Here is a 72,089-nt window from a genome sequence, read left to right on the forward strand (position 1 = left end):
AATACATATTTTTGCCATTCTATTTATATTAGTTTTTAGGATTGTTTATTCTTGCCTATCATGCTTTATTGGAAACTCATTGATACCATGAATGTAGCAAGACGGTGGAACATCCTATGGAAAGGTTGGTTTTTCGAAGATTCTTTTGTATTTATCTTGCCAATCAATACTGAATGAAAATGAATATGTTTTTAGGCTTCCATTCTATTTGTAAAGTTTTTAGGATTGTTTATTTTTGCCTATCATGCTTTATTGGAAACTCATTGATACCATGAATGTAGCAAGACGGTGGAACATCCTATGGAAAGGTTGGTTTTTCGAAGATTCCTTTGTATTTATCTTGCCAATCACATATACTGAATGAAATTGAATATTTTTAGGCTTTCATTCTATTTTAAAGTTTTTAGGATTGTTTATTCTTGCCTATCATGCTTTAACTGGAAAACTCATTGATACCATGAATGTAGCAAGACGGTGGAACATCCTATGGAAAGGTTTTTTTTCGAAGATTCCTTTGTATTTATCTTGCCAATCATATACTGAATGAAAAAATTGAATATTTTTAGGCTTCCATTCTATTTGTAAAGTTTTTTAGGATTGTTTATTCTTGCCTATGCTTTATTGGAAACTCATTGATACCCATGAATGTAGCAAGACGGTGGAACATCCTATGGAAAGGTTGGTTTTTCGAAGATTCCTTTGTATTTACCTTGCCAATGCATATACTGAATGAAAATTGAATATGTTTTTAGGCTTCCATTCTATTTGTATAGTTTTAGGATTGTTTATTCTTGCCTATCATGCTTTACTGGAAAACTCATTGATACCATGAATGTTGCAAGACAGTGCAACATCCTAAGGAAGGTTGTTTTTTCGAAGATTCCTTTGTATTTATCTTGCCAATCGACATACTGAACGAAAAAAAAACATATTTATAGGCTTCCATTCTATTTGTAAAGTTTTTAGGATTGTTTATTCTTGCCTATCATGCTTTATTGGAAAACTCATTGATACCATGAATGTAGCAAGACGGTGGAACATCCTATGGAAAGGTTGGTTTTTCGAAGATTCCTTTGTATTTATCTTGCCAATGCATATACTGAATGAAAATTGAATATGTTTTTAGAGGCTTCCATTCTATTTGTAAAGTTTTTAGGATTGTTTATTCTTGCCTATCATGCTTTATTGGAAAACTCATTGATACCATGAATGTAGCAAGACGGTGGAACATCCTATGGAAAGGTTGGTTTTTCGAAGATTCCTTTGTATTTATCTTGCCAATCATATACTGAATGAAATAAAAATATTTTTAGGCTTTCATTCTATTTGTAAAGTTTTAGGATTGTTTATTCTTGCCTATCATGCTTTATTGGAAGACTCATTGATACCATGAATGTAGCAAGACGGTGGAACATCCTATGGAAAGGTTGGTTTTTCGAAGATTCCTTTGTATTTATCTTTGCCAATCATATACTGAATGAAAATTGAATATCTTTTTAGGCTTTCATTCTATTTGTAAAGTTTTTAGGATTGTTTATTCTTGCCTATCATGCTTTAACTGGAAAACTCATTGATACCATGAATGTAGCAAGACGGTGGAACATCCTATGGAAAGGTTGGTTTTTCGAAGACTCCTTTGTATTTATCTTGCCAATCCATATACTGAATGAAAATTGAATATCTTTTTAGGCTTTCATTCTATTTGTAAAGTTTTTAGGATTGTTTATTCTTGCCTATCATGCTTTATGGAAACTCATTGATACCATGAATGTAGCAAGACGGTCGAACATCCTATGGAAAGGTTGGTTTTTCGAAGATTCCTTTGTATTTATCTTGCCAATCAATATACTGAATGAGGTTCCATTCTATTTGTAGTTTTTAGGATTGTTTTATTCTTGCCTATCATGCTTTTGGAAACTCAATGACAATGAATGTACAAGACAGTGGAACTCCTATAAAAAGGTTGCTTTTTTCGAAGATTTTTTTTTTTCTTGCAATTTTTAATAGGTTTTTTTTTTAGGATTGTTTATTCTTGCCTAGCATGTTTAATGGACAAATAAGACACATGAATGTTCAAGCAGTGCAACATCCTTAAAGGCGCTTTTGAATTCTTTTTTTATCTTGCCAATCGACATAAACAAAAAAAGAATATGTTTAGGCTTACATTCTATTTATTAGTTTTAGGATTGTTATTCTTCCCATATGCTTACTAAAAAAGATCTTCGAAAAAGCAACCTTTATTAAGGGGTTTGCACTGTCTTGCAACATTCATGGTGTCAAGAGTTTCCATAAAGCAAATAAAATATCCAAGAATAAACAATCCTAAAAACTTTACAAATAGAATGAAAGCCTAAAAAGATATTCAATTTTCATTCAGTATATGCATTGGCAAGGTAAACACAAAGGAATCTTCGAAAAACCAACCTTTCCATAGGATGTTCCACCGTCTTGCTACATTCGTGGTATCAATGAGTCTTCCAATAAAGCATGATAGGCAAGAATAAACAATCCTAAAAACTTTACAAATAGAATGAAAGCCTAAAAAGATATTCAATTTTCTTTCAGAATATGGATTGGCAAGATAAATACAAAGGAGTCTTCGAAAAACCAACCTTTACATAGGATGTTCCAATCTTGCAACATTCGGTATCAATGAGTTTTCCAATAAAGCATGATAGGCAAGAATAAACAATCCTAAAAACTTTACAAATAGAATGGAAGCCTAAAAACATATTCAATTTTCACTCAGTATATGGATTGGCAAGATAAATACAAAGGACTCTTCGAAAAACCAACCTTCCTTATGAATTTGACTGTTTTCACTTATGGTGTCATTGAGTTTTCCAGTAAAGCAGTGGCATATCGGCTTTACTGACAACAATGACCTGAATGTTGCAAGACGGCAAATTCATTAGGAAGGTTTTTCGCGCAGATTCCTTTGTATTTACCTTGCCAATCGACATACTGAACGAAAAAATAATATGGTTATAGGCTTCCATTCTATTTGTAAAGTTTTTAGGATTGTTTATTCTTGCCTATCATGCTTTATTGGACAACTCATTGATACCATGAATGTTGCAAGACAGTGCAACATCCTTAAGGAAGGTTGCTTTTTCGAAGATTCCTTTGTATTTATCTTGCCAATCGACATACTGAACGAAATAAAAATATATTTATAGGCTTCCATTATATTTTATTAGTTTTTAGGATTGTTTATTCTTGCCTATCATGCTTTAATGGACAACTCAATGACACCATGAATGTTGCAAGACAGTGAAACATCCTTTAGGAAGGTTGCTTTTTCGAAGATCCTTTTGTATTTATCTTGCCAATCGACATTAAAAGTCTGTTTGTTTCGTCGGTCAGTTGTTTTGATTTGTCAGTCAGTTATCTTGTATTGTCGGTCAGTCAGTCACAATCAGTTGCTTTGTAAGTGGATATGGTAAAAAGGTAATTAACACCAAGGATCTTAGAACAACCTCTAATTCCGTTTTCAAAAGTTGGTATCACCACTCTCACCCCCTCTAAGTAAAGAGTGCTATAACACTGCAGGGGGTCACGTAGCTAGTATATGAACATTATGGTATCACTTAGTACGGTGCTGGTATACTGACTGAAACAGTTGGTCCAATCGGGATAACCTGAAGTACTAAAGACGCTAAAACCAGTATGCAGTAATTTTGGTGGAGTAAATTCTTGTACATTTCAATCTTTTTGGATTCAAAAGCTTTAACAAAAAATGATTTTTCTCAGCCAAAAAGGCCAAGGAAAATCACAATCACAAAACTGGCTTCAGACCGAAATATTATCCGTTTTAAGGGGTAGTACCCCATTTTGTGTCCTGAAAACAGTTACTCCAGGGTGGAATAAGTGCATACAGGGGTCTAACAGAAAAAGTGTCAAAATGACAGTTAATCACCATAGTGTTTTGGAACAACTCCGTTAAACACCCCTGGGTACTGTGTGAATAAGGAGAAATAAATAAAACGGTAGCAAAATGTTGATTTATTCGCCACTTGAATAACATCCACTTCGGAATTTTATTTTAAGGATGATCAAGAGTCATGAAGCAGATTATTGTTTCCACAACACTGCCATTTTATTGAAGCAATTTAGTAAAGTAAAATTCAAACAGACATTTAAAAATTAAAAATGCTTAAAATACAATTAAGTGAAAATTTAAGTAAATTTGTTCAATACGTATCACTACCAGATCACACGATAAAGTATGCTTGTTTTGGTGAAGTTCACATCCTAAGTTTCACATAAAACAGGAAGTTAAGTATTTGTAAACAGAACAGAATAGAAATCTATTGATCTGTCAAAATTAATTTCTCACCATACATCTGAGAAAAGAACGGAACGGTATGTCGTTTCAAGTCTATCATGATACATTTAAGTAAGACTCTGTTGCTTTTATAAGATTCGAAATTAAAAAGCCTTTGGAGAAAAAATGGTGCATGAAATTCAGCATTTCAGCCTCTACTTGGATAAAGAAACAAATGTTTACCTTCCATTGATGGTTTGGATAAGGGCTGGTTTGGTTGTTTTCCCAGACTTGTGATTTTGAGTGTTCGAGAAGTGACTGGTTCTAAAAATGAAAATTAGTCTTCTTGAATGAGAGTTTTCCCTACAATGTATACAAACCTTTCCAGGACACATTTTACTATTAGCAAAAATTTCAAAGAAAGATCGGTTTGTGTAAACCGCAGGTTACAGGTCACAGGTTACAGGTTACAGGTCACAGGTCAGTGATGACAGGTTGACTCTAATCAATGTCATTGCAGAGGAAAATGTTTGGAAAACACAAAGAATTGTCAAAAACATTATTCTCAAGCAATTTCATCCATATAGAACCATTTCAAACATCAAAATTTAACCATGTGCTTTTATCGATCGTTCGCAGTTTGCGCCGTGTATAACGCAGACCAGAAAATATTTGAAACCATATTATACGTATAACAGGTATATTACATATTGTAATGTTTGTAATGTTATATGATGGTTACATATAATAAAACACATCGCTCTAAAACTACCTTCTCAGAGAACTCGCGAGCTCCTGATTGGTGTAATTTTATATCCAGCCATATTGTTATCATCACATTCGGTATGCTAAATATTTTTGGTGTTTTTCTCTTGTAAGACATGATATTTTGTGATTCTGTCAATATTTTTGTCAAAAATTGTCATTAAGTCATTAAAATAACAATTGAATGATTAATTAGTTTCATCCTTCTAAAACCACTCTCTTAGGGACCTCACAAGCTTCTGATTGGTGCCGTTTTATATCCATTCAAACCATCCACATCACATTTTGTATAATAAATATTTTTCGTGCTTTTGTCTTGTTAGGCATCATATTTTATGATTTTGTCATTATTTTTGTAAGTAAGTGTCACTAGGTTGTTATTCTATTCAATTGTCATTTTATAATATCTAAATAACATGTACTACTTTTTTGTAATTTAATGCGTTATGTATTGATGTTTTGTTATGTATATGTTATGATCTTATTATCTTTTTTCCGGTCTGCACTTTGTTGACCTGTAACCTGTGACCTATAACCTGTAACCTGCGACCTGCGGTTTACATAAACCGAAGAAGGATCAATATGAAACAATTTCAATCTGTAACAGGCATTGACAAATCGAATATTCCAGGATCAGAAAAAGATTGATGTAAATATAAAGCTAGCACTGATAATCAATTGCCTAGCCCACCCACAATCCATAGCTTAACATGTTTAGTAAACAATTTTCAGTTTAATATCTATTACTGTAATTTGCCATTGATCTATTAATTAGCAAATGAGTTAAGAGATTCCAGATTGATGTGGCTTTTCAGAGTTGCTGATGCCATCTTATTTTGAAGGCAAAATGGTGGAGACAATGGTGTATGCATAATGGTGTAATATACCTAGCTAACAGTGTAACCAGATAAAACCACAGCAAACTTCTATTTCTTATCCAATACACGTAGTATAAAATATGGAGGCAATACACATAGTATAGAAAATGGAGGTTTGAAAAGTATCTATCATAGCTGATCCAAAACAGTCACACTCAACAGTCCAAAACAGTCACACTCAACAGTCCAAAACAGTCACACTCAGTACAATCGATATACTTTTTCCTGATTGATGACCCATTGTAAACAATCAAGGATAGATTGCTTTTATAATCGATAAACAAACAGTACTGAGGATTACTTAGATGCTTGATCATCTATTGACTTATCAATTTTGTTACTGACTTGTCATCGATTAGGAAAAAAATATCCATTGTATCGAGTGTGGACGATCATATTTTTTTCAAAAGATCCATCTTTATTCTACAAATCAAAAAACTTGCCATGGCTTTATTAAAATGACCTATTTTGAAGTGCTATTAATAAAAAGGCTCCGGGTAAACAATGTAATACAGAAATCTTAGTGTAATTTAGTCAGTTCCGACAAGCATACTTACCGGCTTATCATATCTTATCTGACGAATAACTGGACAATTGCTCAAATTATCTCAAAATCTAATTCGCAAGTTGTCCTGTAAATTATTAAGAGATCATAAGGAAAACTTTCACTTTCAAGTTCGATGACTGTTCGATTAAAAATAGTTTGATAAAATTCAATCGACTCGTAGTTCGATGAATCCGATTGAGGTTCGATGAATCCGATTAAGGTTCGATCAGTTCAATTAAGATTGATTAGTTCGATTTATACCTTGCCACCCAATTTGTTATTTATATTCGAAGGGCGTGTGTCATCTTTATTACTTCATTACTTCAGCTATCGTTCGATTGTGTTCAATAAAGTTTGATGGTTAGATTACGAAAATTTCAATCAAATTTCACATATTTTTTTGATTGGGTTGGATTACCGTTTGATTGATTTGGTTGATCGAACGTTGATCGAAGCTGATCGAATGCTAATCGAAGCTCGTTGAAGCCAATTGAAGCTTGGCGAAGCCAATTGAAGCTTGGCGAAGCCAATCGAAACCAATCGAGTTTCACATGTTTTTAGGATTCAATTAGAATTCGATCGATAGTTGATTGATTTGGCTAATCGAATTCCAGTCATTCGATTGGATTTGATTAAATTTGATTTATCCGATTGGTTCAATTGGCAATCGAACGTTGATTGACATCCCCTGCATGCCCTGCCCTGGTTTTTATGGGATAAAATAATACCCAACGGCCTGCTAAGAAGCCGTTATTGGGTGCTGTCTGTTTTTGGTGTTTTAGAAGAATTAGAAAATTTTGCACGCAACAATTGAGGTCCCATCAGCCAACTGTTTGGGTGCATCATAATCATATCAAGTGCCAGCCACAAGGCTAGGGCACCTGGAACTGGCCAGACGATCTCGATCAAACGGAATCGACGATCGAACTAGTCGAACCAAATCGAACGCAATCAACAGATTGAAATTCGATTGTTGAACGCAATCGAATCTCAATCGAATATTACCGCAATTTTCAGATTCGATTGATATTCGATTGCGTTTGATTGATGTTCGATTGTGTTCGATCGTCGATTCATTGACCCCCGGATTGTTCATCGCATAATTTCTATGGGAAATTGAAAGTAATTTCATTCGGCTTGTGATATTAGAGAACTTGGATGTTGGGAAGCTGCGAGAATAAAGCCAGACGATCTCAATCGAACAGAATCGACAATCGAACCAGTCGAACAGCAATCGAACCAATCGAATATTACCCAGAATTTTGACGTTCGATTGAGATTCGATTGCGTTCGTCAATTGAATTTCAATCGGTCGATTGCTTTCGATTTGGTTTGACTGGTTCGATCGTCGATTCCGTTCGATTGAGATTGTCTGGAACTGGACAAGAATAGTGAGTTGTTGGTTACTGAGTAGTAATAAAAAATTAGTCAAACCTGCTGAGAAGGGGGGTAATAATACATTAATATAGCCCCTTTATACTACATGCCCCCTAGCTGGGGAGTGTCTAGGCCTCAGTCTATGCCTCAAAATGTACTGCATTTAGCCATAACCAAGCCAACAGATATGGATGGAGCTGTTGACGGTATATTATTGTACTAGTCAGTGAGGCTGGAACTTCGGTTTTTGAGGATTAAGATTTTATTTCATAAAATCGAATTAGAACAAATACTGAATTCTCCCAACTTTAACGACGAGGTTAAAAATGGTAACCGAAGTTGTTACGGCCTCTTTCAACTTTGTAAGCGAAGAAAAGTGGCTGTGACTAGCCGTATTGTATAAGGGTTGCGAAGCGATCCGGACCCCACCTCAGTTCGCAAGTTGCTAGCAAAATAAGAGACACTCTAAAAATCCCTCTAATAAAGCCGCTATAGAGACAGGGTGGTCGTAAGCAATGAAGTATAATCCCGAAGGGCTAGAAGTCAATCTCTTTGGTAGGATTTGAAGCCAACAAATCCTACCAAAGTTGCGCGGCCTTGAGCGACCCGCCTGGTTTTTACACAAATGACAGATTGAAACTAAAATTTACCGCTTAATTTTGAAAAATATATCACTGGAAAACAAAGGAATTGCTAGATTCAATCCGTCATCAAAAATACGGCGCATATTTTAAGGCTTCAATTTTTCTTGCCTGAGAAAGGTTAGAGATTGACCTCTAGCCCTTCGGGCTTGAAACTCAATGGTCGTCAGAGCCTTAATACCCCAAACACACCACATAATCCACGGAGGCACAACACCCGCCGCCGCCCTCCGCGCATCGTTCTTTTTTTTCCTTCTAGTTATTCTAGTGTAAATGGTGCCTTAATAAAATCAAACGATATTAGTCGAACGATGGAACATTTTTATTCGAATCACGAATCGTCTGTCGAAATCATCAAAACATAAAAACAAAACAAAAACAAAAATGTACAAAGATGGCTTGTTGGTTCTTGGGCATTTTTGATTTATTTCTTGACAAATTCGACAAATTTGATTACCTCCGTACTTCTTTATCATAGAATATTCACTTGGTTATTGCAAGGTAGGTTTCGTTCATTAAAAGAGCACTCCTCCTGCCCGCCCGCGCGACTTGGAAAAGCTCTCATTAATTGACCTTATTTGATACTTGATACTTGCTGTTAAAAGTCAAGGGATAATGAAGATTCTTTTTGTCAACGTTCAAACTAATTTTTTTTCCATTTAACAGCAAAATAAACATTTAAAACCAAAGAACCACTGCTTAGATTGCTTAGATGCGGGCCGCCCGCGCGGCAATTTGATCAACTTCAGATTCTGAAGTCCGTGTTTCGGCTTCCGGTAATTTTGTTGCTGTTCACTGTTAGGGTACACCATTTTAAAACGGTATTTTTCGCAGTCCTAGCTACCAAACCGAGAAAGTTTTCGTGGCTTCAACCCAAACCATTCAAGGTCATTTTGATAAAATCATCGGTTTGAAGATGTGATTTATATAGCAAATTTTATAGCAAATTTTCGCTTGGGATAGAAGTTAAAGGTACGTGCACAATATAGCAAAACTGCTTCGCTCATAAATTCGCTTCGCAAAAAGTTTTTCACAGTGTGATTAATATCTGTTATAATCTTTGCAATGGCTGGAGATTCCTCTGGAAGAGAGGATGGGGAGATCACTGATGGGTCTACCTCAAGCCAGTCCAGCTCATTTACTTACAACTCTTCGGATGAGGAAATTCCAAGAAGAGGAAAGAAGAGACAATTTGATGAGTCTCAGAAAGATGAAGATTCTTTCTCTGCTGATGATGCCTCCAGAACAGATGAGAAGGCAAATCCAAAATCCATTGATGAACCTAAGAAGAGGTTTCGAATTACCCCAAGAGGGGAGGAATTCAGATGGACATTACCAGAAGAAATGCTGGAATACCTAACAGATCATATAGATACTTTTTATCCTGAGAAAGATTTACAGGAGAAAGTGTTATCTGAACACCCCGTTCCCACAAAACTTCCAGAAATACGGAAGCTACATGAGTTCCTGGAGCAATTTCTCAATATCAGAGATGAACAGTTGGACAAATCTTTCTGTAAAATTCAATCTCGTATCAGAGATACACTTGGTCCCTTGACAAAACTTTGGGTACAAATTGAGAATTTGAGCGAAACACCAGTTGAGGGTGATGTGGAGCTAGATGTTAGGGATCTCTTGGACAAGGTCTTCAAGTCCATCATTCTACTTTCGCAGGCTATAAATACAACCTCATATCAAAGAAGGTTTTATATCTTATCAGCTATATGCAAAGACACTTCAAAAGCCAAATCTCAGTTGAAGGAGAAGGCGGATCTATTCAAAGGTCATAAATACCTTTTTGGTTCGGACTATCGGAAGAAAGTATTGGCTTTATCTAAAGAGAGGGAGAAAGCTGGTAATATTGCTCGAGCCATGGGCCTCAAAAAGAGAGCAAAACAACCACAAAGCCGTCGGCCCTTTCAGAAGGACTCTCATCCAGAAGGTGGTTCCAGAGATGAGGGCAACAACACGAGAACCGTTAGAATCAAACGAACGGATGCTTGAGATGGCAGCAACAGAAGGACCAACGATCAAGGTAAATTGTTCGTTACCAAAAGGTCTGATGGGAAGCATTACTTGTCCAGATCTCCTTTCAGAGAGAAATTTTCCAGAGGTGCACCCTTCTATAAAAAGCCTGTTCTTGTTAGAAATTCCACAAGTAGGGTTAGCAGGAAGGTTAAGATACTTTATTCAAAATTGGGAAAAAGTAACATCCGATCAAACTATTTTAGAGTATGTAAAAGGGTATCAAGTACCCTTTACTCACACTCCAAGGCAGGGAAGAGTGATGGAAAATCTTGTGAAAGGGAAGGAGATCTTGGTCGAGGAAGAAATCCAAGCCATGTTAGCCAAGGGGGCTGTAAAGAAAGTTCACCATATGAAGATCCAATTTCTGAGTAATCTATTCTTAGTAGACAAGAAGGATGGGGGCAATCGCCCAGTAATAAATTTGAAATCCTTGAAAACAGAAATCCCTTACGAGCACTTCAAGATGGAGGGCCTTCATATGGTGAAAGATCTCTTACAGAAGGGGGATTATATGTGCAAGCTCGACCTTCGAGATGCATATTTTTCTGCTCCAATGCACGAGGAGTCCAAGCCCTTTCTTCGATTTCAGTGGGGAAGGGATTTATACGAGTTCCAATGCTTGTGCTTTGGCCTTGGTCCGGCACCTCGAGTATTCACCGAGTTGATGAAGGTCTCTGTAGCTCTCTTGAGACAGTTGCATGTGTTTCTCATAATTTATCTGGACGACATTCTTCTGATTGCTCGGTCCATTTCAGAGTTGATCTAATCAAGGGACACTTTGATCTTTCTGCTACAAAACCTGGGCCTAGTTATAAACTTGAAAAAGTCTGTCCTGACCCCAACTCAGAGCATCGAGTTTTTAGGGATGGTGGTGGACTCTGTGAGAATGGAGCTTACCATACGCGCAGCGCGTATCTCGTTTGGTAAAATGTGCGCGCGATATACTAAATTGGTCCGTATATGGCTAAACTTTTTTGAAAATTCAGTGTTTCGAGTATGACTACATGAAACCAAAATCTCGTGTTTCCTCAGATCGCTCCGTTTCGGCACTAAATCCTCATATTGCTGCAAGAGAACTGCTATGATTGGTTTGTTTTCCCGCGCTACTAGCAAACTGGCAAACATTGTTTTTTGATTGGTCGATTTATCTGAGCCTGATTGGTTGATTTTCTTGAAGCTGTTGCTATTGCCTACCCGCAAAAGCTTTTTCTGTCTGCTGTGGATCTGTCACTGGTTTGATTGATTGTTTCATTTTTTTTGAAATTTTTTAACAAATTTTGAGAAAAAGAAGAGGATCTGATTTATTATAGTCTGTTAGTATCTAATCAACACATAATTCGTATATCTTATCAACATATTATTTTGCACAATTGTTTTTGTGTTTGGATTATCTGCTCTTGCAAGACTTCTTGTTGTTCATATTACTGTTGTGGCTGTGTTTGGCTCACCACTGCTGTTGGTTTCCATCATCAATTTTTTCCAGCTAGCTAGGGAAGTATATTTACTTTTTTGTTTTTAACTTTGCACATTTTCTGTAGTAGAAACTGTAGTAAAGGTTTTCACTCCAACAGAGTTGTGATAATACTCCTACAGTAACACCATCTAAATAATTAATTGTCACTTTACATTCACAAAGATGAATATTTTGTAAACATCCCAGGCAATTTTACCAGGTCGGCTCAATCAGCGATACCTCCAGTATCAGCAAATTCAGGAGTCCAGAAAAGGGAATTACAAGGCCTCAGTGAAGTTAAATACAAACAGTTTGGCAGAACTGGACTGGTGGGTTCAAAACCTTACCCTCTCCAATGGGAAAAGTCTAAACTTACCTGCAGAGCTCCTAGTAACAACAGATGCATCCCCAAAGGGTTGGAGGGTATCTTGGGGGAAACAGAGGACAGGAGGTCAGTGGTCAGCAGAGGAGTCTGGCCTTCACATAAATGTTTTGGAACTGAAGGCGGTTCTATTGACACTTCAAACAATCAGAAAATTTCAAAGCCCAAAGAGCATTCACTTGAAGATGGACAATACATCAGCTCTGTCATACATTGTCAAAATAGGGGGTACCCAGAACCTAGACATAATAGGTTTGGCCAAGGAAATCTGGGATATTTTGATCGCCTCGCAGACCACAATTACTGTAATATGTCTTGGAGGCCAGATCCAGGGAGCAGGGCAGTGGATGCTCTGCGCCAGTCATGGAGGACCTTCATGGGTTATGCCTTCCCTCCGTTCTGCCTAATAGGGAAGGTTTTGGCAAAAGTGAGGACCGAAAGGTGCAAATTAGTCCTAGTTACCCCAGTGTGGAGAGCTCAACACTGGTACTCCATGCTTCTAGAGATGTGCATAATGAACCCAATCCTTCTGCCATCAAACAGGTTAGATTTGTTGAAGAACCCGAAGGGGGAGAGACACCCACTTGTGCTAAACCGGACGCTTCAGTTAGTGGCTTGGGTAGTTTCAGGCAACATCTCTTTTCAGAGGGAATATCAAACGAGGCTTCAGAGCTCATCTCAAAATCGAGAAGGGCAGGAACACTATCAAATTATGAGTCAGCCTGGCGCAAGTGGATTGGCTGGTGTCGTGAAAGGAATTTCGATCCCGTTCGATCATCTCTAAATTCTATTCTAGATTATTTGGCGTCGTTGTATAAGTCAGGTCTACAATACAGGACTATTAATTCTCATCGATCTGCTATTTCAGCACATCATGCAACAATTGAAGGTTATGCGGTAGGGAAACATCCTAAGGTTTGCACCCTTTTGAAGGGAGTATTTAATTGTAGAACCCCTCAACCGAAGTACTCTGTCATTTGGGATGTTGAGGTTGTCTTGAGATTTTTGAAGACCCTTACTGGAAGGCCTTCTGATAAACGGCTCACATGTAAACTTGCTATGTTATTGGCATTGTGTTGTACTCAAGGTGTCATGAGTTGAAGTATTTAGATATTAGATTCATGTCCCGCTCGGACGGTGTGGTAAAATTTGACTTCGGGGAACTGACTAAAAGTAGGAAGGTTGGGGATCTTCCACTCTTTCTCACATTTGAGAGCTATCCACATGATATTGACTTATACCCAGTTGCTACTTTAGATTTGTATCTTGAAAGGTCAAAACTTTGCCGAAGCAAGGGTCAGTCTCAGTTGCTTCTGGGGTTTCAAAATCCTCATGGTGAAGTCACGTCACCGACTATTGCTAGATGGATCAAAACTGTCCTCAAGGATTCTGGCATAGATACAAAGGTTTTCCAAGCTCACTCAAGTAGAAGTGCCTCCACCTCAAAGGTCAACGCCGGCCTTGGACTTAACGGTCTGTCTCTCAATCAAAGATATTTTGTCAAGAGGAAATTGGTCAAGTGAAAACACATGGCAAAAGTTTTACAATAGGTCCTTAGAAGGGAATGTCCCTTCTTTTACTAGCGCTGTTTTAGGATAGGCACTGCCTATTTATAATTGGCTTTAAACAGAGGCTGTAACAACTTCGGTTACCATTTTTAACCTCGTCGTTAAGGTTGGGAGAATTCAGTATTTGATCTAATTCGATTTTATGAAATAAAATTGAAGAATTATGCAAGGGCGCTAGCGCCCTGAAGCATAATTCAGATTTTATGAATAAAATCGAATTAGATCTAATACTGACCGCCCAACCCACCCTGTATGAACAGTCTATTAGAAGGATTTGGTTCTATTCCAGATCGTGGCTCTAACCATCGTGGCCGTCGCGGTAGAGGAAGATAGACGTGGTACGACAAGAATCGTGATATCGTGAACCAATGTCTGGTGTCTATCAGTTTACTGTTATTACAACTTCTGTAAATTTGTTCTATATATTTTATTTAGCAAGAGATAAAAACGAAAGCTAGCAAACATAATTGCTGATTGTGTCAGATTTTCTTTCTCAACATTTCAATTAATATTAATATGGTTTATTAATTTCATAAAATCTGAATTATGCTTCAGGGCGCTAGCGCCCTTGCATAATTCTTCAATTTTACCAGTTTTTTAGCGATTTTTGCCTTGCTAACCCAAATCTATGGCGCGCCAAAAGGCTTTTCAAGACCAACTTTTTTTTTTGATACCAACTTTTTTTTTTTTGATGCCAACTTTTTTTTTTGATACCAACTTTTTTTTTAAACCAACTTTTTTTTTTTGATACAACTTTTTTTTTTTTGATACCAACTTTTTTTCGAGCTTTTTTTTACCAACTTTTTTTTTGATATCAATGTTTCGTACAATACTAAATTTTCCCTTGATGTTTAATTGTTTAAATTTTTTTCCGGGGAAATAAAGTCGGACGAAACTTGATAACTGGAATAAGTTAAGCCAAGACACGGGAGAAGATAGACTAGGTATTAGTCGGTTTTTATAAAATACAGCTAGGAAGATAACCACGGATCGAAAATCGTTAAATTTTCTTCCTTCGCCCGTACTCTCCACAAAAACCACAACAACAAGATCACATTACATTCCAACCACAGGACAACCATATATAACAGGTAGGAAAACTAGGAAGAAAGGATGAACCTTTGAAAGCAGCGAACGTGGATTTTTTGCGCATGCGCGCATTATTAAAGCCCCATCTACATCACACAAAAGAAAATAGGAGTAAACGAGACAATAATGTCGATGTTATAAAACAAGGTTAGTATTACGTCAATATAACGCCAGTACTATGTCGATATTACGTCGATATAATGTCGGTATTATAAAAATAAATTGGCATTGTAAAAAAAGTTGCTATCAAAAATAAAAAAAGTTGGTATTAAAAAAAAAAGTTGGTATCAAAAAAAAAGTTGGTATCAAATAAAAAGGTGTTATCAAAAAAAAAAAATGGTATCAAAAGAAAAAGTTGGTATTAAAAAGCCTTTTGGCGCGCCATACAAATCTCGCAACCTCTTTACCTTAAGGTAGATCGAAATTAGAGTTTTTCAGTGTTCCGAAAAAAACGCATAGCAGAATTTTTTTCATCTTCACAGGATTGATTCTCAACAACAAAATACATCATTTGGTCTTTGGGTTTGTTTCTGATGTTTTTCCTTCAAAGAATATCGATCACTTTCTTTTTCCCCTTGAGCACGCGAGAAAAAAATGATTAGCTCATGTTTCGCGCGGGCGAATAAAGACGAGGCGGCAATCTTGCTGAGGGTGCTACTTAGTTTCCGCCCTATTTTGCGCCCACGATAGAATGGTCTAAACACGGGGGTATTCCAAATGATAAACTATGTCGTTCTGTAAGTGTTATCTTCTGGGAGGTACAAATAGTATATTGAATATTATTAACTTATTTATTAAGTATTTTTGAGCGCGAATTTAAATATATGGTTATATAAAAAACAAATGATAACAATTCTGTTTATTCCTCAAACCCCCAGGAAAAGTTTTTTTGCCAACTTAGCTATTTTATAAATCTCGGAAAAGAACTCCCATAGGAATTCCGATACCTAACCCGATTGGTTAATTTCGGAACGGATTCAAGAAAGTCATAATGGCAGATAATTTTGAAAGTTTCTGAGGAAACTGTGTAGTAATTTATCGGTGTTGATGGCTTGTTGATTCTTTATAGAAAAAAGATAACAGAATCCTGGAATATCGAGGTTCCAGCTACACTGCTAGTGCTCTCTGTTTTATATACAAGTTATAAATGTTTAGAAAATGAGTTGGGTTCTGTGATAAGATCCATTTCTGTTAGGGCTGTAAGTAGGCTGTAAGGTGAGCTGATGCGAGCAGAGAACAACAGCCAACAAAATTCCAAAGTGTGAGAAATTGCACAGCTCGGGTTACCATCTTGATAATATCACATTTTGTCAGTGAAGCGAGCGGAAGCGAACGACGCTAAACAAATGATAATCGTCGATTTAAGAGAATTGCAAAAACGATGATAATCATTCTTTTAACGGGCGATAAAGGGTTGGATAATAAATAAATTCTCCTATCTGGCTTATTCCAAACCCCCATTTATTTAGGTACCCAAGAGTAGTTAGAGCCTTTTATGGACCTTATTTTATTAAAAGTTTTCAATTTTCTTTTAAACAAAGATACTATCCAGTGTATAAGTTTTTTTTATTCTAAAAATTGTTGTTAATCATATTGTTTTGAAAAGATAGAATCAATGTTTGGGTCAAAGACTGATAATTGAATTGAAAAATTAAAGAATTTTTTTTCACTCAATTTTCAATATTTTGATCCAAACTTTTGAGGAGATTCTGACATAAAATTTTAACAAGCCTCCTGTTATTTTTAATGCCTGTTTGATCATTTCACTTTTTCATGACACCTTTTGATAAAAATTACAGTACCATAAAAATGTGAAAAATTTAATGAAAAATGATGGGATTGTTTTGACTCATCACTTCCTATTTAGAAAATAAGTACCTTTAAGGGAACTAATTTTGCTCACTCGCCAAAATTAAATTTTTTGTTTCCTTGCCTAAATAACCCTAAAATTCATCAAAATTGCTCAAAATAAGACAAAATAGAAAAGATTTACGCTGTCATTCGCCAAAATTAAAAAAATTCACTATTTGCCAAAATAAGTTCCCACCAAAATTTAAAAGATTTAGGATATTTTCTGCCTGCCAAAATTAGTTCCGGCCAGAAAAGGTTCCCTCAAGGTATTTGAAGATTTTCAGAATTTTCAACCATTTCCAATCAAGACCAAAATCACAAAAATACTTGTAATTTTTGTTAACAACTACTCTTGGGTTCCAAATAAACGGGGGGGTTGGAAAATTTTCTAGATTTTAATAAACGGGGGGGACCTAATTGCTGGGGGGGGGGTTGGAAATTGTACTTCTGAAACCCAAAAATAAGGTAAAAATAGACTAAAATCAGGCTATTTAGAGCAAAATAGGGGGCCTTTTCTTTGACAGCTGAAAATATTCTTTGAGATTAATAAACGGGGGGGTCCTAATAAGGTCCGGGGGGGGGGGTGGAAAATTTTCGAAAAATTAACAAGCGGGGGGCCCGTTTATTTGGAACCTAAGAGTATCAGTCTCGAGATTTGTAAAAAAAATGTCTGGACACTTAATGAACAAAGTAACTCATGCATGTAACATATCTTTAACCAGGACCCTAGTTAACTGGCATAACACAATCTAATCAAAAAATACAAAATCATTAATTTATTGTTTGGTAATACTGAGAAACAAACAAAAAACAATTTTCAAATACACAATACAATAATAGACAAAAATAGGCAATTCTTTTGAAAATAGATGACCTGATTTAATTTTTTCTGAGGATTAATTGACGATTGAAAATGATACTTAGATGACAAAGTATAGACAATAAGAGCCTTACGCTACATTAAAATAGTTACACAAACAAATAATTTTGGTATTAACAGTCAGAGCATTTCACAATTTTAAGAACTACCTCCAGAATTACCTCTCAAAATTAATTTCATTATGATGACTGACTGATTAATTTAGAATATAGTTTGCTTCTGTTTGCTTTCTATAATTTGTTAAAATTACCTAGCCAAAGAATTCATCTATATAAATTTGTTCAAGATTATCTACTGTACTGTAAGTTGGTCTAATCTCGACATCCGTCTTCTAATTTCGACACCCTTCTTTAGAGATAGGAATAATATGAAAGTTGCAATTGGTGATTGAAAAATAGTCTTACCACTAAGCAAAGAAAAATAGTTTCGACCTTTCTATTATTTTCAGCTCTAGAAAAGGGTGTTGAATTTAGATGAGGGATGTCGACATTAGACCAAGTTACGGTAAGCAATAGTTTTTTCATTTGCCAGAAACCAGTCTTGCCAAATTAAAAATATGGCACACTGTTTTAAAAGTAATATCCAAGCTTTCAATACTCTTTCCATTTTTAGCCAATTGAATGTACGTTATTTTTGTAAATCTCAGATTCTGTCCATGAGATGGCAGATGGCGCTTATTTAGTCAATGACCCAGGTATAATCAATTGTATATTTTAGTCCACTTTCTACGGTTGAGGTACCAAATATTTTCATATATACGCTGATGCAATAACCCTCACAATTTCATTTTGTAGCCTGCTGTGAGCTCTGTCTCTAGTGACAGTGTGAACAATACATTATCCAAATTTTAAGATATATTCCAAATATTGTTAGTGTTAGTAGCAATTTCTTTTCATCATCGCTGTTGATAATTCTAATCTACCAAGTCAACCAGCCAAGCCACATATATCAAGATATATCCAAAGAATCCATCCAGTGACAAATTGATTCGGTGTTATAATAAAATAGCCAGATCATCAGAACATCATTGCGACAAAATATTTTTCAGCATTGGGCGTTAGATGTTAGATGTATATATTTCAATTCTAATCACGATACATATTGTCTGTTGAAGATATCCTTGATTTGAAGTCACCCATCTGTTTTTGAAATGCCTTTTCATGAGTTTTCAAGGAGCAGGATATATACAGAATTTATGGTTGATGATTTTGATATTTTTTTATATTATAGGTATATACTGATATATTTTACACCTAAATAAATTGAAAAAAGTTATATCGAAATCAAATGAGTGATATTAAACCGAATACTTTTCATCTGAGCAAACATAAAGCCAGGTAAACTAACTGAAAACCTTAATTTCCAACAAAACACAGTCTGACAGTTCACAAAAATAGCACAAAAACATTGAGCCAGGCCAGTCTGAAAAGAGCCAGGCCACAAAAAAGAATGGTATGGACTTAAAGTTTGGTCATATTACAATGCTAGAAAATTATTTTTAATCATCAAAAAATTCTCTAACATAGTATTTCAAAGCCATTCTTTGGGTCATTATAGCAAATACACAGAAACCAGTCAGCCATCTTGTTTTTGCGAAATTCCTTCCTTCTGGCCAAAGTTCAAGGTTCAAAGAGCAGAAATGCAAAGAATAATTATTCAAAAACCAACCAATCCAATTTGTTGACATATTTCATGATAATTAGACCATAATTAGCAAAATTACATGGACAAGTAGTTCCAAATTTGGTGGCCTTCGAGTTTTGGCGGCCATTTTTTTAAATCTTGTCGGCAACTAACGTGCGGATCAAAGGAAATTTATTTTTATTGTTCGAACAATGAGATAATTTTGCATAATTATGCGCTTAGACGTCTTGTTTTGGTTATAAGTCTTTGACATGAGATACCAGTAAAAATCAGTCAGTTGTTAATCCAGGGTCTATAATAATTCCATGATGCTACTAAACAACCGTGTACATTAGTACAATAGCATATGAGAGCAGTTTCCTTAGATACACAGTTTTATATAAAACACCAATAACTTATGGCTCTGGCTGGGCTGTTTTGAATTTTATGAGTTTTTCAGACTTAAATGTCCTTGTCATATTAATTAAAATGGAAATCTGTACTTCTCAGCAATTTCTGAAATCTGAGGCTCACATTGTTTTTAACTTGTTCTTAGGTTTTGGCCAAATTTCAGCCTTGTATTATTATAGAATTGTTCTTATAAAAAGGCTTTACTTTTGAAACTATAACTGTAAATCACTCCCTTGACACATTTGTTAGCATTTGAAGACTGAATTTTGTCTCAGATCAGATGGGAAGTCCAAAATCACTGCAGGGCTAATACCGATAGTCTGGGTAAAGGGGAACGGTTCTATTTCGTATTCGGTGAAACACGGAACAGTGAGAACGTCAGGGCTCTATTTCATTTTCGGTGCAACAAATTATTTCTCAAAGGGCAGATCTGGGTTTGATATTTTATTTTGAGTGTTAAACGTGGAAGAGTGTGGTTCGAAGGCGTTTTGGGTGCTAGGCGTATCAGTGGAAGGGTGTGGTTCTAAGATGTTTTGGGTGCGAAGCGTATCAGTGGAAGGGTGTGGTTCTAAAGTTTTGGGTGCGAAGCGTATCAGTGGAAGGGTGTGGTTCTAAGGTGTTTTGGGTGCGAAGCGTATCAGTGAAGGGTCTAGGTTCTAACGCGTTTTGGGTGCGAAGCGTATCAGTGGAAGGGTGTGGTTCTAAGATGTTTTGGGTGCGAAGCGTATCAGTGAAGGGTCTAGGTTCTAACGCGTTTTGGGTGCGAAGCGTATCAGTGGAAGGGTGTGGTTCTAAGGTGTTTTGGGTGCGAAGCGTATCAGTGAAGGGTCTAGGTTCTATAACGCGTTTTGGGTGCGAAGCGTATCAGTGGAAGGGTGTGGTTCTAAGGTGTTTTGGGTGCGAAGCGTATCAGTGAAGGGTCTAGGTTCTAACGCGTTTTGGGTGCGAAGCGTATCAGTGGAAGGGTGTGGTTCTAAGGTGTTTTGGGTGCGAAGCGTATCAGTGAAGGGTCTAGGTTCTAACGTTTTGGGCGCGAAGCGTATCAGTGGAAGGGTGTGGTTCTAAGGTGTTTTGGGTGCGAAGCGTATCAGTGAAGGGTCTAGGTTCTAACGCGTTTTGGGTGCGAAGCGTATCAGTGGAAGGGTGTGGTTCTAAGGTGTTTTGGGTGCGAAGCGTATCAGTGAAGGGTCTAGGTTCTAACGCGTTTTGGGTGCGAAGCGTATCAGTGGAAGGGTGTGGTTCTAAGGTGTTTTGGGTGCGAAGCGTATCAGTGGAAGGGTGTGGTTCTAAGTTGTTTTGGGTGCGAAGCGTATCAGTGAAGGGTCTAGGTTCTAACGCGTTTTGGGTGCGAAGCGTATCAGTGGAAGGGTGTGGTTCTAAGATGTTTTGGGTGCGAAGCGTATCAGTGAAGGGTCTAGGTTCTAACGCGTTTTGGGTGCGAAGCTTATCAGTGGAAGGGTGTGGTTCTAAGGTGTTTTGGGTGCGAAGCGTATCAGTGAAGGGTCTAGGTTCTATAACGCGTTTTGGGTGCGAAGCGTATCAGTGGAAGGGTGTGGTTCTAAGGTGTTTTGGGTGCGAAGCGTATCAGTGAAGGGTCTAGGTTCTAATGCGTTTTGGGTGCGAAGCGTATCAGTGAAAGGGTGTGGTTCTAAGATGTTTTGGGTGCGAAGCGTATCAGTGAAGGGTCTAGGTTCTAACGCGTTTTGGGTGCGAAGCGTATCAGTGGAAGGGTGTGGTTCTAAGGTGTTTTGGGTGCGAAGCGCATCAGTGAAGGGTCTAGGTTCTAACGCGTTTTGGGTGCGAAGCGTATTAGTGAAACTGGGTGGAGAATTAGGCGGGGTCTACTTTGGGTCAGTAAATTTACCTTTGGGCGCCAAGCGTATCAGTCACTCTCACTGATAGGCTTGGTGCCCATGGGCCCTGTAATGTCAACCTGATCCGAAATTTTCATCCCTACTATGGGGCGAAAATACTGCGAGACAGGGAACATATTTGAAATTAAAAGTATCTAGCTATTTTAACCACCATCCTGATGTGTAATGTTTTCTGTTCTGTTTAGAGCCGTCAACACATCGTCGAAAAGAGTTTCCAAGCCAAAGCAGATTATCAAATCACCTCAACCGTAAGAATTTATAAAAAACACTTTTTTGATTTAAAATTTAAAAATGCGTACTGTATGCGCTGTTGATTGGTTTCAAGCAAATATATCCGTTTGTTATGATTATACTGGCGTTACACCTTTCCGGAAAGTGGGTGGTACATTTTGCGGGCAATGACTTAACGTTTCTTCTATTTAGGTTAAAGTTACACAGTCTGAAATCTTTTAGTTATCCTCAGTTTAAATAATCAATATTATTTTTACAGGATTGTCAAATCAAAAGATACATCTGAAGTAGTATTTAAATCACGGGACTGGCGCATGAACGATCCGTCACAGTAAGTTTCAAGGGAACATTTTCAGATCGATGATAGGAATTAGAATATGGTGTCCCAGGAATAATTCACAGTGTCAATAAGTAATGAATAACCTTAAAAACGGTAAAACTACCATCTCAACAACTCCAACAAACAGGTCTACTTCTAATAAGGGTGATTCTTGTTTTAGGAAAATTACTGCCGTAAGAGAAGTTTGTGGTGGACCTGAGCCAATCCAAAAACAACTATCATCACAAAATGCACTTCAACCAAAAGGCAAATTGCTAATCCCGTAAGTAATATCAAACTTTCACTGAAACAATTTTTTTTCTTGAGTTTTGATATTTCTCTTGTTCCCTCTATTTGCTTGAATTTTTATTGAATCGAATGTTTCACTGTTCGAGTTTAGATTAGATTTGAAAGTCAGAAACGCCCTTGAAATTACATGTTTTCGAAGGACAGAGAGCTTCATACTCCTTCAAGGATATTTTTTATTTATATAAGCCTCACTGGGAACGAATCAGCTGTTTTAATGTCAGGTATGATAACATACGTGGATGCAGTGTTGCTAACTACTTTTAACAATGTTTCGATTTCACTTTTTAGGAAGCCCGTACAAATGAAGGGGTATCTTTTTGTTCCGGCGGAATATGTCCAATATATGCCGTAAGTTAAATATTGTATTGATTTTCTGTTTTACCTAAATTTCCATTTTTTAGCTACTAACCGGATTATAAAATTATTTGCTGTGTTCATATTTGTTGTTTTCATCAAAGCCTAAAAAGTCTTTGGTGATTTATGATGGAACGATTATCTTTTAAGCACTAAGTTTTGCAGAATTTTAGCATTTTCCCAGCCTCCTAATCTGCCCAAATAATGATTGTTTTATATTTGTCTCTTGTAGTGGCTTTGGATCGCTCGAAATTCCAAAGGTTAAAGACTCTCAAGACTTTCGGCTGAACAGGTAATGTTCATGAAGTTTTTATAATTAGAGTTCACAGGGAAGTTGAAATGGTTCTTGGAAAGTTTTTAGGGTGCAGCCCCTTTGGTTTAGATGATCAAAATAATTCTTCTATAAAGTCACTGTAAATATGAAGTTTATATATTTCAAATAGCTACTACGTACAAGAAAAAATTCCCGGGGTCATACTTTAAGCATATTGCGTCCAGCAGTCTAACCCTTCATTTGTCTAAAATGTTCTTAGTTTTTTTCTTATTCTTTTTGCCATCGAACCTTATGCTCTTATAAAAAAACGCGTAGGGCTTAATAAAATTTCTAAATTATATGTCTATTGAAGTATGTAACTTGGTCAAATCATATATTGGCCGAAATTTCTCTAATAATTTAGATCCTTTTAACTTTTTTCATCGTTTTTTAATTTCAGTTCCCAATCACAGGAAAAAATCAATCGACAGATTATCAAGCCAATAAAGAAAGGTTAATTCATCTTAGTATGCTTATCAGTATTTTGAAAGGTTTAGTTATAGCCAGCTGGAATACCGTTCGTCTTTGCCAATTTTAAGGAACAATGCATGCCAAGCGAAATATTTAGGAAAGTCATCCCATTAACCCTTTAAGTGCCAATGTCGTATATATCAGACAGCGGCTATTTAGGGGGGCGAAGCCCTCCTGTAATGCCTAGTTTGAGTTAGAAATCGTCATTTTTGGTCTAACTCGTAGGTATCGGATTGGACTTCATGCAGCCAAGCAAAAAAAAAAATCAAAAGTGAGTCTTTTCAGTGAGATTTTAAGCTAGAATGTCAAAAAATGCAAAAATTTGACAAAAATCCATTTTTTAAAGATTTTGACCGTTTTTTGACCATTTTTATCAACGAGTGATCGAAGAACCTCCAAATTTGGCCCTGATTAACTTGATTCTGTCTTCCAGCGAATCAGTTTGAAGTTTTACTACTCGGCACCTTTCTATCATTCAGTCAGGTCCATGCAGCTAAAATCTAAGTCGGGCGGCGGCGCCGAAAGCGCTTAAAAGAAAGAGGATAGACTCTAAGCTATCCAACAGACTATAAACGAGTTTCTAATTCCTTCTTTATCCGGAGGTATAAGCCTTTAAAGTTTGAACTAGCGATTTTGTTTTTAAAAACTTGGGAAAAAAATGACAGTGGCACTTAAAGGGTTAAGGAAGTCCACCAAATTGCATAATTTACATGTCTTTTGACCGAAAATCAGAGGTTCAAATTTAGACCACTACAAATGTGTTATGTGAATTTTCATTACGGTAAAATTTATGATTTGCTTTTGGCAGCACTCTCAAAAAACACATCTTCATGGGTAGAATTTTCTTCTCTTGAGTACTTTACTCTCTTATCTTGGTAAAGACATCTTCTTTTACAATGAAAATAATTTTTCTTCTTTATTCTTTTCAGAAGCACCTGTCGATTCGTCCTACGAAAGTCAATTGGTTGATATCTTTGCATTGCCTACCCCGGTGATCAAAACTAGCTGCGTTAAAGTTGACAGTGTTGGCAGACTTTGAGTAAGTTTTATTTTTTATTCTAACCAAATAGCCACACTTTATGCACCAAGCAATGTAAAACTAACGAAGACCAAAACTGTGCCCATAAGAGTGCGCTACTAAATTTGAATAAAGGCGAAAATGTTACCCTTTGAAAAGGAAAAAAAAGGATAAATGTTGTACCCATAATTTTGCACTCTAGGAGAAAACTAAAATGATGAAAAGTGGGACCTTTGCAGATGATCTTTTGAATTTGTTGTTGGAGAAGGTAAAAAATCCGACCCTTATGTCTGCACTCACAAGGAAAAGAAAACCACGCCAAAAGCCACCGAATCACCTGGTAGCTGTTTATCTTAATCTCCTTTGTCTAATTGTCATTTTTTCAGATATGACGATGATCAGAAGATAGACTACAATGAAATCATCCAATTTTGAATTTCCTTTGCCAAAAAATTTTATATTTTGTATTGTAAATAGTTCTTTTTAAATTCCTTGGGTATATATTTCAATTATATTTTTTTTAAACCAAACAAAAATTCTTAAAACCCTTTAAAAGTTATGACTTCTTCATTGTTTGAAATGTCCTGGGAATTCAAGCTCAAAATTTTAGAGAAAAACTCAATATATCTCAAGTCACAAAGTTCTAAAATTATAGAACTTGGTGCAGGTAGAACAATTTGATACAGAATAATGTTTGAAACAGTCTGTGTGTGAACCCTTGTTGACAGACTTTATGAAATTTGGAAACTTACGAAAAACTTTGGAAAATTACGCTTTCGCATCGTGGCGTGCGGTCATGCTCTGACTTTTTGATTTTGAAGTTTTAAATTTTCAAACAAACTGCCTTGGTAGTATACATATTTTTGGATGGAGAGTTAATTATTTATCTGAAGATTATCTGGATTTGTTGTTTTCTTGATTTGAGAGTTTGTTTTACTGCTGGATCGCTTTTATATCTGCCCAGAAGAAATTTCAAAGATTGATAGTTTTGAGCAAGTACTGAGGGACTAATAGTACATGTTTGTTCAAACATATTTCAACCTAAAAATCGAGATCAACTTCCCAGTGGGCACGAGCTGTTTTTGGGACGTCGGTTATAAATCGAATTCAGATCATCGGCCCGACGTCACGTTAAAGATGTTATTGAGACGTCGAAATTAAATCATTTACACATCGGGGATGGGACGTCGTTTCATGTGACGTCTTACGAGACGACATGGAAGTACGACGTCTCGAATAGCGACGTCTCACGAGACGTTATGAAAGTATGACGTCTCGAATAGCGACGTCTCACGAGACGTTACGAAAGTATGACGTCTCGAAAAGCGACACCTTTGAGACGTATCTGGGAACTTATTATAAAAATCCAAACCAGACATTTTAAATAGTAGAAAAATATTGACAGTCGAAATATTAATAAGAGTTGACCATGAAAACTCACCAAAGCATTATGTAGCTAGTTCTTTCAAAGGGCCTACCACTCATGAATAACTTTAAACTCATTGAATTAGTAAGACTGTTCAATTTAATTATTAGTTTATTATCAATAATAAAACAGGATGTAATTACTTCTAGATCAGCATCATAATGTATTCTTGTTCTGCTTAAAATGTAAAATAGGAGCTGATATTTTAAATAAAAAAATACAAAGTGTTTGCCCTCATAAATAATCCATTGCATTAACCAAAGTTGGTTAATAAAAATGAAAAAAATAGGTAAACTGATTGTAAAAATTTTCCCTAAATATTTTGTTTATGATAAAAAATGAAATAGTAAAAACTAATAAAAAGTTCCATTACAGAAGAAAACCTCTATGTAAAATGCTAATCTGGTACATGAAGATAAAATGATTCAACACGGAGGTCCAGGAATATAATGTTAAAGTAGAAAACCTCCAAATGTATGGTACTTGTTTAGGTCATCAAATGAAAAAAAATCCTCATAAATCATTTTATATGGGATATAACATATATATCATATGTAATAATATGTGATTACATGTGTTCATAAAAAGCCATTCAAAAAGATTGATGTTTTGAAGTTTCTCTATACTTTTCTTTTACATTTTATATCATTAAAACATTTTCCATCTCCTTTTTTGACGGACACACTGTAATAATCCAGGCTACTACCCCTGGGGACCGACAAGGTTGCGAAAAAACTAACCCTGAATGGGACTGAAATTCCAAAGTTTACTAAAAATAATTTGCTGCACTTTTCAAAGTTGTTCATAAAAAGCACCCTTTTAGGCTTTTAGGGATTGATCTAATTTGATGTATTTGTACTCTTAGGTTCCAAATAAACAGGGGGGTTCGAATAAACGGGGGGGGTTGGAAAATTTTCTAGATTTTAATAAACGGGGGGGACATAATTGCCGGGGGGGTTGGAAATTGTACTTCTGAAACCCAAAAATAAGGTAAAACTAGGCTAAAATTAGGCTATTTAGAGCAAAATAAGGGGCCTTCTCTTTGACAGCTGAAAATATTCTTAGAGATTAATAAACGGGGGGGTCCTAATAAGGTCCGAGGGGGTTGGAAAATTTTCGAAAAATTAACAAGCGGGGGGGCCCGTTTATTTGGAACCTAAGAGTAATCTACCTGGGACTGTGAAGGAAGGTAACCTGACCAGTGAAACATCCCCTGTCATACCCCTTTTTACCAAGTACCCCTCCCGAAGTACATAATGTATCAGTACTACTCTTAACTCAAAACAATCAATGCTGATTCTATGCTCAGTCTTTGTGAAGGCTCTGGCACCTTCATGTGCCTACCTAGTTCAATTAGGGGCTTGTACGGTAGAGTAGCTGCCACGTGTTTGAACATATAACCAATGGAATAAATGTCTGTAAGTTTTGTTTGTTTTGAATTTGTTTTGTTGCGCAATTCATGTGCCAGATGTCTGTGGTATAGGTTATAAGTCACTTGGTCTGCCTTCTTGATATTATATGTCACTGGACATTTTATCATTGTTGCTTTGCCAAAATCAATAAGAACAACACGTTCCTTGCATACTACAATATTGTCAGCCTTTATATCATTATGCAAAATACCTTTCAAGTGGAGAAATTGAACACCTTCAAGAATTAAGGAGAAAATATGTCTTATATTTGTGTGATTTAACAACCGTGAAGATGCCATCTTTGCCAAGGTTGGATAAGGGGAATACATATCTCCATTAACTTGGCCTAAAAACTCCATAAGGATACATTTATTTAATGGTTCCTTAGGTTTATCGGTATCATCCAGTAACCCATAACAAAAGGGAAAATATTGACTTCCAGATAACGTAAGAAGAGTAACAACCTCAGCCAGAAGACTTTTACTTGATGTCTTTTCATCCAACACTTTGGCTGCAATTGTGGAGTTCAAAGTTTTTATTCGCCCAAGCTTCACAGACCCAAAAACTCCAGATCCAACATTGTAATCAATGAAGTCAAAATCATTTGGATTCACTTTTGGAATTCCTTCCAGTTTTCGTATTATGAAATCCCTAGAGTTCGTAGTATTTATATGGCTCTTAACATTTGTTGCAATGACTGTTTTTGTGCGGACAGAGGATAAGTTTGGCAGTGTTTTGCGGCAAAATTTCATTAATCTCTCCTGCAATTTTGTGATAGTATCATTCTTTTTGCCAAGCTCCAATTTCGCTTTGAATTTTGCTTTGCTGACTTTTTGTCTGACTTTGGTTTTGGCATTCTGTTTCTTTTTGCCAGCCTCACTTCTTTTGTGTCTCTTCTTTCTGAAAACACAAGAAAAATGTTTTAATGTTGGGAAATAAGAATTTTAATATAATAAACAATAAAATATATAAATATGTAATTCTGTCCAACTATATTCAATCAGGAATTTTAGTGGCAAAAGCAAATTTTGTCTTTATTAGGACGCACCAGACATCTAAAAGTCTGGTGTGTGACAAAATGTCTGGTGTGATTGTACAGCCGAGAACAAAGTAGCATTTTAACTTCTAAGATAAGATCTCTCAGCATTTAACAATCACAAATTAGATGAAATCTCTGCAACTGAGACGCCATCCAGGCTTCAAATATATTGTAGTATTAATGGTGGTACTTGTGGGGTAAATGAGAGAAAGGGACGCCTATACACTGGACACAGAAAATGTCCGGTGCCAAATGTCTGGTGCCAAATGTCTGGTGCCAATGTTCGGTGTCAAGATCGAATACTTTGAACACCGGACAATAATGAAGGGGTCATAGCAGCATAGAAATGGGTGCCAAAATGCTCTGAATGGGCCTGCAAAAGTTAAAAAAAAACAACTGGAGTGTTTGGCCCTCTGCACACAAACTTTCTTAATGCACTGACATACATGTTGTGTTCTGCCGTGGTTGAACAACTATCAGTAAAGCTATGTGTTATGAAGGTGACGACTCGCTCAAAAACAGAAATAAGAAAATAGCCATACATTTTCCCCTTTTTACTGTAAGGGGAATTTTGAGGAATATAGAATCGAAGGAATATATCAATGAAGTATTTTATCCTATAATTTCGAAATAACCTACCTCTTTTTATGTATAATTTTACTTTGAACATTTTGATCTTGATCCTTTGAGGCTTCAGAATTTTCCATCATCAATACAAGTAGTTTACAGCATCCGCCATTTTTGTTTAGATTCTCGGCGGCGTGGTTACACTTACTAGAGTGAAAAATCAATATTTTTCAGATTAACGTCGCGCGTAAGTGTGTCCGGAAAACCTTAAAGACTACTTTACATCTTGAAAGCAGAACAAAGTATAAAAACAAATTTTTTCTACGACCATAATGTAGACAAGCCCTTATAAATCACGGTACCAATCTCCTGGCCGTATCACCATCACTCACATGTCCGCCAACAAGAAGAAGCATGTGAGAGGAAATTCTGTGTTTTTTTAATGCTATTTTGTGGTATTTTCATTCTATTTTGTGGTTTGAACTTAATCTCAACGAACATCATTTAACATACCAATAGTGTCTGTTTATGGTAAGAACTATTACATAATTTCCCACTTGAATATTTTCAAGTTAAGTGTTCAATATTTTATTATTTTGCAAAATTTTAATAAAACTGGAAAAATATAGCTATAGCTAATAAAGTTAAATCAGATCAGTACTGTTTGATTCATATCTGGACTACTGTATTAACAACCCCACTTTTGTGCTTTTGAACGAATAAAATATGGGTATTATATGTGTTGAGTTTTGACAAATGTGTGTCCTGACCTGCGTTATCTTAGTTTGCATTAAGGTAACGTGACTTGGATCGATGTATTGCTCTCTTTCTTTGAGAACTGAATGTCTGATCCAAGCAAGTGGTCGGAAACCTTTCTTAACTCGCATATGATTTTTGTCAAAACAATTTTTTTCTACAACATGATCAAACATTTCCACTACTTTCATCCTGAAAATTGAATGTTTTTAACAGTTTGGGTAGTAAAGACAGCTCCATGATTATGTTACGATATTGATCAATTTCATCAATGAAAACTACTGTAGAACTGACTAAGATTCTGATGTCTATGTTATAATACAGAAAAGACCTCACAATGAGTTAACAGAAAGATCTGGTTTTTCTTTGAATAAAATTTAATGTAATTGAACTCAATCAAGGGGCCGTCGACATTCGACTTTCGAATTTTTTAACGGCATTTGGCCGTTAAGGGGGGGAGGGGGTCGACCATGTGCCGTTAAGGGAAGGTCGAAAAAATTTCTTTTCCTCCTTTTATCAACTAAGATCTGCTAAAGTCGCATCCTGAAGTATTCACTTCGCTATTTTTTAGAATAATTTTAACCAAAACAAACGACCCGATGTTTATGTCTCGTGTTCCTTTTGCCCTTGAATTTCGCAGACGGTCGGTCTTTTTTCTTTGAAATGCCGCTATTCTTTTGAGTATGATTACGGAGATAATTAATTCGCCCAACTTTCGGAAAAAAGTTTAGAAATTGTCTCCGTTATTTTTAAAATGTAAACTGAGCGAAGCCGTAGCGATATTAAAGATGGCTGACGAAACAACAATGAAAGTGAAGGAGAAAATTTAGAGTTTCATCGATTTTTGACAATTTTTTAACTTTAGAGAATTTGATGGCCGTTAACGTAGAGGGGGGGAGGGGGTCAGAAACCATAACGGCCAAATGCCGTTAAAAAATTCGAAAGTCGAATGTCGAAGGCCCCCAAACATAAATGATTGCAATCATCCTAGAAGCAATTGAACAACAATAATAACGACGATAATATTCAATTGCGCTAAACAATGGAATTGCAATTCAGCGATTACAGTATTCAATTGCGTTCAATTTATTTAGCGCTCAAATCGTTTGATTGACACTCCCGGGGGGTACTTAGGCAAATGGAGGGTACGGTATGTGCCGCCCTTAAGGGTACCTTTTTTGGACTTCCAAAGTTCCGCTAAGGGTCAGAAAAATCAGAAAATCAAATTTCAGTCCCTGTAAGGGTCAGAAAAATAGGAAAATTTCAACTTTTTACCCCCTGAAAGATCGAAATTTGGTCAAATTCCCAAAATTTTCCTTTGTTTTCTCCTTTTTATTCCCGGTAAGGGTCCAAAGTTCGAAAGTCGGGTGGCGTCAGCTCGCAACCCTAGTACCCCCCCCCCCCCCGGGTTGATACTGTTTGGTTTGGATATGGCAAAATCATGTAAATGTATGCAACTATTGGTTACACCAAATTTGGGTAATTCAGACTGGAATTAGGCACCATGAGGAGGGTAACATGCATATAAGCTCCAATATACTGACCAACTAGGACCAACAAATGTACTAGTACTACTAGAATTAGTTAAAAATCTTTATTTGCTAAGGATTGTATACAGTCTATAAGGCTCCCGAAGGCTCCTCTTTCGATAGCTGTCTACCAAAAGGTAGGGTAGGGCGCCACTCTTTCTTCCTGGATTGCTCCACTTACCCTCTTGATCCTTTCTTTAATTGCTGAGCATTAAGCAGAGAGGCATGGAGTACCATTTTGGAAAATATGTCTATGTCCAAGGCTTGACTACTTGTAAAATCAATAAAAAAAAAAAAAAAGGCTTTAAAAGTGTAATCTGTGAAGAATTTTTTGGCCGATAAGATATAGAGTAGAGAGGGAGGAGTCTGAGCCTTTTTCGTTCTTAAGCTGTTAAAAGAAGTAACATCTTATGTGGACAGTCCCTAAAGTTTTAGAATAAATTATTTTTTCAGAAATTTTGAAATCTTTAATTATTCTGCTGGTGGCCTTCATAAATGAAATGACAACTGCTAATTACCAACAGAAATGGAGGGATGGGATAAGAATGGAAGAAGAGTTTTTGAAAACCAGTGATGATGAAATCTCGAGCAATATGGACCAAAGTGATAATGATTACGATCAAATTGACCAGAACATAAATAATGTATCAGGAAACGAATCTGATATTTCTATTTTGGACGAAGATGAAGCAGCAAGTAGTGCAGATTGTCAAAGCAGTTCAGAGGATGAAATGAATTTTGCTTTCAATGATTATCCACCTTTTTCTGAGCAGCTGAGAAAGTGGGCTGTTAAAAATGATTGCAGACGCGGTGGAGTGACAGAGTTATTGAAAATATTGCATCTTAATGGTCACGATGATCTACCAAAAGATTCACGTACACTGTTGAAAACCCCTAGGGAGGTTGCTGTGGAAGAAAAATGTGGAGGCAGCTATATCTATCTTGGAATAAAAAGGGGAATTTCGAGATGTTTGGAAGATAATCCAAATTATAATTCACCAACCATCAAATTAATTGTAAATGCTGACGGCATACCTTTGTTCAAATCAACAGCGCTTGACCTTTGGCCTATTCTGGGTATGTTTGTGTATCCCCGTCCATTTGTAATTTCATTATTTACTGGCCAAGGGAAGCCAGATAGCCCAGAGGAGTTTTTAGAGGATTTTTTGAATGAGTACAGGGATTTAAAAGAAAATGGTTTTTTTACTGAAGACAATAGGCATTTCAGTGTAGTTTTATGGTGTATGACATGTGATGCTCCAGCTCGGCAATTTCTGAAATGTATTAAAGGTCATGGAGGATACTTTGCATGCGAGAGATGCACTATCAAAGGACAAAGAGTTGAAAATAGGACTGTATTCCTTTCAACTGACGAACCCAGAAGAACTGATAGAAGTTTTGACAATTTTGAATATGAAGGAGATCACCAACATTTCCCGAGCCCATTGATCGGTTCAGGAATAAAGTGTGTAGAGGATTTTGCTCTAGATTATATGCATCTTGTTTGCCTTGGTGTAATGAAAAGACTTCTTCAGTATTTAAAAGAAGGTCCTCGTACTTGTCGCTTGTCACAAGGTCAGTTGACACGCATCTCTCAGCTATTGCAAAACTATCGAGGAAAAATGCCATCAGAATTTGCAAGACAACCCAGAGGACTTGACCACTTGAGCAGATTTAAAGCAACAGAGTTCAGATCTTTTCTTTTGTATTATGGATGTGTTGTACTAAGAGACATACTTCCACAACCAGCGTACAAACATTTTCTCTCATTAGTCACAGCACTTCGAATTTTGCTTGATGAGAATGATGATCATCGCAATCACCATCTAAACTTTGCAAAGGAACTTTTGGAATTTTTTTCTGATAATGCATCTATTTATTACACTGAAACCTTTACTGTCTACAATGTCCACAGCTTAATCCATTTGCCAGATGATGCTCGTAGATTTAACGTATGCTTGGATAAAGTTTCTTGTTTTCCATTTGAAAACCACCTTCAAATTTTGAAGAAATTAATACGCAATGCAACGAACCCACTTGTCTCCACTGTTAAGCGAATAGCGGAAATAGAAAGTGCTGGAAAAAAATCCTCATACAAGTGCATTTTAACTAAAGTTTCTAAAATCCCAAGAGACAGCTGGTTTTTATTGGAAAACGAAGATGTTGTTTGTGTGAAGGAAATTCAGTCAAGTACAAGTTTCCTATGTAAAGTTTACAAAAAAAATGAATTAACGGATTATTTTGTTCATCCACCTTGTCAGTCAAGTACAGTTGGGATTTTTTTTCTTTCAAATGTCAAAATGAACAACAACAAAGATGAGCGACACACCATCAATAAGACATCAATGAAACGTAAAATTGTCTGTCTTGCGGTGGAAACCGGCAATGTTTTGATAAGCTTGCTGAATGATGTTAAATTTGATGAGGGTTTAGGAGCGTATTTTTGATCAGTGAGAAATGTTGTCAAATAAATGTTGAATAAATGATTTAAATAGATATACTTCTCATGTTTTTTGTATGGAAGGCAATATCCAGAGGAGGACTATTTTAATAGTTTTTGTAATTCCTAATAAATTGTTAATCAGGTTTCTTAGAGAGAAATTCAAGAGACTGGATAATTAAACTTAAAAAATTGCTTAGGCTGTAAGGATTTTATATCAATTTTATTCATAGATTCTGTTCCACTATTTTTCCTGACACACTTCTGTGCATACTCTGTTGTTAAAATACGCTATCAAAATGTCCAACTTTCTATCTGTAAACCTTGCAGAAAGATGATAAGGCTTGTCACATAGTGTATATCTAGTCTTATTAATATTTTCCTTTGCATTGACTTCTGATAGCAAAATTAGATTAAAAACAATGGAACCTATTGGTAAAAATCCATCGGGTAAATTTGCATGTGTTGTGTGTATAGAAAAAAATGGAGATGAATCTCAAATTGTTGTTCCTTTCAATTGGATTGATGAGGAAAATAAACTAGTCTATTGGTCATCAACGATCCACGCAAGACAAGAGTTTGATAACTGTGCACCTATTAACACAAACTGGCCAACATATCCATTGGTTAAAAAGTTAGTCGAAGGAAGTAAGTTGAAATTACTTTTTAACCTTTACACTGTCATAACAAAAAGAGTCTTCGCCTGTCTATGCTGCTAAATTTAAGACTTGTAACAAAATATGAAAACCCTTCCTTTGTTGTCACTTTTCACATCTTATCTTATATCAAAAATTTATATTTATATTTATTAATTTGTTTTTCCATTTTAGGCCACGAACTATGCCAACAATATTGGTTTGAGTACAGCACTTCAAGTGGACAGGATGACTCACCTGTGAAAAACAAAAATAATCCACAGCAAAAGACAACAGCTTGTAAGCAGTGTTTTGATTTCCCCCTCTTAACTACATAAGTATTAAGAAGTATTTAGAATTTCTACTTGATTTATGACTCTTTCTGGTTATTGGCCATAAGAGTATTTTAAGAAATGATATCATGTGATTTTTTTCTCCAGATAAATCCTATCCAGATCCACCTCCAAAGAAAGGAAGATCCTTCAGTTCTTGTTCAAAGAAACCAGAATCACCAGAATCACCTGTCAAGAGAAAACCAGACTCCCTTACAAAAAAATCAAGTAGTAAGCATTCCTAAAAGGATTCCTATGTCATTTCCTACTTTAATCAATAACATTTGCAAATTTTTGCCTTCTCAGGCAATAGACGATATCGGCATTAGGAATTCTCCCCGAATGATTACCCATGATGCATTGTGCAAAAAAATTTGCAGACAATATTGACTTAGTGAATTTTTTTGTGCAATGCAACATGGGTAATCATTCGGGGAGAATTTCGTTAAGCCGATATCGCCTATTTATCGCTATCCCTTAAAGTCTTCAGGCTTCTAGTCTAAATTATCCCCTTTCATAACTAAATATTGAAAATTTCTACTTTGTTTATGACTCTTTTTGGTTATTAGGCATACTTTGAGAGTATTCAAGAAATAATTTCATGTTATTTTTTCTTCAGATAAATCCTATCCGGATCCACCTCCAAAGAAAGCAAGATCCTCACCCAACAGTTCTTGTGCAAAGAAAACAGGAACACCAGAATCACCTGTCAAGAGAAAACCAGACTCCCTTACGAAAAGATCACAAAGTAAGCATTGCTAAAAGGATTCTCATGTCACTCCATACTTTATTTAATCAATAACGTTTGCAAATTTTTGTCTTTACGGGAAAATTCTCACTATCCCTTAAAGTTTTCAGTCTTCTGGTCTAAATTATCCCCTTCAATAAATAAATATTAAGAATTTCTACTTTATTTATGACTCTTTTTGGTTATCAGGCATATTTTAATAGTATTTCAAGAAATTATTTCATATTATTTTTTCTTCAGATAAATCCTATCCAGATCGACCTCCAAATAAAGGAGTATATTCGCCTGTCGGTTCTTTTGCCAAGGAACCAGAATCCCCTGTCAAGAGAAAACCAGACTCCCTTACAAAAAGATCAAGTAAGCATCTCTAAAATGTCAACTACACTCTATTTTTCTTATAAGCATATGGTAAATTTCAGTTAAAACTTGATATGCTTCAGTAAAGCTTCATTATGAGCATCAAATTATACTAAACCCCGTGCTTATCAAAAACCTTTTGTTTTCATAAGGGCAATGATTTGAAGAACCTTCTTCCTTATTTTCTAGAATCAGACAGGCGTGAGGATCCACCACCAAATTCAGCTTACAACGTGCCAGATTCTGAGGACGGTGAAGATGAAAATTACTGGAGAGGTAAAAGAATGCTTTGTTTTTGATACTTCATAATATTCGGGCCAAGGCTTCTGCAGGACCGTGAAAACCATGGGACAGTTGAAAATTATTTCATAGGCACTATGTAGGCACTTTTGGTTGAAACATGGAAAATGGCACGCTTTTAATTTTCCCTTTTTTATTTCAGCATCTGACACCGAAAGAACTCCTCCAAAAGAGACTCACTTCCAAATAACTGACAGTCGAGGTACTTATAGTAAAAGACTTTCAAGGCTTATAAATAAATTAATGAGTCCATGGTAGAACATCTAGAGAATTTTAGTCTCATTCTATTCCGTATAGTACAGTAGCTCTAAAGTTTTCCTAATCATAGTTATGTCCGGAAAAAATGTAATCCGTACTCAAACAAGCGTTAATGATTAATTATATCTTGTTTTTCTCAGATTCCAACAGTAACTTTTTGTGTTCGACAAGAAAATCCCCACGCCTTGCATTAAAGAATTCTCCCTATGCTCGGAAATCTCTTGGCTTTAACGAAAGCAGCCGTGACACAGGTTAAAAATAATTTGTTTATAACCTTTAGTCCGTTATCAGATATATATTAGGTTGCCACTGTTAAAAGGTTTTCGTAAGATTTATGTTTTTGACAGACCTTAAACGGAGAGGAGAAATTTCGCTTTTGCTGGGGGTTTAATAGACACAACTGAGCGCAAAAGGTTGTTTGTTACATCTAAGAAAAGTTTGAAAATCTCATTCACAACTTTTGACTTCTTTATTTTTAGGCAAACGCTCTAACAAAGATGGACCGTCATCCTCAAAAAATAAGGAGCGCTATCCGCTATCTACAGCAGGTACGATTTTTAGTAGATGCTGCTTTATGTGCAGCAGCTTGTGCAAAAACATTTTATGTGTGACTATTTTGTCCCTTGAGTTTGGAAGATTTGAGGAGTGTTAGTTTTGCAGACTAAGCACCCATTAGAGAGTTGTGTGCTTTTAACAGCGGATTATCTTTGATAGATGCCTTATACCACATAACTGCACAAAACGATATTCATTCATGTCAAATAATATAAACTTTTCTCGTTTTAGATTACCAAAGAAAGACTGTGAAGCTCCTTTTAGATATAAAGAAATATCTAAAAAAAAATGATGGATGGAATGGAAACGAAAAACTCTATCAACGGAGTTCGCCTGCTCGGTGTGATACCCTAGAGCAATTGATCGAATTTGAGCGAAGCCTGTCGAACCAATCGGAATATGAGAAACTGGTACGTTTGCAGATGATTTTAGCAAATATTTAAATCAAGCTTCTAACGTCAGTTATTTGTTTTGATGCTTTTTCTAAGGGAAGATATTATCAATCTATTTTTTTTTATTTGCAATAACTCTCGACCAAGATCTGCAAATTAGGTAGAAAATTTGTTTTCATAAATACAATGGAACTGTTTTATATTTCTATTCATGCTATCAGATTGACCTCCTGATGACTGTTGGTGGAAATGACGCCCGGGCCATCTTAAGAAGAATGCTGGCATTGTAAGTTATTTTTGTAGCCCTTCTGTTTATTTACTTTTTAACCAATGTAGAATTTTATCTGGCGGATTAGGGAATTGTCTGCCCATTCCAATAAACTGAATGAATGAAACTTTGATGACATCTGATTAATTTTGATTGTAGAACCGGCAACTCTCTTTCGTATTTGAATATCAGCTTGCTATAATTTGATATAATTGATTTATGTCGCCGAATTGAAGAATCGAATGTTACTATGTATTTATGTAATGTGATTTCACTCTGCTTTCATTTTTTAGGTTAACAACGAACAAAGTGCTCTCGTCACTTAACTGGGATGGGACGGGGAATAAAACGGGCTTCGAGGCAACTTTTCCCAACTTATTGGAGGCTCTGCAAAGTAAGTACGATAGTGTGTGCTCTCAATTACCCAAATTGTTTAGGGAGCTGAAAAATCCCAAAAAGGCTACCTTAAGGGAACTAATTTTCGCGGGAACTTATTTTCGCAGTGAGTGGGTACGAAATTTTCATCATTTGCGGAACAAATTTTAGCTGTAGACACTCGCTTTTTGCCTAAATCTTTCATTTTCCTAGGGGTTTTCAAGGATTTCTAGTAAAATGTGCATTTCGATCGCGGTAGACACCAAAAAACGCGAAAATTAGTTCCGTTAAGGTAAACATTGGTTTAAACAGATTATTTAGAGCAAAGTTTTACTTTGACAGCTGAAAGTATTTTCAAAAATTGTTAAAAGGGTTAATAACAAGATCCGATGGCAGCTGAAAAACATTGTAAACTTCGCAAGTAGGGGAGGGGCAATTTCACGTCGAAATATTATTGAAATCTGGAAAAACAATTTTCAGTTACTTATTGGAACAAATCGACCTACTAATCTTATTATATTATGGATACATTTAAGAATTTTTGCTACCTTCTGAAAATCCTCCATTTGAAATGTATGAACGTATTTATTATAAAAGTTTTAACACATTTTCCTTAGAATGTACTATCGCGAAAGTCAAGGCGGACGATGCTGTTGTCAAGGACAGACTTCAGAAAATATTAAAAGATGCTCCAGATCGCGAGGGTGGCACACGCTGGGCGAAAAAAAAAGAAAATAAAAAATAGATGAATGAATTAAAAGCTGGAAGGGCTAGAAGCGATTCTTCTATGTATGGTTTACTCAGTGCAATTTCACAAGAAATCGGTAGTTTAAGACTTCACTTTGTCTTACCTGAGAAAAACTAAGGATTCACTTCTAGCCCTTCGGGTTTTTACTTCGTTGGCATATTTTAGCCTTAGATTTTTAGTATATAACGTATTACGTCAAATAAAACGTCTTTAGAGCCATCCTTAAATAAACGCCTACCTTGAAATCCAAAAAGTCAATAAACGCCTCGGGCCTTCATTTGAAGTAATAACGGTATCAAAACTTATATTTTATAAAAGTTTTAAGTAAAGTATTTTAACATAAAAAAGATATTAGATACCTAGAATTATATATGAAAGTTTTAATTATTTACATTAAAAAGATATTATCAAACCTTGAAAACCATCGTGTCAATCTACTGTCTTTAAATTATATGCCCTCTTTGATTGTCAAATCGCAAAGTACTGTTGGATCTTACCTCAAATTCAGACATCTTTAAGACATATTACAGACGCATTTTTTAAATATCTGACCATATTAAGACGTCTCAAGGATCGTCGGTAAGACATATTTTCCCGAAATCGCCAAGTACTGCTGGATCTTACCTGAAATTCAGACATCTTTAAGACGTATTACAGACGTATTTTTTAAATATCTGACCATATTAAGACGTCTCGAGGATCGTCGTAAAGACATGTTCCCCGAGACGTCTCCCCCAAATCCTGAGTGAGACGTCTGTCAGGTCTTTCATTTCAGTACGTCTGTCAGATATCCACGGGACGCCTGGCCAGGCGTCTTGTTGGATGTCTTGGAGGACATCTCGTGCCCACTGGGTTATGGGAATCCTGATAAAGATAAATAGAACTGTTTAAATTTGACACTCAAATCGAAGTTGGGCCATTTTTTTTCTCACACAACAAACAATTTTTTCTTATACATCAGATCGGAAAAAAGTTGAACATTTTTTATTTTTCGAGATGAATCGCTTAATTGTTTTAATGACTTTAATTACACTTAATGCATTCGTCCACACTTCGATAATTGATTACGTTGCTGTTACAAAGAATGAAACCTTTTGTAAACACATCCCATCGAAAATCAAGAGAATGAAATCGCCTGTCAGTTATTACTCGAACTCTGATGCAACTTTTAATCTTGTATTATCTGGTGATATCGAGCTCAATCCGGGACCAGCACCAAAATGCACCGAGTGTGATAAAGGAGTTGGAACAAATCGCAAGCGCCTACATGTACCAAATGTCTGTGTCTAACCCATGCATCATGTTCGAACCTCTCAAAATAGAACAAAACCGTATGACATCTCGAAACGTCGTGGAATGGACATGTCAGGGATGTATCATGTCCGTCTTTCCATTTTTTAGTCTACGAGATCTGAATGACAGTCTTCCGATCGATGAACTGATAATCGAAAATCCTCATTTAAATTTATTAAACGATAATCGAAATCTAACCTCCATCGCACACTTAAACAATCAATCACTTCTTTCAACGTTCACTGAATTTTCTTCTATGTTGACGGACCTACAATTCGACATTATTACCCTCAACGAAACTTGGCTTCAGGACAACAAGGAGCAAGCGAAATATGTTGAAATTGCTGGTTATGTACCCATTTTCAAGCACCGAAAAACACGAGGTGGTGGAGTTGGTCTTTACGCAAAATACTATCATCATTTTCAACCGCGCAAGGACTTAACTAGACTAGTAAACTAGTCGGTTATTACTTGTAACCTTATAATAAAACTGTCAATCAAATAATGTAAACACTAATTAAATATTCAGCGCGCGTGAGAGAAAAGGAAAATAACCGACTAGAAGCTACTTCCAACGCCTTTTTTTCTTCACCTAAAATCGGAAGGAGAGACATACAGATTTCTGTATGTCTGACCCGTGCGGGATTGCATTTATTTTTCTTTCTGTTTATTGCGTTTTTAGAAATGCTCATTTATTTATATGTTCCCATGTTCAATGTTACTATGAAATATCATTTAGTCAAAAAAGTTGGATGGATTCTCAAAAACCTAAAAAAAGTTGTAAAATTAAACAACGTTTTTTGAGGGAAGTAGCTTCTAGTCGTTGAAATTCAGAAAAGAGACGCAACTTCACCCCTTCGATTCTTTTTATTTGGAGCTTGATTTTTTGTATATGGGTCTGTTTTCAACGACTAGTTTACTAGTCTAGGACTTAACGAAAAACTCATCCCTTGAAATTCTGGCTGCCGAATTCCGAGGCCGAAACAAAAACACACCTTATCTCGTTGTCACCGTTTACCAACCGAACTTCAAGGAAAAGGAAAAGCTTCATTGGTTAGACTTATTTGAAACCACCATTGCTGAAATTTGCACGAAATGGAATGGCGTTATCATTCTGACCGGTGATATGAACATTGATCTTATCGGTCAAGAAAAAGAATCGACAACTCGTTACAAAGAAATACTTACCTCATACAACCTCTATCAGCATATCTCAAAACCAACACGACTTGATAAAACTTTAATAGATCATATTATAACCAATATTCCTAACAAAGTCACCCACAGCAATGTCATGCCCACCGACGAGATAAGTGACCATAATACCCCCTACATCTTGCTGAATATTAAAAAGGAACGATTCCAACCTCGCTACAAGTTTCTTCGTGATGACAAAAATCTCAATATGAACTCATATGTCAATGATGTAGCACAAGCACCCTTTAACACCATTTATGCTTTCGACAATCCAGAAGACCAAATCGATATCCTCAACTATCTAATCCTCGAATGCATCGAAAATCATGCTCCGCTGAAACGTGTGAAGCTGACCCGCCCCATCGCGCCATGGATGAGGGACCCAGCTATCAAAAACTGTCGAGCTCAACTTGAACTTTCTCGTCAACAGGCTAAGTTGAACCCACAAGACAAAACCACCTACAAAGAAAACCTCAAAAAGTACAAAAAGAGACTGAAAGAAATCAAAAATAACTTTTTCAGAAAATCCCTATCTTCGAGGGATCCAAAAGCCGTTTGGAGTACAATACATCGAGTTTTGGATAATCAAAAATCCCGAATTAAGCACCATCCATCCGAGATGAATGATTACTATTGCAAATTAGCATCTGAACTCACCGGCAAACCTAACGAAGAATCAACATTACCAGATAATATCGAAACGATAGATGACGAAAACGCGTTTAAAATTCATCATGTTACTTATGATGAAGTATGTCAGATCTTAAAGAGCCTGAAAAATGACTGTTCTTGCGGCTCTGATAATATCTCTATTCGTTTTGTAAAACCGATATCGGAATTCATCACATCGCCACTTGTCAATATCATCAATAACTGCATTGACAAGAAAATCTTCCCTCGACAATGGAAAATTGCTCGCGTATGCCCTATTCCGAAAATCGACCTACCTATCAAAATCAAAGACTATCGCCCAATATCGGTACTCCCTGTGCTCTCGAAAGTCTTTGAACGAGTTATCTTGCATCAGCTCTGTAAATTTATTGAAGATAAAGCTCTCTATCGTCAAACGCAGTCCGGGTTTCGTAAAGGACATTCTACAACTACCTTACTGATCAAGCTTCGAGATGACATCAAGAAAGCAATGAGCAAAAGTGAAGTAACTCTTTCCATTCTAATTGATTACTCCAAAGCCTTTGACACAATAGACCATCTTAATCTCTTGTTGAAACTTCGAGATATGAATTTTTCTTCTGATTCTCTACAAATCCTATCGAGCTATTTATTGGAGAGGAGACAGTATGTACAGGTTGAGGATAAAACCTCTTCATTAAAACCTATGTATTTTGGAGTTCCACAGGGTAGTATATTAGGCCCTGTGTTATTCAACCTTTATGTCGTCGAGCTTTCAGATCAAGTAACATCATCCAGTATTCAATACGCTGACGATACCACCCTTTACCGTCACTGTAAACTCAAGGACTTGCAGGAAACCATCAAGGATATGGAGAAGGATGTTGAGAACCTTCAGTCGTGGTCAAAAGACAGTAACCTACTATTTAATAGTGACAAACTACAACTCATCATTTTTCATTCTCAACGCTTGAGGAATTTTCCAAAAAATCAAAGCCAACTATTCCGCTGCTCTGGCCGATCAATCGAGCACAAAACCTACGTTAAATTGCTTGGTGTCTATCTTGATCATAACTTAACATGGTCAACACATATCAACGAAATCATCAAATCCTCTCAAGGAACATTACGAGCACTACGAAAATTCAGTCGCTTTACTCCATTTCATGTTCGCAAGACTCTGGCTGAAACGATGATATTATCCAAGCTTAACTACAGCAATGTTGTCTATGCGCAAATTCCAAAGTACCAAGTAGAACGTCTTCAAAAGATCCAAAAAATTGCAGCTGGGTACGTGCTTTCTCGATTCGCTACTTTAAATGACGTAATTCAACTAAAATGGCTACCAGTCAAAGAGTACATCGAACTTAACACCGCTAAAATTGTTCACAAGTCACGTCGAGATAAAAATCATCCCAGTTATCTAAATGTCGAATTCTCTAACCCTAGTAAGAAGCTTCGCTGTACACTCAAAGAACCAATGATCAAAGTTGTTAATGATGGTACATTTCAATGTCAAGCTCGTTGGTATGATGATCTGCCAGAAAACATAAAATCTTTAAAGACTCTAGAAGAATTTAATAAAGAAGCTAAAAAATATTATTTTGATAAAGCATTAGCCAGGGTTTTATCCCTGTGATTATAATTAGCATTATAAATATTTTGTTACTTTAATTATTTATGTATTTTACGGTATAAATATTTTTTTTTTCTTTACTGACTTATTAATCTTACAGCCTTTTGTTTACCGTCCATGTTTTCTTGACTTCCAGCAGGCCTAGCTCTATACCTATATCTCATCCTTAATTCAATCTCTTGCCAGTCCTGTGTCTTTAGCATTCTTTAATTACATTTTAAATCAATATAAAAATTTTACTATATTTAATAATTTAATAATTTATATCTTTTGCATTTTCATTTTTATAATTCTTAGTTTAGACGGAAGAACAATTTTGTAAAATTGAAGTCGAATAAATGTTAAATAAAATAAAAAAATAAAATAAACCCAGGCAGACACACATACACAATTTACCACAAAAACCTTTTCACAAGCTCTAAAAACTTTCAAAACTACTAAAAAACACATCAAAACATCAGCCACATTGACAAACTTTCAGCCAAAAGCCATTTTGTTTCTTATTCTTTTTTTGCCGAGTCATCTTTTTCTATTATTATGTGAGCGCATCGAAATTATCAAAATGTGCACGAAAGTACTGCTAAATAATATGCCGGAAATCTGGCCAATCAGACAATGTCTTAATCTTTCCATTACCATTGGCATCAGCCATTTTTTCGTTAGACTGTTTGAGGAGGGCCAAAAATGCTAGGCTACGTCATATCTTCCTTCGTTTCGAGCGTAAAACTCCTACTCTTCTATTCCTACTCCATACTCAGTAGAGTATGGCCTAAAAGCCTGGATCTGTCTATTGTGTAGACTACAAAAATGCATGAACAGAAATTTATACACATCTTCCATCGATGAGCTAAAATTTTGATCGATTTACTTCTCTGATTGGTTCTTAGTAGCTGTGACGTCAATGAAACAACGGTAACAGCAGGAAAAAATTATCTTCCAGAAAATGAAAGCTTGCGAAAAAAAAGTTGAAATTCAACTTTTTTTTCGCTGATGTCAGCGAATCTCAATTCTTTTTTGCCAGGGCGATTCGAAACGACCATCAAAATTATAAAAAAGTGAGAATCAGGCCCTGGGAACGAGGTTGCAGATTGACCTATTTTTATACCATTAACATATAAACGACTGGACATCTATCTCCTTTGTTTTTTTTGTAGAAAGGGCTCTTTGTTTTTTTTTGTAGAAAGCGCTGTTAGCTTCGTTGCCGCCCCGTTAAAAGCATAACCTTTCGGCTCCGAAAGGCGTATCTGATACGTTCGCCATACGTTCCGAAAGACGTATCTGATACGTTTTTAAGGTGACCTTTATATTTGGTCGGATTACGCCCCAACCGTCAGAGGTACGGTAAAACCGATTAAAAAATCGGAATCAGCGTGAAATTTCTGATGAGAAACAATCGGAGTTTGTTTTGGTATGACGCAACATTTTTCAAAAATAGAAATGGTAGACCAAGCTATGTTGCATGATTTTGTGAAACTGGAGGAGGCAGAAAGTTAGCTATGAAAGTAAGGGTTTATAAAAGTGTTTTAGAGTTTTATTTGGCTTTTCAAAAGTATGGAATTGTATTACCTAACTATAAAGAAACCTTCTACAGAAAAAAGTAAGTGTTTTATTATTAATTTTTCAGTTCTCTAAAATTTTTTGAAGTTTTGCACCAAAAAATGACTTTTTCGCGACATTGTTTTTTCATATACCTTTTGTCTGGCTTCATAATTTCTGTCCAAAATTGTTTGGAGTACTCAGTTAAACATATTTAGAAAGGGGAAAGGTAGGGCTTTCCAAAAATATAAGGGTTTTTTTCTGAAGTTAATTTTTCAAAAAGTTATAACGGTTATCGTGAAAATTGTATTTTCATCAAAAAACGTTGCGCGCAGACGGGCTGAAGATATAAAAATGTTGCGCGCTGGAAAGGATAAAATGAAACAATAAATTTTGATGATATACCACCTGGGAATACCTTGCTAACAACGTCAAAACTTCGACAAAAGTCTTTGTTGCTCTACTTTTCTTAAGTCTTTTATCTATATCATAACAAAGATAACAGAGGCAAAATCATCGTCAGATTGTCAAAACTCCAGCTAATATTTCTAAATTTTGACTTAAAAGTGTCGAATAATTTTAGAGAGTGTCGCATTCTAATTTTGATATGCTTATAATATAGGCTCTCAACTTTGGCAAGCTATTTTTTTCAAGTCATAAAAAAAATTATTGGAGTGGCAAAAGGGATTCAAAAGTATATACGCAGTTGAAACTCCGCATTTCAGAGTTGAAAAACGTTCATGGAATATATTGCAAACTTGTGAAAAAAATCAAGAAAAATCTTTTTGTGCGTTACGAGTAATGTTCAAGCTCTGTCAATCCTTTTACCTAAATAATTCAAAGAAACAGAATTATGACGGGATATTCATGCTTATACCAAACATTTTCGCCAATATATAAAGTTTTTTTTGCTAGTTTTGTGACCTTATTTTCGATATTTTCGACCTTTTAAGGCCTCTTTTACAGCTATTTGAGCTTTCATAAAGCAATATTTTAGGTCTGCCGCGCCAAAGTTACTTGCTTGTTACGGGAGGCAAATGCAAAATTAAGCCTTTCCCCCAATAATTTCTTCCTCGCAGACCCGTAAGATGTCTTTTATATCTAGAATTAATTTAAAATCGAGGTTTGGGCCAATCATGGTCTTCATAGGCTTCTACAGGCTTCATAGAGGTGGCGCTGTGGTGCAACTAGAGGACGCGAATTTTAAAGTTTAACCCCCCTATCGGAGGAAAGAAAATAAATGGGAAAATAAGAATACGAGCGAAGCAAGCGCGAAAATTTTTCGACAATTTTCACTCTCCTTTGTTATTGAAAAACGGCCTTAATACGCTATTGTTAGCCAAGTATGCCTTGTTTGGTCACACAATTTCTGATTTTATTTAACACTGATCATTTCTTGACAAAAATATGGTACGGTGAGCGACGTACCTGCCGTACCCGGTGTGGCGTTCCAAGAAGTTTCTCCCAAGAAAAAATTTAAAATCGTGATGTGAATTATTTCTTAATCGTTCGATGCTACACAAGATGTTTTAAGAACTACCTACTTTTACTAATTATTGAAGGAGTAAATACCGCCTTTACTGTCTCTAAGTCACTGCAGTATTAGTGTATTGTATTCATGATATGCACCACTGCAATGTCTTCTGACATTACGTCATGGAACCAATAGCTCATTGGTTGGAAGTGACGTAAAAGCAGTCAATACGTCACTTTCAACCAATCAGCTATTGGGTGGGTAGCAATATAAGTGAATACAGATAGACGATCATATCATTTACAGTAGTGCTGACGGAGAAAATTTTATCTAGACTCATTCGTTGGATGCAGTATTTGCATCACAAAAGTTGTCATTAAAAAAATGTTCCCGCAGAAAAATAACGAAAATATTTGTCTAGATATTGTAAAGTTTTACTTATTTCGAATAACCCCACCATGACAATAAGTTAATGGGACATCCAAGATTGTGCGAGCGAAGCGAGCAAGAAAATTTTACTGGTTAAAATAGCGGAATAGACTTATCTTTTTTGAAAATTTTTCTGCATGAAACTCATGAAGAAACTAAAAGGTAAGTAGTTTTATACCGAAATACTGTTTTTTATTGATAAAAATATCGAAATACCGATACCGGTAGAAAATGAAATACCGTAATCCCGTCGTTTTTTTCTCGTAATACCGATTTACCGGGGGTAAAAAGGCCCAATACCGTCATACCGTAAAAGTGAACCCCCCCCTTTTGTTTGAAAGAAATTTTAAAAGCTAAAGGAGAAAAAGAGAGAATTTTCAAATAATCAATGTTACGTTTCGTAGAGAAAAAATTGTGTTTTAGTGGTGTATTATTTTTTGTTTCGGTTTGGCCAGAAATATAATAAACTTGTTCCCATTTTTGCGAGCCCCTTGTGCCTTGTGTAACACCCAAAATTAGGTAAAACCTAATTCCAAATAAAATATGTTAAATATCAAACAATCAAAGACACCACACATCTTGTAGAGTTCATACCAATCATATTGAAAGTTTTTTATCCATATGGCTTATTCTTGTTCCACTTTAACCTGGGACAATATAAAGCTATGTCAGCCTCCCCAATGGTCCCAATCATCCAATCGACCAGCGACAATCACCTCGGCCAACCTCTCCCAATACCAGTGACAATCACCTTGGCCAACATCTCCCAATACCAACGACAATCACCTTGGACAACATCTCCCAATACCAGCGACGATCACCTTGGCCAACCTCTCCCAATACCAACGACAATCACCTTGGCCAACATCTCCCAATACCAACGACAATCCCCTTGGCCATCATCTCCAAAAACCAGCGACAATCACCTCGGCCCAACATCTCATCACCGCCCATCTCCTTTGCCAAATTTAGTTGCAGATATTGTTATATACTTGATAATATCTTGATGGTTTGTTTCATATGTACAGTTTTTCCAAAAAAAAAAGTTACTGTTTGAATGTTGTCTCCTTTCGTTTCGTGTGCTACGAAAATTGTACGCTTCACTGCACAAACTACATTTATATCCATGAATGTGCATACTCTAAATCTCTTTACGTTTAGTAACATTGATAATTATGGACCTGCCTTGAAAGATATTGGAAGATTCAACAACAACAACAAAAAAATAATTTTCTCTGTCTTCACTGTAAGATTAGCCCGGGGCCCACTTAAAGCTTTTTTATAGACTGGATGGCGCGATTAAGTGGCCCGGTAGTATATGGTAATATGCTTTTGCTTAGGCGGACTGTAAAACAGTCCGCCAGATTTTGTCTGTTTTTGCCATTTAAAAAAGAATGAAGCAATGTTTTTATTCAAAATAAGGGATTCAAAATCTGTTATTGATGTTTGTTTCTCGTTCTTAATTATATTTTTCAACTTCAAGTAGCTTTTTTGTTATTTGGATTTAAAATTTGTTTTCTTCAAAATGGCAACCTCGTCAAATGCTCCTAGTCTACTTCACTGGACTCAGCGTCATAAAGAATTATCAAAAAGCAAAGTTCAGCCAGAAGTAGACTCTAGTCTACTGTAAGATGAGCTTCTTTGCGAATGGAAGATCAGTGCTCAAAGTCATAGCTCTAAACCACCAATAGATTCTACCGAAAGAAGCAAATGCGACGGGGCGTACTATGGGCGGACGGCCTACCAAAGCCAATCTAGCTAGATACGCTAAAGGGCGTGGCGTCGTAACAAAATAAAAGTTAAACTAAAACTTAACCTCTTAAATTACCATATATCTTCAGAGCCTATTAATATCCACAACGGCATCTTTCAAGGAGGTTGTCCATCTGGGCTGAATTTCGTCTTAAGTCTTCTACCGCTCTCTTGGCTCATAAAAAGAACATCCATCGGCTACTCAATTGGCCCGAGAAACAATCGCACAACTATCAGCCACCTGCTTTTCATGGATGACCTGAAATTGTACGCCAACAATGACGAACATCTCCAAGACCTCCTCGAAATCGTGTCACTGTTCAGCAACGACATCCACATGTGATTTAGTGCTTGAAAAGGAAAGTTGACCCGGGGAAACGATATTACTCTCCAAAGTGAAGAAACCATCAAAGCACTTGATCTACGCGACCAATACAAATACTTCGGAATGCTACAATCTAATGAGGTTGACAAGAAGCAAATGCGCAGCAAGTTCCGAGCTGAATACTTTACCCGAGTGAAGAACATTTTAAAATCCTCGTTAAACAGCAAAAACACCATCCAGGCGATCAACACCTTCGCAGTACCATCAATCTCATATGGATTCCAAGTTCTAGATTGGTCCGTGACCGAGCTTGAAGATATTGACCGTCAAACAAGAAACGTTCTTCGACAACATCACATGCTCCAACTAAAAAGTGACGTCGCCCGAGTGTACATCCCACGTAGAAATGGAGGAAGAGGTTTACTCAACATCACAGACCTCTACAAAAACTAAATCATTCAATACAGTAAATACCTTAAAAACTCCACCGAACATCTCATGATATTAGTATCAACGTCACAAACCGACAGAGGAGCAAAATCCCTCCACCAAAAAGCCGAGAAGTACCTAGCAAAACTCAACATTGACGAAAACCAAAAAAACAAACTTAAAAAACCACAATTGAAATTGCGACTCAAAACCAAACCCTGCAAACAAAAACTCGAAATCCTCAAAGAGAAACCCATGCACGGCCAATTATTCATCACGCTAGACCAACCCCACATCAACAAAGACGCTTCATTGTCATGGCTAAAAACCTCCGCATTGAAAAGAACTACCAAATCAACCATCTGCGCAATCCAAGAAAATGCAATAACCACCAAATACACTCAAAAACATATCTTCAAAACCACCAATGACGACACTTGTAGAGCCTGTAAGACCAAACCCGAAACCATCCACCATGTCATCTCAGGATACCCAGTACTTGCACCAACCAAATATACCCAACGCCATGACAATGTGTGCCGATACATACACCTCCTCCTTGCAGAAAAATACGCTATGATCCAACTTAACTCTTCCAAATGGTACCAATATGACCCTGAACCGCTACTCAAAAATGACGATGTAAAGATTCTATGGAAGTTTCCTGTCCAAACGGACAGAAGAGTCGCGCACAACAAACCCGATATCATCGTCATCAACAAACGAACACGAGAGGTACAGATCATAGACATTGCCGTGCCACTCGATTGTAACATCGTACGGAAACGAAACGAGAAAGTGACAAAATATGTTGATTTGTCTATTGAAATAAAACAACTGTGGGGCATGACAAAAGTAAAAATAATACCCATCGTTATTGGGGCAATGGGATCAATCCATGAAAAATTTGAAAAACTGATTAATGATAAAATGGACATCTTTGAAAGCGTAAAATCTTTTCAAGCACGCAGATAAACAAACAATTTCTTTGCACAAATTTGAAAAATTTATCGGTGAGTAAAGGAATATCTCTTAACACTTAAGATAAACCTATATCACTGCCTCTAGGGCGTAAGCGGTTTCAATATCATGTTTATAAAATATTTGCAACAGTTTATTTAATTACGATTTTCGACGATTTTACTTTGATTTTCATGGATTGATAATTTCACATCCACTCAGATTCTCACATCCTAAATCTAGCCTGAACGATGATAATACATTAAAAATTTCTCTCATCATACCTAAGTTTTTATCGAATCAAACCGGATTCTATTTGCCAAGTCTCACCTAAATCACTTTGGTTTTCCATGAGACGCCTTGGAAAGCGACAAATTTTTCAGAAACGCAAAATGATAGGTTTGCAAGACTCTCTAATGTATCTCTCTTATCAAGATATTTACGAAATTTTTTACTAAGATATTCCATCGAGACTTAGTATTAAATTTTTCTTATTTTTTAGTTTTTGTTCTAATATTTCAATAGAAAAAGTGTACCTAATCTATCTTCGATAGAAGGAAAACTTTTATAAATAGTGCATTATCGAAACGTTATCAAAATATATCTCAAATAATAACGATATATTGCACAGTATCTCCAAAGTTTTACAATTGGCTCTTCACCTGGAGATTGAGTATGATGAATATATATGTAGCGTATAAAAATATGATGTTCATTAAAAATACTGAGACCAGTTGTACTAGAGACTAGAAGGCTAAGAGTTGGTAAAGGCAAATATGTTCGATCAAATACCGTTGTAGATTAGTATGGGCTTGACAAAAGTAGAATGAGTGAACGTAGTACTAGTGGCTTGTGCAAGACCGGTGTAAAACCAAAGTTTGAATTTAGATTAAGCTATAAAATACTACAAAATTGATACAACTATTGATAACAACTAATAGAACTAATTCCTCCATGGACAGTAAAATAAAGTACGGCCAGACTAAGACGTTAGGTAGGCTGTTGGATCTAGGTAATTAGTAAAGTAAATACGATTGATGAGGGATGTAAGAGTGACACAAGAGTATGACTTGGAATTGCAGAATGTCCAGGAGTAGTAAATATATAAAATATCACTAGAATAACTCAAAACTAATTAAAATCAAATAATTAAACAAATAGGGGATAGTTGCTTTAAAGAATAATGACCGGAGTATAACTACTGCTACTGGCTACCGAATAGGGATAAGTTAATCAATACGATGGAAAATGACTACGAGATGCAAGGCGTTAAAGGATTGGAGTTAGATGTGGGAACGTCCCAGCTAAAAACGATAAGCAATATAAAAAAATACCCATTTCACTTTCTCATATTTCATTATTTAATGAAATATGAGAAAGTGAAATGGGTTTATGAGAATCTTTTCTTCTTCTAGTTTTCCGAGAAATAAGGTCGCGTACGGTGGCGCCATTTTGGTTCCCATCGCTGTCCTGAAGCGTTGGTGGTAGAGTGTTTCTTCAAAAGTGAAGTAGTTGCTTTCTAGGACAAATTTATCACGAGAAGTTATCGAAATAAGGGCCGAAAACTTTGTTTGAGTGATAGACTTTCGACAGAAGACCTCGAAATCTTTTCCTTAAAACACTACCTACGAAAAAAGTCCACGAAAACTCAACGATGGACCACACCCACACAACCTTAATACAAACAAAAACACCAACCTGTAGTTTTTAACACGTTTTAAAACCTATAGGGAATTAGAGAGTACTCTACACAGTAGACTAGGAAACTGGATCTACTCAATCCTTCATAAAAGCCAATCAGAAATGATATTATCTATATCGAGAGAGACACAGTTTTGTCTTACTAAGAACTGTTCATTATAGAATCATTCTATAATGAACAGTTCTTAGTAAGACAAAACTGTGTCTCTCTCGATATAGATAATATCATTTCTGATGAAGTGGCTAAAAGTCATACCGTATACAATTAGATCGCTTAACCCAAAACAATCCGAGCTACGTTATAAAACCCAGGAGCCACCACACTGATTATACCACTGATATAGCTGAGAAAAGTTGTCGCTCCCGGGTGGGCTTGAACCACCAACCTTTCGGTTAACAGCCGAACGCGCTAACCAATTGCGCCACGGAAGCTCTGAGTCTCTGGCACGATTTGATTTTAATGTTTTTAAAAGACTTTCAACTTCTAACGGAAACACAGAAAATTTGAGAAAAAAATTATTTTCCAGAAAAAAGCGTATGTTAGGACCTCAAAGGCTCTTCTTGAAAAACGGTGAAAACAGAAGTGTATGGTCAATCCTATGAAGGCTTAGAGTCGGGCAGTGTATTTGGGTCACACCAAACCCTGCACGACTAACCTAGGCCGTGCGCGTTCTACGAGAGAAATTCTGAATAACCAACCCTCAACGGACCACACATTTATATGCTTGTGTTTCATAATGTGTAGAGTAAAACATTTTTGTGTTTTTTCAGCTTGTGGTCTATTTAAAGTTAAGATGGAATTTCCAGTTAAACTTCAGATGAGAAATATGAAACGTGTTTGTTATGATTGGGTGATTGGATTACAGTATGATATTGATGTTTTATGTATTGTACTACTGTATAATGGGAAAATATAATTTGCATTCATCTTATTCATATTTGTACACTTCTTGCATTTTCTACCGAAGGAGGGGGGCACTCAAGGTACTTGCACCACCAAGGGTCGATTTTTCACCCGAATTTAAAAAAACGAGGCAAAATCTTTTAACTTTTTAGAGGAAAATACACGGGTTGTAAAATTATATCAGTAGAGTAAAAACATGTGATTACTAGAAAAAGTTCATCTGAATTCGAGTCTTTAGCCTTTAATTTCGCAACCTGTGTATTAAGTGCATTCTCTTTATTTCTAAAGGAAAATGAGGAGTGTAAACTTATTATATTTTAAAAGGGAAGTGAAATTTGCTTTTGAAATATTTTACAAAATGTGGTTTATATACTTTACATTTTTGAAATAGAATACAAGGAAAATTAAATTATTTTTTGTACTTTCAAAGGAAAATGAAGTCTAATCTTCATTATATACCAAGAAGAGCAAAGTGTATTCTTTTCATTTCTTCAAATAAAAATTGAAGTTATCAAGATAAAATAAGTTGTAGTATTTTTACTTTTAAACAATCAGTGACAAAATACTTGGCACAAAAGGGAAATTCACCGGGGTGTTTTAAAACCACAATCGATTTGTAAGTGCTCTAAAATAGGTTCGAAGGGTAGAGTTTTAACTCTGAGTTTTTAAACGCGAGACTTAAGACTTAAGGACCTTAGGATCTGAGGATCCAAAAGTTCAAAAATTGTCCAGTAGGGCTTGAAATATAGCCTAGAAACCAAAAAATCCCTCCCAGATCGAAATAATCGATTAAATCAAGTTGAAGGCCTGAAATTAACATTCTCGCTCGAACTCGAGCATACCATTCAACTTACTCTAATGTTCATAATCAATTGCTGCTAAAAGTCTATCAAAGAGGTTTCTGTATAATATTAGACTTTTCGTTCTTTAAAAATCACTACTTGAATAATTTAAATTACCGGATGTCGAACCCTTGCATCCCACAAGTTTTAACTTTCACACAGTAGGCTCAAGATTAATAAATGTTGAGATACAGATATATACCTTGGTCCATAATCAACGAGTTATCTGGAAAAAAATGTCAATTACCCTCGAAAGTAAAAAATCAGGACGGTACAGACCCAGCTAATCAGCAGGAAATCCTCAAAGAATGGAAGGAATACTTTAATGCTCTCCTTAAGGTATGTGTTCACCTTTCTTGACACATTCTCTTTAATTGATCATATCTTTAGAACAACAAATTTTTATATATCAAAAGTATATATTTTCTGAAAGCCAATAATATTCTCTTTCTAATGGTAAAAGTTTCAGCCGAATTCAAAAAACTGGGCAGAATATAATTAAAATCTTAAGAATTTTAACCTTACCTACTTTGAAGAAGTTAAAGTCACCCATAGCTTTTGAATTTTGAAAAAATAATTTCGATGCTATGTTCCCAATAGATCGAACTAAAAAAGTGTCTTGGGATTTTTTTTGGAATTGACTTTAACTCTTTAAATCCTAAATTCTGTAAAAATATCGATAAAAAAGTAAATTTAAATGTGATTTTTCAGTTATCTGTAAATTAAGGAAAAACAACTCGGTTAGAAATAAAATCCTAAGACACCTTTTAAGTTTGATCTTTTGGGAATCTCATAAAAAAAGAATGAAGTCGATATCTAAATGCTATGGGTGACTTTAACTTCGTTAAAAGTAGTATGGTGTGGTAAAATTTCGTTTTTTTCTACATCAATTTGAAATTTTTAACGAGATGATTGCTGTTTATTCGGTTAGTGTAAAACGCAGGTCACAGGTCACAGGTCACGGGTCACAGGTCACAGGTCAGTGTTGACAGGTCAGCTTTGATTACTGTAAAACGCAAAGAAAATGTTTGAAAAACAGTTGTTAATGTCAATGATATAATTCCAAAGGTATTTTATTGATCTAAAACTATTTTAAAGCTAAAAGTCTACCCACGTGTTTACCACGTGATTTCGCGTTTTATGCCGTGTATAACACGGACCTGTAATACTTGTATTATATATTACATCTATATCACACATGCAAAAAAGTTATCTTTTTCAATGTTGTACGCATGTTACGAATGTTATATACAAAGAATAAAGAAATATTCGAATATCGATCTCACCTTTGCCTTAAACAGCCCCTTATAGGAAAATAGCTATTTCGCAATCACTAATGTCATATCTCATTTTATCTCCTGCATCACCTTGGGTATGATAACAAGAATTGATGAAAATAGCGTCAATGGGATTATATTTTATAAATGTTTTAATATTTTTGCCCTGCTTCGTATTTTTGATAAAATGACGTCACTATTTTCATCTCTCTAAAACAGCTCTCTTGGAGTATTTATTGTTTTCAAAACCTGTCAATCTATATCCACTTGCAGCGTCGGCATCCTATTACGCATGATAAATATTTTATTGTTAATTGGTGTACAAAACCTCATACTTTGAGATAACATCATTATTTACATAATTTAAGTGTCATTTGTTGTCAATTTTTGGGGTTGATGATTTGTCGTTTAAGTCTTCTAAATACCATATTTCGATATTACATTTCCATTACATATAATATTTTCAGGAACTTTTGTTATGAGTTGTATGTTATGGGTTGTATGTTACGATTGCGTTACAGTTTTCCGGTCTGTAATTTGTATGACCTGTGACCTGTGACCCGTGACCTGTGACCCGTGACCTGTGACCTGTGTTTTACACTAACCGCTGTTTATTTGAGTAATCAGTGAAATGTGTCAAAAATATTACTATTCAATAGAGGTGAGAATAAACATCAGCTGAATTCTCTCTTGTGTCTTTGTTGTTTCCGAAAAAGACAATTATTTGAGTAAATAATCCATCATAAGACGAACTTTGTTTTGAAATTTAAATGGTTATAACTCTGGATCAAAAAAAGATTTCAAGATCGCGATTTTACCAAAATGAAATCCAGTAACTTTTCTTCCACTTTGACTGAGAAAATTTTTTGTGACAAAAAATCGGAAAAAAGGTGTACACATACCTTAACAACAGATCAACTACACCAGCTGCTGACCCCGCGCCTGCTGAAATTGTTCTTCCAATAAATACTGATTCCCCGACACTTAATGAAACTATCAAAGCCATAAAATCTCTAAAAAGAAACAAATCACCTGGACTGGACTGTGGAATCACTCCAGAAGCTCTTCTTGACGGAGGCGATGCAATGGCTTCCATTGTCCATGATTTTTGCCACGAAGTTTAGTTCCTCCTAAACAATGGATCACCAATTTAATTATTCCTGTCCCTAAAAAGGGAGACCTATCTTTAATGAATAATTACAAAGGTATAACACTTATGTCAATCTGTGCTAAAGTCTACAAAAACTCCTACTAAACAGAATATACGATATCGTCGATCGTAGACTTCGTCCAAACCAAGCTGGTTTTCGATCCGGTAGAAGTTGCGCCCAACAAGTCCATATACTGAGACGCATTATTGAAGGTTGCACAATTAAACAGCTCCCATTTGTTGCTACCTTTATCGACTTTTGCAAGGCTTTCGATTCGATAAATCGAGATTCCATGTTCAAGATTCTACGATCGTATGGTATACCAAAACCTATTGTAGATGCCATACGAGTACTATATGACGATTCCAAGAGTGCTGTCCTTATTGAAGGCCTAATATCTAAGGAGTTTGATGTCACAACCGGGGTGCTTCAAGGTGATGTTCTTGCACCCTTTCTATTCATAATCGTTTTAGATTTTGTTATGATAGATGCACAATATAAAAATCCTGCAGGAGGGTTCGTAACCCACCCAAGAAGAACCAGAAGACATCAAGACATTATCCTTAACGATCTTGATTTTGCTGACGATATTGCCCTCCTTGAATCCAGTATTTCTCGCGCACAGAAGCAACTCTCCAGCACAAAAGATTCCGCTGCCTCAGTCGGACTGATGATAAACACTGACAAAACCGAATATCTCACATTAAATTGCCCCACCAACCAACATCTTATGGTTGGTTAAAACGCACTGAATCGGGTTGATGATTTCCGGTATTTGGGGTCCATGGTTGCAAAAGGTCTTTCTGACTTCAAAAGGAGACACGGACTTAGCTGGTCTGTGTTCTGGAAGCTTGAAAAAATCTGGCGTTCGGATTCCGTTCCAATCCATCTGAAGATTGAAATATTCAAAACCACCTGTTTATCCGTCCTCCTCTACAATTGTGAAACATGGGTTATCACCAAAGTAATGGCTTCAAAGATCAACACATTCCAAACAAGATGCCTTAGAATTATCCTTGGAATTAAAAGACTTGATAGAGTTTCCAATCAACAAATCTACGAAGCCACCTCATCATCTCCGCTAATGTCAACTGTCAGAATGCGTCAACTCAAGTTCATTGGCCACATCCTGCGAATGGACAAGAACGAACCAATCAACATTTATGCTCTGTACCTTCCACCACACGGCAAACGACCACCTGGAGGCCAAATGATGTCTTTCGTCGACTCAATTTTAAAATCAATTGACCCAACTGGTGTTCTGACGGCAAACGACGTATCCCGAGCTGCTCAAAACAAAGATGGATGGAGGAAACTTGCAGTCGCCTGCTCCGCAGCCGAACGATGATGATGATATATACCTTTATCACAATTAACAAATACCGCGTGTTTTAAAAAAAGTGTACAGTTTTGAATTAAGATTATGAGAAAATTAAAAATGCTATAAATCTGATATTTTTTATATATTCGAAGGATGAAACGACACTTTTTCGAAAGACAATTTTTTTGAATTTGCTTACTAACTTTTGAACACGTGAAGCAAATTTAGCAAAGTTAGCATTTCCTCATTCTGATGGTGAAAAGGTTTATAACATTGTAGTTTTTCTCACAATCTTGATTCAAACTTTTTTGAAAACACCCCTGCCTCGTTGGGACACTGAGAGAATCTCGATTGAATTAAAAAGATCTATCTAAAATTTCAAAATTATATTTTGGTAGATGTCTTTGTTTGATTGAGTAATTGTTTTACAAAAATATTTACATATACATTTTAAAAGACATATCAACCAAAATGAATAAAAGAAAACAGAAAACGAGAAATCCAATCAAAATTGTGGAAAGATGAAGACAGAGCCTAAAGTCAGGTGTGGTACCAAAGATTAAGCACTTCCTGCTACCCATGAGTCACCTGTCATCTTTACCAGGAAAATAGAAGCAGTGTTGATCAGACACTGCTGGGTTTGTCAACTGTATTTTAAGATAAAAAATAGTGACTGTTCTAGACTAAAAAGAAGTACACTTTACGTTATAAATGAACAAGTTATGTTGATTCTCAATTAGTTTTTATAAATATCTTTAAGAATGTTGTTTTGTATCTAAACGATAATAAAAGATAGTTACAACATAAGCTCTGAATAAATGAATATACCTAATATCCCAACATCTCCCCCCTGATCACAACAAGTCCTGCTGGGAACAAACAAAACAAACAAAATCAACAGGTGCTTTAAGAGCACGCAGAGAATGAATTTCTCATAATAAAGTATCAAGGACAATTCAGTGTCCTGTAACAGTATAGCAAATAAACTAATGTCATGCTCTAAAAGCACTGAGAGTATCAAGAGTCTCTTGCATAGTTCAATCCGACGTAAAACGTTAAGCATCAATAAACATCAATTAAGTCAATGTCATGTCAACGTGACAATTATACAGTTCATTTCATCACTTTCATCGTGGAACAATGTATCAACAAGTTTCAGGCTCGTACATATTTCTTGGTTGACGTATGCGTGATGAGCGTCGTGGAGAGACAGCGAACAACTGACTGCTCTTTGTTGACAGCTGCAGGTGGCCCTGAGATGATAGCCGCAGGTGGCTCTTCGTTGACAGCCGTAGGAGGCTCTGCGTTGACAATTGTGGGTTGAGCAATCGGGGTCATTGGTTGAATAACAGGATCCCTCTGAGTTGTTGGAGAAGGCGGAGGTAGCTTGAATGATACATCACGTGACGGCTTGGAGGCAACTAGTAGTGGTCCGGCTTGACGTTCTGAATGAAAGTCGAATGGCGTATACTTCCGAAGGAATTGTCGGTTTCTCAAACTCAATCGACCAGAGCCTGAGATTCGAACACGGTATTAATCAAAATCTTTCACCTCCACCACGGTACCTTCACGATCCAAACGTTTAGGGTGGTTGCCGGTCTGGTTTTGAATGAACACTTTATTTCCGAATTTCAATGGTGCCAAAGGACGAGCGTGTTGGTTAAGCGATTCCATCGAGCGGATGCAGTAATTCTTCAATGAACGTTCTTTTAGGTCCCAAGCGACTTTCCAACGATTGCTGATCTCGGGGAGACAATTTTCAGCCAGCATCGGGCGTGTTGTGAAGTGTCAACAAGGCACGTACTATCTTGTCTGTGTCAAGGAAAACATTGGCGGAAATATTGTTCATCAGAAAACATTTGGTGGTCTTGACTGCAACTTCCGCACGACCATTGGATAATAGGAGATTGTGGTGACGAATCCCTCATCGTTCAAAGAATGACTGAGTTTCGTGTGCTGTGAATTCTGGTCCGCCATCACTAGACACTTCTTGTGGTACACCAAACGTTGCCATCAATTTTCTCAGAGTTGTAAAGAGCCCTTTGGAGCCAGATTTTGACGAGCCCTAGAGGATACGGTAGATCTCAGTCCAACTTGATAGGTGGTCAGCTGTGACGAGATAATAGGGAGTTTATATATTCGAGATAAATCGAGGGGGACGGTATAAAGCAAAGCTGACATGGGGCCGAAATCGCCGAAATCGCCCGTTTGGCACTGTTACTACCTAATTACAGTAATTTCTTTTCAGCTTTTTTCTGTTTTTTTTTTTCATTTTTAGTAATGTTTTGTCATACTTTTTTTACAATTTTGTGTGTTTGTGAGGGCCATTCTTGTAAATCAATTTTTGGTCTTTTTTTTTCTCACAAAATTTAGCCTCAGCCTGCGCATTAGTCTTACTTTCCATGGGTTTTCAAAATTCTTTCCCCTTCGTTTCTATATATTCTGGGTGCAGTACTTATTTATATTTTTTAAGCTTAGCCTACTTCTTTTGGCGGGAGATATCGAGTCTAACCCGGGGCCGAGAGAGAAAGATAACACCTTATCAATTTCACATTGGAATCTAAACAGCGTTTGGGTTAATAAATTATCAAAGATTGCTCAAATCACTGCCTTTCTGAGTGCTCACAAGTTTGATATCTTCTGCGTCGGTGAGTCGTTTCTCGATTCCTCTATCGAGAGTGATGATTCGAGGTTGAAGATAGAAAATTATGAGCTACTCAGATGTGACCACCCATCTAACTCTAAAATAGGTGGTGTTTGTCTTTATTATAGAAGGGGTCTTTCTGTTGAGAGAAGGCCTGAGTTATCTTCTCTTGACGAGTACCTTGTTTGTGAAGTTAATTCTGGTTCGAAAAAACTTCTTCTTTGTCTTCTCTACCGTACTCCTAGTCAAAATGCAGACGAATTTTCTGCATTCAAACAAAAATGGGAGGAAACAATCAAAAACATTTATGACGTTTCTCCCACTCTATCTATTTTTCTTGGTGATTTCAACGCAAGAAATTCAGTTTGGTGGACTGGTGATATCACAAATTCTCAAGGAGAGGACATTAACGACTTAGCCACGCAGTATGGGTTACATCAACTGATTGACGAGCCAACTCACTTGAATCCTGGGTGCTCTCCATCCTGTATAGATCTTATTTTTTCATCTTCGCGAACACCTATTTTAGAATCTGGGGCTTTACCTTCCCTCAATTCCCGTTGTCACCACCAGATACCTTTTGTTAGAATAAATAATCAAATTAAATTCCCTCCAGCTTATAAACGCAAGATTTGGGACTTCTCTCGCGCTGACCAAAGGGGAATCATGCTTGCTCTGAATGTCATTGATTGGGACACTACCTTCCTGGGGCTCAATGTTGAAGATCGCGTCGCCCTTCTCTCTGAATATATCCTTAACATCTTTTCTAACTTTGTTCCAAACAAAATTATAACAATCAGGGATAAAGATGCGTTATGGATGACTCCTGAGATAAAGCAGATGCTTCTGGACAAGGCTAAAATATATCGTCGATGGAGAAAGTGGCAAAATCCCTTAGATCGCCAGGCACTCGATGATATGGTTGTCGAGTGCAGATTAGCCATTAATACTGCCAAGGACAACTATTTTTCTCGTCTTGGCAATTCTTTAAATGATCCAAACATCGGAAGTAAGAAATACTGGTCTATCCTTAAGCAGTTCCTGAGCATACGAAAAACCCCTAAAATTCCACCCATTCTTGACGAAAGAAACGTCCTTGTGAGCGATGTTTCTGAGAAGGCCGATATTTTTAACGCTTTTTTGCAAACCAATGTTCTTTGATCGAAACTGGCAGACTGCTGCCACCTGAACAATTTTTCACTGACTCCAGGCTAAATAACCTTGAATTTGACGAAGAAAAAATCGCGTCAATTATTAATTCTTTAAACGTAAAGGCCCATGGGTGGGATAATGTTTCTACTCGTATGATCAGGATCTGTGGTGAATCTCTAGTAAAACCTTTGTTTAGTATATTCAATCTTTCCATCAATTCTGGCATTTTCCCATCACAGTGGAAGAAAGGCAATGTGGTTCCTGTCTATAAAAAGGGAGACAGGAGCATAGCTAAAAATTACAGACCAGTTTCTCTTCTTCCAGTGTTTGGAAAAATATTTGAAAAGTGTATCTATGATGCACTTTACAGATATTTTGAAACAAATAAACTATTTTCTCCATGTCAGTCTGGATTTCGGGAGGGTGACTGTTGCATTTCTCAGTTGTTGTCCATAACGCATGATATTTTTACAGGGTTTGACGTGAACCCTTCTTTAGTTACCAGGGGTGTGTTTTTAGATATTTCAAAGGCATTCGACCGGGTTTGGCATGATGGCTTGATTTTCAAACTCAAATCATATGGGGTAACCGGACCTCTGCTTTCCTTAATACGTAACTTTCTTGATGATAGGCATCAGAGAGTTGTGTTGAATGGGAAAACGTCTGAGTGGAAGAGGATCAATGCTGGGGTACCTCAGGGCTCGATTCTTGGTCCTTTATTCTTCTTAATTTACATTAATGATCTCCCATTAAACCTTGAGTCAAAACCCAAAATCTTTGCTGACGACACCTCCTTATTCTCCCTTGTGATGGACCAGCTCTTGAGCCTTGGGGTACTAAACAGAGATCTTGCCAGGATAAGTAAGTGGGCTCGTCAAGGGAAGATGTCTTTCAACCCAGACCCTTCTAAACAAGTTGTGGAAGTCTATTTTACCTGCAGAATCACTCCTGCTAATGCTCCAGTAATCTCCTTCAATAACACTAACATCGCTGTCAGTGAGCACCAGAAACATCTAGGTCTTATCTTAGATTCAAAACTTTCTTTCGATTACCATCTTGAGGAGAAGATAAAAAAGGCCAATAAAGGTATTGGCCTTATTAACAGACTTCGCAAACATGTGCCTAGAAGATCTCTTCTTACCATCTATAAATCTTACATTAGACCTCATCTTGACTACGGTGATATCATATATGACCGCCCAGGAATTGCCTCTTTTGTGCAGAACCTTGAATCCATTCAATATAATGCCTGCTTAGCTATCACAGGTTGCTTTCGTGGAACGTCTCAGGAGAGAATATACTCTGAACTTGGCCTTGAAAGCCTTGCTGACAGACGCTTTGCCAGAAGAATGATATTTTTCTATAAAATCATAAATAACCAAGCTCCGTCTTACTTACGTATCTATCTGCCAGCAAGGCTTACAGAGCCAGTTAACATAAGAACAAGGAATCCTATTTATCCTCTTAATATACGAACTGAGCGTTTTCGTAATACTTTTTTTCCTTACTGCATACCACAGTGGAATGTCCTGGGCGCGAATATAAGAGATCTACCTTCTGTTAAGACCTTTAAGAATGCAATTTTAAAATTTTTGAGACCCAAACAATCTCGTGTTTTTGATGTTTCTGACAATCAAGGTGTAGTCTTTCTGAATCGACTTCGGGTAGGGTTCAGTCATCTGAACGAGCACAAATTTAGGCATGGTTTTCGTGATACTTTAGACCCTTTTTGTGGTTGTCGAACTAGCTCAGTTGAAAATACCCAGCACTTTTTCTGCACTGCTCTATATATTCCCATGCGGGACAATCTCTATTCGACAAACTACAAGACTTAGGTATTATTTTCCTCCCACTAAACCCTTCTTATTTTTGTCGGTTTTTATTATACGGTGATGAAAGCTTGACTTTAATTTTAAATCAAACTATAATTCTTTCTGTCGTTGAATATATCCATGAATCTGGAAGGTTCAGTGGTGCGTTATTTTAGTCTACTACAACCATAGCTCTCTCCACGTCACACCTTGTTTTACTTTTTCCTTTCTTCATAGCCTTACCTCTGGCGATATAACTTAAGTTTCTAGCGGAGGGAGGGACTATATTAATGTTTAGTAGTATTTTGTATTATATGTTCGTAATGTACCCTGTGTTTATGTTTCAATAAAGAAAAAAAAAAAAAAAAAAAAAAATATGATGGAACGATCAAAGAGGAGGCTGTAATATATGAAAGATATGTTGATGATGTTCTCATGGATATCGTAAAAAATGTACTGGAGCCTTATCCGAGTGCTGGCCTAGCAGACGAATAAGACGCAGTGGGTGAGTGAGTCTAGACTACGAAAGGGGCGGCTAAAGGAACCTAGGGGAGTAGAACCTAATCCTATTTGCAGACGGGAACGGGAGACTATGCAGTTACAATAAACTAATATTTAATAATGACAACGCTCTACAATCGTGCTATAAATAAGAAAAGGATACTTACAAACCTATGTCCTGAGCAGGTCCGCCGCCGATTGCCGCCGAAACAACACTGAAGTTTAGGAGGGCTGGACAGCAATTGCTAAGTTGCTGCCCAGTGGAGCGTGGAAGGCGTAGTTGGGCGTTAGAAGGGCGCTAGATACGATCAGTAAAGGTATAGCCGAAGGAACTTTAGTACATTCCTCCGACCTTAAATGGCTACGTGGGGTCGCGTTTTCTTTGGAGGCGTTGCCTGCTCAGGGCTGACTAATAAAATAATAAAAATAATAAAAATTTCCTAATCTTGACACTTCTTCCATCTTTGCTTGGGGGGAGTGGAGATTGGTCGGGGGGGGGGGGGTAGCCACTCTTCAGGACAGGTCTTGTACTTCTCAGCTGTTGGTGGATGGATCATCTTCTGCTTTCCTTGGGATACTTTCTGGGGTGATTATGGTGGCAGCGGAACTAGCAGGTTCCACTAATACTGGTGGCTTGATGATAGTGGATGACTGGTAGTGGTGTCACCCCAGCTGCCTGTGGTGGTGGTTTAGCAGGCGTTAAAAGTTCATTTGTTGGTTTTGAGGTTATTTGGTGTGTCTTCTCAGCCACCAGTCTCTTTGTTTCTCCTTTGGTGGTCATATTTAGTAGGTCAGCAGATTCAGGTTTCCCTTGGCGTTGGTGTTGTTGGTTGCCATTTTGGGGTGTCAGTTGTTGGTAGAAGTGTTGGTTGGATGGGTGAAGATGAGTAGCTACCGCAGGGAGGGGCATAGGTCTTTTGGGTTCTGGTTTTAGGGGTTTTAGATTTGGTTTCAGGGAGACTAAGGTTTGGGTTGTGGCGTTTCTTGTGTTGTCTTCTTCAATCCCTATGCAAATACTATAAATATATATAAAAAATCGTTAATTCAACCTAGAAGTTAAAATAAAAATTTAATACGGAGTGCAGTCCCAACTTCGAATTTCTCGTTTCCTTTTTTTCCTCTCTCTCCTTTAAAAATGAAGTATGGTGTGCGGTCACAATTTCGAATTTCTCGTTTCCTTTCTCTCTCTCTCCTTTAAAAATGAAACGATTTTTTATAGAACTTTCTACACCTTTAAATTTCGACCCGATAAGAAGAGAACTCGAATTTCAGACCTCATTCAGATGAAAGTTTAACAAGAAAAATCTTTAAGAAAGAAAGCAAGTTGACCTTTGTTACAGTGAAATCTGTTTCTAAAAAACTGAAAATTGATTATGATTTTAGGGATAAAAAAAATGACAGGCAAGACAGGCAAGGCGGAACGATGCCTGCGGTACTTTTAGAATACTTACGGAGTTTGCGTAATTTACCTTGTACGTCATTGCTCTTTTTTCATAAAAAAATTCCTGAAAGATACTGAGAAAAGGTCAAATTTAAAAATCTCTTCTCTCGAAAAACTTGAAAGCATATGTTTAATTTCAGGTAGAGTGCCTGGACCCCTTATAGTCGACAGATCTCGTCACTCGGCATACGACACTCAAAATCAGCCAGTGCATGAGCGAATTCCTATCGAATTTCGCAACCCACGCGATTAGATCAGCAGCGTCTATCTAGAATTTAACTCTGATCTAATATACAAATACAAACATCGTTCGTTTTGTTAACCAGGTGTTTGTTCTGTTCGTTTACAAACACCTATAGTCTAGCGGCTTCAATTTTCGTTTATCAAACAATCTCTACACACTTGCCGCATTAACTGAAAAAAAAATTCTCATTTTCTATTTTCGCGACCAAAAGTTCAAAAAAAACAAAAAAAATTGAAAAAAACTAAAAAAAGAGAAAAAAATATTTGAAACTTTTGGCCCATACTTCGGGTTTAAAACCTGGACGCTCGGGTCCCGAAGTACATTGCCCATTTCCTACAGCGGAATGAAAATCTCAATATTCTCAAATCACATCTTCGTGAAATCATTTACTCTAGATGTTTCAATACATCAGTTACTACAGGATCTCAATATCCTCAAATTATATCTCAATAAAACCGTAAACTCTGAAAGATGTCTCAATACATCAATTTCTCATAATATCTCTATCGAACACAAAGGCAAATGAAAAAAAAACCACTGGCGGCTCACCGCGCGCTGGGACTCCGGCACTACAATCATGGTCGAAATAGAATGAGAATTCCGGTTATTTTAACGTTTTTCAAGATTTAAAGTTCTGGCGAGAAAGTCGATTTTGGGCTATCTCTTTAACTTAATCGAATATTTCAATTTGGGAGGGGTTGGCAGACTTCCAGGCTATATTCTGAGCCTTATTGGACTATTTTTAAACTTTTGGATCCTGAGATCCTAAGGTCCTATGTCTTAAGTCTAGTGTTAAAACTCAGAGTTAAAACTCTACCCTTCAAACCTACTTTAGAGCACTTTCAAATCGATTGTGGTTTCAAAACACCCCGGTGGATTTCCCTTTTTTCTCAAATATTACGACCATGATTGTAGCTAATTCTCATCCCCAATGTGTGGACCGACCTTTCCCTAATTTGTTCCCATTCAAGAAAAAGATTCGAGGCGGTCCAAGCTCGAAACAAAAACGCGAGAAGAGAGACAGTCGTTACACGACTACAGTGTCACTCTGATATTTCTAACTTTCTACGTCAACTCTCAACACTCCTCTCGTCACACACACTCCTATATCTTGCTTAACAGCGTTCGCACCTTATAGAGGACAGTGCACCCTGGTCTTGTGGATTCCGTTATCAAACTGGGGATGCGTCCTATCGCCCACCCGATGGTTTAGAATCCCGGACCTTATTTTGTTTGCTGGTATAGCTTGAAACCGCTTTTGATTAGGGATATGCAGTAAAAGATAACCTTCCTTACAGATCCATGCGATGGAATTCTACAGAGTATCTGGAACCCCACCCCAAGAAAGGAAGAAATCCTATAGAACCCTTTCCCTAGACTCGGGAGTGATTTCTTAATTCTTTAGCTTCGGGTGAAAAGAAAAGTAATCATTAGCCAGTAAGGCTTTAAGAAACAAAAGAAAGACCACTGTTTAATTTCGTTGGGCGCCAATGTACTGGAGCCTTATCCGAGTGCTGGCCTAGCAGACGAATAAGACGCAGTGGGTGAGTGAGTCTAGACTACGAAAGGGGCGGCTAAAGGAACCTAGGGGAGTAGAACCTAATCCTATTTGCAGACGGGAACGGGAGACTATGCAGTTACAATAAACTAATATTTAATAATGACAACGCTCTACAATCGTGCTATAAATAAGAAAAGGATACTTACAAACCTATGTCCTGAGCAGGTCCGCCGCCGATCGCCGCCGAAACAACACTGAAGTTTAGGAGGGCTGGACAGCAATTGCTAAGTTGCTGCCCAGTGGAGCGTGGAAGGCGTAGTTGGGCGTTAGAAGGGCGCTAGATACGATCAGTAAAGGTATAGCCGAAGGAACTTTAGTACAAAAACACCGTCCCGGCTAAACTCGAAAGTATAAACTTTTTGAACGATTTGAAGTTTACTGCAGAAAGGGAAAATGATTGCAGTATTCCATTTCTTGACATGTTGATTAAACGAAAGGGTAGAACACTAGCATCGACATGGTGCACTAAAAAGACTGATACAGGCTTAATGATGAACTTTCTTGCGCTTGCACTAATGGGGCACTAATTAGGTACAAAAGAAATGTTATTTCAGGAATGATTCATTGCATCTATCGGTCATGCAGTTCTTGGAAATTGTTTCACCAAAGTTTAGAGAAAGCGAAAGTAATCCTAATTAACAATCAATATCCTCCTTTTTTTTCAATTCCATCATTGAGAAAACTTTAACCAAAATCGTCGATTACCTTCGATGTGTTTCAGCAAATTCTCTGCTCACTCAATCCGTGGGGTCCGGTGTTTGACCATTTCAACAATTGAATTCGAGTCAGCCATCCTGTAAGGGAAATAGGCAGGGAGCAGTGGCTGGTCGGGAACATCTTGGAGAATTTGATCAAGTGGTTTTTTGAAGGAATTTTTGGAACATTTGGTCATGTCGGGTATTTTTCTTGGTAACACATTGAATAGTCTTGGACCGGTGTCTGAAAGGCAGCTCTTCCAAATGTTCTTGTTCGTTGTATTTACTGGTTTGAGGTGGCATTTTATTCCCAGGCGTTGGTTTGTATATGAATAAATACCGCCTTCCCCTTCACCATAGTTAAAATTTGGCACCAGTTGTTCGATTATACACCATGTATATATAATTTGGTATCTTTTGCTTCTTCTCTCGAGAGTGTACATATTGAGGTGTTTGAGCTTCTCCCAATAATTCAAATTGGGTGGAAGTTGGATCCCTTTGATAAAGGATTTTTGCAGATACTCCAGTTCTTGCATCAGGGATCTCTTTGTAGGAGACCATAGCTGGGAGCAGTATACCAGATGTTGAAGTACCAATGTCTTTCAAAGAGTGATCATTACTGATTTATCTCTGGACTTGAAGGTTCTGTATATCCGAGCACTTATACCTTTGACTCTGTCAGTGATCGTTTGAATGTGCAACTCGGTACTTATAAAAAAAATGTGTAGCTAACGAAGAAAGAGTATGTATTTGAAAAGTTTTAATAAAGAACATTTTTTTTAAATCAATGAAGAAATAACCTGGGCTGGAACTGAGCCTTACCTGGAGTTCCTGGATATTTTTAAAAATGAATGAAAAAAATATCCTGGGCTGGAACTAAGCTACCTGGACTTCCATATGGTAATTAAAAAAATTGAAAGAAAAATGTAAAATTTTAATAATTATAATTGTCAAATTCGTAGCACAAACATTGATCAATATAAAAAACACCGGCAGGGGTGAACCCAGCCAGTACCTCGACCACCAACCGAATTCTTTATTCGATTACTGGGTCAGTTAAACTATTTTTTTCTTGTTGGGGGATACGGGATTTATCTTACCTCCGCATGACGTCTTTTGACCAATGAAATTGCAGGAAACTAAACTGAGGGGGATAAAGTCCTTATCTTAAAGTTTGGTGCGTAAAAACAAAACGAAGGAGTCATCTTTTGTTGACCACCCCCTTTTCAATACTAGAGTTATTTCACAACTAAATCGACTAAATTTCAGTTTTTTCCCCCTCATTTTTCATCTTCATTTTTAAAATATTTGAAGCTTTTACAAAAATTTTCCGCAAATCTATTTTTAAGTTCGGCTAAAAATACACAATAAAACGCAAAGAAATCTTCAAAATGATTTTTTCAGAGATAATATGGTCCTCAAAGTTGAAATACTCTTTTTCGCAAAAGTCTTCATTTTCTTCTTTATTGATTTTTTCATTGCGATTTTAAATTTTCAGATTTAGGAAGAGTTGGCCTAACAACAGAAAAACATACCGTAGTTTTGTTGGCTACTCTCGGGTACCTAATAAACAGGGGGATTGGAATAAGCGGGTTGGGTGGAAAAAAATCTAAACTTAATAAGCGGGATGGGGGACTGGAATAAGAATTTCCTGGATGGAATATTTTTGAAAAGGAGGTTAATACAGAAAGATTAGGGCAAAAAAGGGAACTTTAAAAAATATTTTTAGGTACCCGAGAGTGCATCAAGCAGAAACTTATTTAGCGTACGCATTTGAAGCTAAGATTATATTACTACTACCTTAAATCACTCAAAGTTTCAATTTAAGTCTAATAAAGAATCCAATTATTTTTGTTTCCATAAAGAAAATTACTATATTCTTATCAAAATCTGTGAAACTCACCTTGGAGGTATTCTTAGGGTATTCTTACGATTTAGCTAATTTTCACCCTAATATTCTTATAGAAGGTATTCTTACAAAAAAGCATGTAACTAAAGGAATGGAAAGTTACTCACTTTTAATGGGTTGGGTATTTAAAATAGTCAGATCGAATAGATTGGCGTCAAATTTTGTCTTTACAATCATGTGTTTGAGTATGGGACTTGGTGTAGTATATTTATTTGCGCACATAGTGCGCATAGGCAAGCGAAGCTGCAGCAAAATACAACGACGTGATTTACTAGCCTACAATTACAAACGAAAAATCCCGTTTTGACGTCTTTGACGTTGTCTTTCTCGAGTTAAGCTGAGAAATTGATTATGTTCCCTGAAAAGTCCTCAATATCCTTTTTTGAGGGCTTCCGAATGGTATAACTGGTTACAGGTTTTAAATTTTATCATTTTCGTCAAGTTTTTGGGGTTTAGGGCCTTGCCTGGGAAACGGGAAAAAAAACGGACATGTAACGTCACAGGGTTGAGATGAAATTTGGCACAGCTTCGAATTTCAATCTACATATAATAAGAGTACTTTTATGCAAAAAATCACGTACACTTCACAAAATGAGCAATTAATTTGTCTAAAAACTTAACAAGCCCACTACAATATTGTTCCGACCATATGTCTTTAGAACAGTTAATTCAATTTTCCTCGCCTTATTGAAAAAAATGCCGTGCGCACTCAGTTCTAGCTATTCCTGAAGCATGTACGCAACCTTGGGAACAACATACATTAACTATAATTTTGGAAATCGAGCAAACAAATGCAATTATTTTTTGAGAACGCGTGTTTTGATGATGCTATTTACGACGCTGAATTTATTTCTTAGACCTGCCGATAACCTACCCAGCAAAAGCTTTCAGGAAAAATTCAAAATTTGCAATGTACAGGTCTCGGGAATCGATTTCATGTCGTAAATAGCCCTTTGTTTGCCCTACCGAAAACTCAACCTTAGAGATAGCATACATTTCACCATAATTTTAGAAGTCCAACAAATAAATGCTTTTTTCTCAAACGCGTGTTTTGTCCTATACGCAACCTTGGTGACAATGCAAATCTAATATAATTTTAGAATTTTAGCATTCTTGAACAATGATCAAGAGCATTGTCAACAAGATCTTGACAACACATTTTATAATGCTTTTATTGTTATCATATAAACATCGCCTAATCTTTATTGTTCTTTGACGCTGAAACATATTCTATCGAACGCGATTGGCCATAATTACTTCACTATTTTGTTATGCTAATGAAGTTTATTGTTATGCCCCCTTGCAAATTATATGGCTATAAATTCTGAAACTCAGATTATTTTAATCATCTTATCTTGATCATTCTTGATATTCTTACAAGACTTAGAAGACGCTTCATTTGGAATCAGAATCAAATCGGTAAGCAGTTTTTCATTCATATCTCGTGCAGTCTATTTGCCCAAAAACACCCCTGTCTCAATCACCCGGCGATCGAGATGAGAATACTAATAAAAGTATCTAATTGTGAGATAATTTTGAAGACTCTATTGTAATACAGTGTGAGCAAAAGAGTGAAAAGGAAGTATGTTTTAAATTCATCACCTTCAACAATATATGTATTTTTTTAGCATTTTTACACTCTCAGTATCACTATGAAGTCCACTATGATTTTTGCTGCCATCTTGGCTTTATGTTTTGTTGTCAATGGAAACCCAATGAAAGAACGATTCAACCGTCAACCGATGGAGTTCATGGAAGAAGTCTATCAAGATGGAGCTATTGCAAAACGGGCTGACCAAACTGACAATCAACTGTTGAAAAGTATCTGGTATGTATATGTATCATTATTTTTATAAGATACTGTGCGTGTAATAAAAATTAAGGAAGTTAAGCATATTTAGTCTAGTAAGTAAGTCTGCGATCGCAATTTGAGGTGACCCGAAGGCTCATCTTTCGATAGCTATCCATCCGAAGGTAGGGGAGGGCGCCACTCTTTCTCCCTGGATTGTTCCACTTACCCTTGGCCCTTCTCTTAATTGCTGAGCATCAAGCAGAGAGGCACAAAGTACCATTTTGGGAATCTTTGGTATGACCCGGCTGGGGGTTGAACCCACAATCTTGCGAACTATAGCCGGATGCTCTACCACTACACTACGGTCGCTAATCTTACTGCACTAACGGTCGCTAATATTAAGTCTAAATCGTCAGTGTGAAAACCAGATCGAATTCCCTTCCTGATTTCTGCTCAGTTGATACCATTGAGGATCTTAAGGGCTCTGTCCATTGAGTTCAAAGCCCCGAAGGGGCTAGAGGAGAATCTCTTGGATGGGAAATGAAGCCACATATTTCCCATCGATTTTTCACACAATTGTCAGATTGGGAAAAAGTCTATCGCTAGATTTCAAAACATGTAGTACTCGATAAAAAAAAACCGCTAGATACTATCTATCATCATGATTGCGGCGCTTTCTGGACTTAAAAATAGTGG

At 36.6% G+C, this 72,089-nt stretch overlaps 4 protein-coding genes and 1 non-coding gene across 5 annotated transcripts; 3 read left to right on the forward strand and 2 right to left on the reverse strand.

Annotated features, from left to right (window-relative positions):
- Nucleotides 1–18,830: 18,830 nt before the first annotated feature.
- LOC136820931 (uncharacterized) lies at nucleotides 18,831–25,189 on the forward strand. Its single transcript, XM_067077167.1, has 9 exons — nucleotides 18,831–19,063; nucleotides 21,820–21,882; nucleotides 22,125–22,196; nucleotides 22,366–22,467; nucleotides 22,782–22,841; nucleotides 23,080–23,139; nucleotides 23,561–23,613; nucleotides 24,561–24,670; nucleotides 25,036–25,189. Exons 1-8 carry the CDS (start codon nucleotides 19,014–19,016, stop codon nucleotides 24,668–24,670), a joined length of 570 nt encoding a protein of 189 aa, XP_066933268.1. The 5' UTR covers nucleotides 18,831–19,013; the 3' UTR covers nucleotides 25,036–25,189.
- Nucleotides 25,190–26,252: 1,063 nt separating this feature from the next.
- LOC136820958 (casein kinase I-like) lies at nucleotides 26,253–29,279 on the reverse strand. The gene is made up of 2 exons (XM_067077187.1): nucleotides 29,166–29,279; nucleotides 26,253–28,387 (listed from the first exon to the last, which is right to left on the reverse strand). Exons 1-2 carry the CDS (start codon nucleotides 29,234–29,236, stop codon nucleotides 27,349–27,351), a joined length of 1,110 nt encoding a protein of 369 aa, XP_066933288.1. The 5' UTR covers nucleotides 29,237–29,279; the 3' UTR covers nucleotides 26,253–27,348.
- A 236-nt stretch (nucleotides 29,280–29,515) lies between these two features.
- Nucleotides 29,516–33,874, forward strand: LOC136820957 (uncharacterized). The gene is made up of 2 exons (XM_067077186.1): nucleotides 29,516–29,624; nucleotides 31,832–33,874. The coding sequence occupies exon 2, from the start codon at nucleotides 31,879–31,881 to the stop codon at nucleotides 33,823–33,825; it is 1,947 nt and encodes a 648-aa protein (XP_066933287.1). The 5' UTR covers nucleotides 29,516–29,624; nucleotides 31,832–31,878; the 3' UTR covers nucleotides 33,826–33,874.
- Nucleotides 33,875–34,225: 351 nt separating this feature from the next.
- LOC136820902 (nucleolar and coiled-body phosphoprotein 1-like) lies at nucleotides 34,226–39,145 on the forward strand. Its single transcript, XM_067077139.1, has 13 exons — nucleotides 34,226–34,466; nucleotides 34,649–34,753; nucleotides 34,894–35,016; nucleotides 35,405–35,533; nucleotides 35,774–35,890; nucleotides 36,080–36,166; nucleotides 36,333–36,392; nucleotides 36,589–36,699; nucleotides 36,928–36,996; nucleotides 37,235–37,413; nucleotides 37,617–37,681; nucleotides 37,957–38,057; nucleotides 38,656–39,145. The coding sequence occupies exons 1-13, from the start codon at nucleotides 34,241–34,243 to the stop codon at nucleotides 38,781–38,783; spliced, it is 1,500 nt and encodes a 499-aa protein (XP_066933240.1). The 5' UTR covers nucleotides 34,226–34,240; the 3' UTR covers nucleotides 38,784–39,145.
- A 13,361-nt stretch (nucleotides 39,146–52,506) lies between these two features.
- Trnan-guu (transfer RNA asparagine (anticodon GUU)) lies at nucleotides 52,507–52,580 on the reverse strand. The gene has a single exon. It is a non-coding gene; the product is annotated as a tRNA-Asn (tRNA).
- Nucleotides 52,581–72,089: the final 19,509 nt, after the last annotated feature.

Source organism: Clytia hemisphaerica, unplaced genomic scaffold (assembly GCF_902728285.1).
Source record: "Clytia hemisphaerica strain Z4C2 unplaced genomic scaffold, Clytia hemisphaerica genome assembly, whole genome shotgun sequence".
NCBI lineage: Eukaryota > Metazoa > Cnidaria > Hydrozoa > Leptothecata > Clytiidae > Clytia > Clytia hemisphaerica.

What these genes read in the sequence shown, in the direction of transcription:
- LOC136820931 (XM_067077167.1), top strand. Translation starts at nt 19,014, where the DNA reads ATGAGTGATATTAAACCGAATACTTTTCATCTGAGCAAACATAAAGCC. An exon ending in GAATATGTCCAATATATGCC is followed by an intron (nt 22,842 to 23,079) that starts GTAAGTTAAATA and finishes TGTCTCTTGTAG; the next exon opens with TGGCTTTGGATCGCTCGAAA. An exon ending in CAAGACTTTCGGCTGAACAG is followed by an intron (nt 23,140 to 23,560) that starts GTAATGTTCATG and finishes TTTTAATTTCAG; the next exon opens with TTCCCAATCACAGGAAAAAA.
- LOC136820958 (XM_067077187.1), bottom strand. Translation starts at nt 29,236, where the DNA reads ATGATGGAAAATTCTGAAGCCTCAAAGGATCAAGATCAAAATGTTCAA. An exon ending in AAAATTATACATAAAAAGAG is followed by an intron (nt 28,388 to 29,165) that starts GTAGGTTATTTC and finishes TTGTGTTTTCAG; the next exon opens with AAAGAAGAGACACAAAAGAA.
- LOC136820957 (XM_067077186.1), top strand. Translation starts at nt 31,879, where the DNA reads ATGACAACTGCTAATTACCAACAGAAATGGAGGGATGGGATAAGAATG.
- LOC136820902 (XM_067077139.1), top strand. Translation starts at nt 34,241, where the DNA reads ATGGAACCTATTGGTAAAAATCCATCGGGTAAATTTGCATGTGTTGTG. An exon ending in CCAAATAACTGACAGTCGAG is followed by an intron (nt 36,393 to 36,588) that starts GTACTTATAGTA and finishes TGTTTTTCTCAG; the next exon opens with ATTCCAACAGTAACTTTTTG. An exon ending in AATCGGAATATGAGAAACTG is followed by an intron (nt 37,414 to 37,616) that starts GTACGTTTGCAG and finishes TCATGCTATCAG; the next exon opens with ATTGACCTCCTGATGACTGT.